General features: G+C 39.3%; 2 protein-coding genes and 2 long non-coding RNA genes across 4 annotated transcripts; 1 reads left to right on the forward strand and 3 right to left on the reverse strand.

The window, feature by feature from the left end:
* Window positions 1-24116: 24116 nt before the first annotated feature.
* On the reverse strand, window positions 24117-26980 carry LOC131013247 (ABC transporter G family member 9-like). The gene is made up of 5 exons (XM_057941318.1): window positions 26741-26980; window positions 26423-26520; window positions 25407-26199; window positions 25018-25334; window positions 24117-24928 (listed from the first exon to the last, which is right to left on the reverse strand). The coding sequence occupies exons 2-5, from the start codon at window positions 26501-26503 to the stop codon at window positions 24266-24268; spliced, it is 1854 nt and encodes a 617-aa protein (XP_057797301.1). The 5' UTR covers window positions 26504-26520; window positions 26741-26980; the 3' UTR covers window positions 24117-24265.
* Window positions 26981-35236: 8256 nt separating this feature from the next.
* Window positions 35237-38531, reverse strand: LOC131013248 (uncharacterized). The gene is made up of 3 exons (XR_009097605.1): window positions 38016-38531; window positions 35992-36055; window positions 35237-35478 (listed from the first exon to the last, which is right to left on the reverse strand). It is a non-coding gene; the product is annotated as an uncharacterized LOC131013248 (long non-coding RNA).
* Window positions 38532-45673: 7142 nt separating this feature from the next.
* Window positions 45674-48951, reverse strand: LOC131013249 (uncharacterized). The gene is made up of 3 exons (XR_009097606.1): window positions 48448-48951; window positions 46429-46492; window positions 45674-45915 (listed from the first exon to the last, which is right to left on the reverse strand). It is a non-coding gene; the product is annotated as an uncharacterized LOC131013249 (long non-coding RNA).
* An 8066-nt stretch (window positions 48952-57017) lies between these two features.
* On the forward strand, window positions 57018-58501 carry LOC131008257 (uncharacterized). Its single transcript, XM_057935146.1, has 3 exons — window positions 57018-57526; window positions 57647-57794; window positions 57926-58501. The coding sequence occupies exons 1-3, from the start codon at window positions 57018-57020 to the stop codon at window positions 58499-58501; spliced, it is 1233 nt and encodes a 410-aa protein (XP_057791129.1).
* The last annotated feature ends 13588 nt before the right edge of the window (window positions 58502-72089 follow it).

Consider the following 72089-nt stretch of genomic DNA (forward strand, 5'->3'; position numbering starts at 1 on the left):
TTTGTAGAGCGTTGCCTTGCATGCCAGCAAGTGAAAGCTTTACATCAACGACCATATGGGAAATTACAGCCATTGGAAATCCCAGAATGGAAATGGGAGCACATAGCGATGGATTTCGTGACGGGTCTACCCAAGACAAATAGGGGCAACACAGCTATTTGGGTAATAGTAGACCGTCTCACGAAGAGCGCTCATTTTATACCAATTCCAATTACCCATGGATCGGAGAAACTAGCCCAACTGTACATTCGTGAGATTGTACGGCTACATGGAATACCAATATCCATTACTTCAGATAGAGATTCAAAATTTACTTCTAGATTTTGGATCAGTTTGCAGAAAGAGTTGGGAACGAGATTGAACTTTAGCACCGCCTTTCACCCTCAAACAGATGGACAATCAGAAAGGACAATTCAGACCCTTGAAGATATGTTGAGGACAGTGGTGCTAGACCGAGGAGGAAGTTGGGAATCAGTGCTGCCATTGGTCGAATTCGCCTACAACAATAGTTACCAGGCAACCATTGATATGGCACCTTATGAGGCGCTGTATGGAAGGAAGTGTAGATCACCACTTTACTGGGATGAAGTGGGTGAAAGAAAAATCCTTGGGCCAGATGCAGTAAGCGAGATGATCGAGACCATCCGCCAGATTAGAGCAAGAATTAAAGAGGCTCAGGACAGACAGAAGTCTTATGCTGATACCCGACGAACTGAACTACAATTTCAGATTGGAGACAAGGTTTTCCTTAAAATATCACCCTCGAAAGGGATCGTTAGATTCGGTGTTAAGGGTAAGTTGAGACCCCGTTTTGTAGGACCTTATGAGATCCTTGAAAGAATAGGTCCCGTAGCGTATAGGTTGGCACTGCCACCTAGCTTTGGAAACGTTCACAATGTGTTCCACGTGTCACAGCTGAGACGGTACGTGTTTGACCCCAAACACGTGATTCACCAAGATGAAATGATTCTTAACCCAGACTTGACGTACGAGGAAAAACCTGAAGCCATTTTGGACCGAAAGGTGCAAGAGTTAAGGAATAAATCGATCGCGTCAGTCAAAATACTGTGGAGACACCATGGACCGGAAGAAGCAACGTGGGAACTTGAGGACCAGATGAAAGAAAAATACCCAGAACTTTTCACATAGGTATGCAAATTTCGGGACGAAATTTCTTTTAAGGGGGATAGTATGTAACGACCCGACTTTTTATTAAGGATTATATACTTTTAATTACTGATTTAAGGATTGATTATGGTAATTAGAGTTCAGCATCCATTATGAATTTGATAATTTATATATGTGATGATTTATTTTTTTTATTTTCAATAGATGATGCACTCAAAATATATTTTGAGTCCATTAATTTATTGTGAAGAATTTAACACTGAAGTGTTAAATATGAATCTTTTATCGATTTTTACTTAAGCCCATGAGTAATTTAATTTATGTTAGAAGCAAGCTCAAATGGATTTTATGCTTCAATAAGAATTAGGCTTATATGTCTTAATGTATTTAAATGAGTTTGGAACCATATAATTAATATATTAATCTCTTAGATATTTTATTACATATAATTCTAAGCATGCTGAATCCTAAGCATGCTGAAGAAATTCTTACTACGCATGCTGAAGAAATTCTTCAGTCATACATGCAGGCTGGAAGTATTCATACCTGCAAGTTGAAAAAAACTCCACAATCCTCATCCATCCAAACCACCCCATTTTTCTTTAAAACCACAGCCACTTTCACCATTCTCACACCACCATTTTCAACTACTGCAGCCCAATTTCACAGCCAATTTTAAGGTAATGCAACAAAGAAATTTCTGCATCTTTTCATTCTCTTCCCAAATTGATTCCTAATTTTGTGATATACAATATCTGCAGAGACTAATATCCACCTACTCAAGGTATCATCACCCTCAGAGAACCACCAATTCATATCAATTCATACGGCTGTTCTGATATTTCACAACATGATTACATATGCACATATGAACTGAAATTTACAGACTAGTTCAGTTTCAAGAAAAGAATTTCAGATTTTCAATAAGCATTTACAGTATTTGATTTCTGCTCAAAATCCTATGCTATTTTGTGAACTAAATTGTGGCTTGAACCTACTGTGTGTGTGAGTCGAAATCAGAGGGAGGCGGCAGCCGCGGTGGCTCGTCGCCGGCGACGGAGCGGCGGCGGTGAACCTGCCGTTGTCTCCGATCTGCCAAGAAAGGGAAAGAGGAATTTCAGATTTTTAATTTAGAAAATGGAAAAAGGGGGAAAATAGAAAAGGAAGAAATTAGAACTTACCTTAGGCTGCCCGTCGATCCAGAGAGAAAGGCGAGGGAGTCGAGGGTGGCGACACCTGGTGGCTGGTCGCGGTGGCCGAAGGAGAAGAGGGGTGGGCGTGCGTGCTGCTGCTGGAGTCGCTGATTCCGGTGTCTCCGAGGTCTTCCCGGTGGCGAGCAGCGCCAGCCATAGCTACGATTTGGGGTCTGGGTTCTGAAACGGACGGCGGCTTACCGCTGTCAGTTTCGCCGGAGGGAGATGGCGGCCGGGGCGGTGCAGGCGGCTGCGGGCGCTCTTCGGGGTGGCGCTGTACCCGCTGAACCGGTCGCAGATGGTGGAGCTCGAGGCGTTACAGGGGCGCCGGGTTTCGGTGAGTGAAGGGAGAGCCGAGGGTGGCGCGGCCTATTGCCGCTGCTCCTCCGGCGAATTCCGCGGCGACGGCTGATCGAGCGAGAGAGAGAGATGATGAGCGAGAGAGAGAGATGATGAGCAGTGAGAGAGAGATGATTGAGCTGAGAGAGAGAATTTAGAGAGAGTTTTAATTTTGATGATTGAGAGAGAGAGAGAGTGGCTGCTTTAATAAAAAAAAAGAGAAAGGGAGAGAACCGATAATTTAGAGAGAGAGAGGAGAATTGTCGGTAGTGAGAGAACCGAGAGTGAAGATTTATGGGGAGAATTTTTGGACTCTTTTATTGGGCCTAATTCATTTTATTTATTGGGTCGGGGATTAATTCATTGGGCCATCTTTTTATTTCTAACTGGGCCGAATTTATTTAATGTTCTTGGGCTGGAATTTATTTAATTCTATTGGGCCTGTTTCAGATTTGTTTAGTTCAGCCCAGCTGTTAATTCGTCATTTGGGCCGATTAAAGTGTCTATTGGACTAAGATTAATTCTTTCCAGTCCACATTAATTATTACTTGGATTCCTATTATTTATTAATAATGGGTCTCGAATTTATATTACTTGGGCTCCTACGATTTAATTGATTAAGTCCAATGAAATTTATTTATTTAACCCAATAAGAATTATTATTTTAGGCTTCTGTATTAATCCTAATTATTTTAATTAGTGATTAATATTAAAATTTACTAATTATTTTAAGGGTGATGATGGGCTCTCTTATTGGGCTTCATGATTTTATTATCTTGGGCCTCAATATGTTTGGGCCTTATTCAAAGAAAAATATGATAGACTTAATTTATCTAATTAATTTGGGCTTATATCTATTTAAATTATTTGAGCTCTTAATTATTAATTTAAATTGAGCTTGATTAATTTAATTATATATTGACCTTTAAATTAATTATTTAAATGGAGTTCTTTATTTTAAGTATTTATAAATGGATTATAAAATAAAATATTTTGAGTTAAACTCTCATTTAAATTGATTCTTTTCAAATGACTTATTAATATGGATTATTTGAAAATGATTAAATGATTTTAAATATAAGAAAGCATGATCTATGATGATATAATTTATCTATGTAATATTATAGGATTTGTTTTTAGATGACGGAATATTTGACTTGATGACATAAATAGAACGAGTTATGATTAATGTGCATGTTGATGTTCGAACAAATAGTTTCGAACCTAAATAATAGTTATGTGATAATGTTTTGAGTTCAAGGTTTTGACGAGATAAGATTAATAATCCGACCTCATAAGACGAGCTTTAATTCCTTAAATAGGATTAGCATCTCATAATTTAATTAAAGGAATATGAGTCATGCATAATCTTTTCACGCATCCTCATTTATTGAGATTTTTCGAGAATTAGAATCTTATTTTATTTTCTCGAATTAAAGGTCAAGCACCAGAGTTAGAGCTAAACCGTGAGTCTGCTATTCAGGTAGGCTTTCTACGTATAAACTAAAATTATATATTAGAATTGTTAAGACTTTATGCTTATGAATTTAAATGATATTGTCAATGCCTAAATGCTTTATGTTTTATTATTAATTGCCTATCTGATGTTAATCGAATTCGGATTCTGGATGGGACCGCAAATCCCTTCGGAATTAGTGTACACCTTGTGATCGTGAGTCATCTAGCGGGTTGGCCGATCATAGTGTCCGTAGAGGGAGGCCTCCCTCTCGGCACGAGTTACTGATATGGTGATTAATGATATAAAATACCTGCGCGGGTTATTGATGAAAGAAATGATATTATGTTTGGTAAATACGAGTCTTTAAAGGAAAACCCTCGTATATTACTATTGTTGAAAGGCTTGACAATAAAATATTATGCATGTATGTAAATTTCGGCAAGTGTCCACTAAGTACTTTTGTACTTAGCCCTGCATGTATTTTTAAATGTGCAGGTTGAGCGGTGATCGAGGATGTAGTGTGCAAGCGGAGCTTCTGTCAATCTAGGATGAGTACCTCAGAGTAGAGTATATGTCTTCATACATATATTCAAATTATTATTCCGCTGCAAACACTGATTTTACTAAGACATTATGTTATCTGTCAAAACAATATGTACTATTTAATAATGTACTCAAACTCGTTGAGTACCCCTTTGAATAATATTATGTACGGTCCCCTTGTGGCCTTCGTTGAAATTCTAGTTAATTTCAATTATTTTACTTATACAAGTCGAGCCATCAAGAAACCGAATATGCCCCTTTCTTACTCCCGCTCCTAAATTCCCTCCCTTAGTCGCGGTTTCCCCGAATTTGCTATCCTTAGCAAGTGCGGTCGTGACAACCCGTCAATTTGACGTGAGTTATTTAATGTAATAATTTATTTAAAAACAAGATGTGGCATTATTTCATGATATATTTATAAATTATGAATATTTTTCAATAAAATAAGTGTTAACATAACACGTCAAACTTAACATAACACGTCAAACTTTATAATTGAGTTTCTGTACGCTGAAGTTTTAGGCTTTCTGCGTTTCCTTTTTTTGTTTTTTTCTTTCTTTTGACGAGCTCCTTCTCGAGCCTCGGGCCCCTTTTTTGCGTACTTGTGCTTTCACTGGTTTTTCCTTTATCTTTTTAATAAAACTTCAATTTAATAATAATAATTAAATGGGCCTATATTTCATGTCAAACTAAAATGAAAAAGTATATTAAAAAATACTTCCATCCACCCTAGCATAACTTAAGGAAATATATATTTGAAAAATACGAAATGAACTTCAAAAATAATGCATTGTAATGTAAGAATTATGTGACAAAAAGAAATGATAGATAAGAATTCTCATTCAAACAAATATTGTTTAAATAAGACAATGATAGCCCTCTTCCTCTTTTTTGTTTGGAACAACTGACTTTGAATTATTCCGATGGACATAATATTTTCATGTTACTAAGAGTTTGGAGATGAATTCTGAAGTCTAAGGTTTCTCTAGCTCGTGCCTTCCTGGTACAATTTCGACAATGTCTTCCATTATTTCCTCTGTCATCCATTCTATCATCCTGGAGGGTTATGGTACTAACTCGTTCCGCGAAGTATAGTGGATTGAGTGTGCATCTTTCAATTTCCATTTTCTTCCATAGATCTCGATATAATAGTAATGCATTTCTACTCTAAAAATAGGATTTTATTTCAGCCCTTGAAACCTACTCACCAATTCTGATGTACAGGGAAGAACCTGACTCGCTAAAATTACATTTGGAACACTTCCTCCTATTCTCATCCTCAATTTTTTTTCCATTACCTAATGACTATCACACCTCACAAGTATAAGAAAAAAAAAAAGATTTTGTAAGCAACATATTTAAACATAAAATGCAACATATCAACAAACTAACATAAAAGAAATAATGCATTAGTTAAATCTTTAATGATGAGAACTCCATATATTTTATAAGATCCTAGACTTTGAATCATTCTTTTTAAAGTAAGAAACAAAATCTCATTCAATTTGAGGATCAAAGCCAAATGTCAGACATTTGTCCATATTATAGAATTTGATGATGGGATATCATTATCTTAGCACTGAGAGTATTAACCCACTTTATGGAAACATACCAATAACAGAAGGTGAGTTCATAAAATTAGAAACATAAAGTTGCTAGATGAAAAGTTAACACAAAGCTAACGCATATTACCTACCCCACTTTGTTAAAAACATTAACATAGTTTCTTTTCTTTATTTTCGGAGAGGATAAATAAAGCATTTCAATATTAAATTAAAAAGTTACGACATAGATTTTGTAATTTATTGAGTAAAACTCTAGCCTAATGCCAACAGATCGGGCCTTTTACAATATCAATCAAATTTTCAACTATACAAATGAATTTTTGCCACTTATTAACATCTAGGGATGGAAATTAACCTGCGGGTAACGGATATCCACAAAAACTCGACCCTAATAGGTGCGGGTTTGAGGGGCATTTGATATTCACGGATAGTTTCATGGTTACAATTCATTGTTCATTTGGTTTGCGGGTATGGATTTGGATACTTACTATCCATACCCGCAAAACCCGTTTACCCACGAAAAATACCCACGAAATACCTGTGAAATACCCACGAAAATACTCTTAAAATATGTGCTTTGTATATAACATATCAAATATGGGCCAACATACCCTTTCTGAAAGGGGCTGTTGTTTCTAGTGATTTTGTGAAGAATTCTAATCTTTTGTATTTGTTAGATTTGGTAATGAGAATGAGTAGGAAATCTGTTCAAGATTTGGTGTGCTACGTGTGCAATACAATACAGCTGGGAATGATTTAAATTAATTTATTTTCTATGCATACATGATAGCTTTAGCTACATGAAACCGGATGGATAATTATGTAAGAGAGAAGCAGAGAATGTATTTGTTGATATGTACTTTGAACTTAATTTGCTGCTATTTCTACGTTGGAGTTAATGCATTATAAACGTATCAAAGATCACGTGAAATTCATCCAGTAAACATTTATAAATTTATATTTAAATTTTGTTTCGTGGGTATTCGATGAATAGTGAGTGGCGGGTATCCGACGGGTAGTGGGTGGCGGGTTGGAGGATACCCGACAGGTGGCGGATTTGGGTAGCATTTGATATCCACGGATAGTTTCGTGGTTAAAATCTACTATCTATTTAGTTCGCGGGTACGAGTATGGGCAACCACTATCCGTGCTCGTCATACCCGATTGTCATCCCTATAAACGTCTAGGTGATAAGAATATTGCATTTGACTCTTTTGTATAGGCAACATGAGCTTTCATAGAATTTTTATTACATTTTAAATATTTAGAGTAGCTCTATGTGTAAATGAAAAGGAAAATGTTGTGCTACTCTGGCCTAAGATAGGTAAGCTAGAAAGGCTAAGACAAGTAAATTTCTGTTCAATAAATGAGGAAAATAAAAAACAGAGTAAATCCCTATGCAAGTGTTGATGCAGCCCAAGGTTCGTTAGTACAAGACCCGGTGCATGTTCCTGTTGGTTCGGTTACAAGAGCACGAGCCAAGAAGTTCAAGGAGAGCTTGATGAGCTTAGTTCAAGAAGTGTGGGCTCAAGAGTTGATGAAGAGACCCATTGGAGATGGTGGAGTCGGCCCAAGTTTAATTAATATCATCAAGTGCGAGCGGGCCGAAGCTTGAAGAATTTATTTATTTTGAAGACTTCATTTATTTATTTCAGTATTGTTATTTTCGCGGCCCATTAGTTTAAAGGGCCTTGTTATTTTCGGATTTTAGCAATAAGGGCCTTGTTTGGCTTATTAGGGCTTGTTTTTAAGTTGTTTCCTTATTAGATTAGGTTTAGCCTTTGCCTATATAAGGCTCCCTATGTGTTGGACGAAAATTAGCATACTTTTATCAATAAACTTGTGAGTTTTATTTCTCTCTTGAGAATTTCGAATTCCTCTTGAATGTTCCAAGACGAATTCATTTATCGACGTAACGGCGAGTCAACCAACCCTCGTCGGGTGTCATTCAGTGTCCCCGAGTTGCTGCGTCAACTGCACGTTGGGGTTTAGGGATTCGTTCGCCTAAATCATTCCGTGGGTTAGATTCAGAGGTTTTGGGATTCCATCTTCTGTTCGTTGTTCAAGTCTTCCGTTTGCGTGGTGTTCGAATTGATCGGCAAGGATCATATCATTTGGTATCAGAGCCGCGTTTCGTATCCAGATTTTCGCAGGAAATCAAGTTCTGACAGTCTCCGAAAAACGGCCATAACTTTCTGTACAGAGCTCGGATTAAGGCGAAACAGGTGGCCACAGAAAGCTCTCTCGAAGACGAAGAAGTCGTATTTCTGGGCAAAATACGATTGGAGGACGTTTGATGCTTAAAACGAAGGGTTGAAGTTGGCTGACCTGTTCAGCGACGAATTGATAAATTCCTAGGAATTCTTCAGGAGTATGACTGGAGTCGATTTGCCTACATATATGGTGGAAGAGCTGCAGAGAATCATAGAGAATGCGTTTAAGCCTATTCATGAGAGGTTAGAGCAATCTCAACGGAGACCGGATCAGAATTTTCTTCAGTCAATTAGGCGTCCTCGAAGGGGTCTTATGAAAGAAGAAAAATCTTACGAGGAAGAGTTCGAGAATGCTTCTTGACAATTTTATAGCTGCAAGAAAAGGCGAGATGAAGCAAGGGATAATGAGAATATCAAGTTGAAAAATATTCCATCAATCCAAAAGAAACACGATCATAAATCGTATCTTGGAGGGGAGTGGGATAATTGGATCTATCAAGAGAATCAGTCATTGCCAATGCAACAACTAGAAGACACCGTCACTCTCAACCAGACAAGCCACCGTTTGAATCCAAAGAAGATGAATGTTGAAGTGGAAGTCATGGCGTATATCAATGAAGAGGCATGTTTGAATCCAAAGGAGTTGGTGGAAGTTGATAGAGAGGTTGATGTCAAAGATGATGAGTCTACTCCTAAGTTGCTAAAATTGAAGGATTCAAGTGACGAAGTGCTTGAGGAATCTACTTGATATGATCCTGGCCGATCAAATCGAATACGCAAGCGGAAGACTGAAAAACGAACGAATAAAATTAAAGACAGATAAAATATGGAATCCCAAAACCTCTGAATCTAACCCACGGAATGATTTAGGCGAACGAATCCCTAAACCCCAACGTGAAGTTGATGCAGCAACTCGGGGACGATGAATGACACGCGACGAGGGATGGTTGACTCGCCGTTACGCCAGATAAATGAACTCTCTTGGAATATACAAGAGAAAATTCGAAACTCTCAAGGAGAAGTGATAACTCACGAAATTTGATATAAAATTGGTTGATAATTCGTTCATAACAAGATGCCTTTATATATGCAACAATAAAGAGACCTAGTCTAATAAGGAAACAACTAAACCTAATCTAAACCCTAATTTTCGTCCATCATAAAGACTACAAATAAGGTATGCGAAAACCTAACCAAACTAGGAGAATAAACATGGAAAATAACTCCTAATCTAATAAGGAAACATATCCTTAGTCAAAACAAGGTATAAAACTCAAAATTGACTCAACTAAGGCCTAATTTCAGCCACCCTAACATAACCCACGAAAATTATAAGATAAAACAAAATAAAAGACTCTATTAAATCAACCCACATATGCAACGTAACTTGCGCCTCCATGGCATGCATCATTCCCCTCCTCTTGAAAGGGATTTGTCCTCAAATCCAAGTCGTCAATCCAAATGCCGGGATCAAAAATCAAATTTTCGTTCCTTGCATTAATTGACTGTTGGACCATAGCTTTTCTCCCTTGTGCATTATTCTTCTTCTTCGGCTCTAACTCTGACTTCTCTTGAACCTTGAACAGCAACATAATGATCAACCTCTCCTCCTTCACGGCCCACATCCAATCACAAGCCCTTGCAAGAAATGACTTCTGCATAAACCCAATCTCCTTTTTATCTATGGGCTGCTCCTTTTCAACACCCTTAGCTTGCGCCAAAGCCTTTGCTTCCAAAGTAGTTGGAGTAGTGATATGATCCTTGCCGATCAATTCGAACACCACGCAAACGAAAGACTTGAACAACGAACAGAAGATGGAATCCCAAAACCTCTGAATCTAACCCACAGAATGATTTAGGTGAACGAATCCCTAAACCCCAACGTGCAGTTGACGCAGCAACTCGGGGACGCTGAATGACACCCGACGAGGGTTGGTTGACTCGCCGTTACGTCGATAAATGAATTCGTCTTGGAACATTCAAGAGGAATTCGGAATTCTCAAGAGAGAAATAAAACTCACAAGTTTATTGATAAAAGTATGCTAATTTTCGTCCAACACATAGGGAGCCTTATATAGGCAAAGGCTAAACCTAATCTAATAAGGAAACAACTTAAAAACAAGCCCTAATAAGCCAAACAAGGCCCTTTAAACTAATGGGCCGCGAAAATAACAATACTGAAATAAATAAATGAAGTCTTCAAAATAAATAAATTCTTCAAGCTTCGGCCCGCTCGCACTTGATGATATTAATTAAACTTGGGCCGACTCCACCATCTCCAATGGGTCTCTTCATCAACTCTTGAGCCCACACTTCTTGAACTAAGCTCATCAAGCTCTCCTTGAACTTCTTGGCTCGTGCTCTTGTAACCGGACCAACAGGAACATGCATCGGGTCTTGTACTAACGAACCTTGGGCTGCATCATTCCCCTCCTCTTGAAGAGGATTTATCCTCAAATCCAAAGCATCACCTACATCAAAAGGACTCAAATCAGTCACATTAAAAGAAGCACTCACATTATACTCACCTGGTAAGTCCAACTTGTAGGCATTGTCATTGATGCGCTCCAACACTTGAAATGACCCGTCGCCTCTAGGAAGTAACTTGGATCTCCGCTGCAATGAAAACCTTTCCTTGCGCATGTGCAGCCATACCCAATCACCGGGCTCAAACACTACTTTGCAACTTCCTTGGTTGGCTCGCTCGGCATACTGCTTCGTGCGCCTCTCAATATTCATCCTTGCCTTCTCATGAATCTGCTTCACAAAATCAGCCTTTCTCTTGCCATCAAGGTTAGTATACTCATGCTCAGGTAATGGAGATAAATCCAATGGAGTCAAAGGATTAAATCCATACACAATCTCAAATGGCGAAAATTGAGTAGCAGAATGAACAGAACGATTATAAGCAAACTCAACATGAGGCAAACAATCTTCCCAAGACTTAATGTTCTTCTTGATAATAGCTCTAAGCAAAGTAGACAAAGTTCGATTCACTGCCTCTGTTTGACCATCAGTTTGTGGATGACAAGTAGTAGAAAACAACAGTTTAGTACCCAACTTACACCACAAAGTCTTCCAAAAGTAGCTCAAGAACTTCGAATCCCTATCAGAAACAATAGTCCTAGGCATGCCATGCAATCTAACAATCTCTCTAAAGAATAGATCAGCTACATGAGATGCATCATCAGATTTATGACATGGAATAAAATGTGCCATCTTAGAAAATCGATCAACAACCACAAAGATGGAATCTCGACCACGCTTAGTCCTAGGCAAACCTAACACAAAATCCATAGAAATATCAATCCAAGGTGCTGTAGGAATAGGCAATGGTGTATACAATCCATGGGAACTCACTCTAGACTTAGCTTGTTTACATGTAACACATCGACCACAAATTCTCTCAACATCACGTTTCATATGAGGCCAAAAGAAATGCTCATGCAGAACAGCTAAAGTCTTAGCAATGCCAAAATGTCCCATCAAACCTCCACCATGAGACTCAAGCAATAACAACTCACGTAAAGAATATTTAGGAACACATAACTTATTCTTCCTAAAAAGATAGTCATCATGCCTAAAATACTCTCCACTAGCAGCTCGCGCACATGCTAGATAAATCTCACCAAAATCACTACCATGCTCATACAAACTCTTGATACACTCAAAACCAAGCAACTTAGCATCTAAGGTGGAGATCAAGGCATACCTCCGAGAAAGAGCGTCAGCTACAACATTCTTTTTACCTTACTTGTATTTGATGACGTAGGGAAACGTCTCAATGAACTCCATCCGCCTCGCATGCCGCTTGTTCAACTTGTGCTGCCCCTTCAAGTGTTTCAACGACTCATGATCCGTGTGAATGACGAACTCATTGGGCCACAAGTAGTGCTGCCACGTTTGCAACGCTCTCACCAATGCGTACAGCTCCTTATCATACGTGGGATAACTCAACGTCGCCCCGTTTAGCTTCTCGCTGAAGTACGCAATGGGTCGTCTCTCTTGCATCAACACTGCACCAATACCAACACCAGAAGCATCACATTCAATCTCAAAAGATTTGGAAAAATTAGGAAGAGATAATACCGGGGCGTGGGTCAATTTGTATTTCATCTGCTGAAATGCATCCTCTTGCGCCTTGCCCCACTTAAATTCCACATTCTTCTTGATGACCTCCGTCAAAGGTGCTGCAACACTGCTAAAATGAGGCACGAACCGCCTGTAGAAGCTAGCAAGTCCATGAAAGCTTCGAACGGCTGCAACGTTCGTTGGCGTTGGCCACTCTTGGATAGCTCGTATCTTCTCCTCATCAACCTGTACACCCTGTGCACTAACAACAAAACCAAGAAACACAAGCTTGTCCGTACCGAAAGTGCACTTCTTAAGGTTAGCAAACAACTATTCCTTTCGAAGCACATCCATAACAGACCTCAAATGTTCAACATGCTCATCATGATTCTGGCTATAAATGAGGATATCATCAAAGTAGACAACAACAAATCTGCCAATGAAAGCACGCAAAACATGATTCATAAGACGCATGAACGTACTAGGCGCATTAGTCAAACCAAAAGGCATAACTAACCACTCATACAAACCAAGTTTTGTCTTAAAAGCAGTTTTCCATTCATCACCTTCCTTAATCCTAATCTGATGGTATCCACTACGCAAATCGATCTTAGAAAAGACACAAGAACCATGTAACTCATCTAGCATATCATCTAAACGAGGGATAGGATGGCGATACTTTACCGTGATGTTATTGATGGCTCGACAATCACAGCACATCCTCAAAGACGAGTCCTTCTTTGGTACAAGTAGAACGGGTACCGCACAAGGACTCAAACTCTCCCTCACATGCCCTTTGGCCAATAACTCGCCAATTTGCCTCTCCAACTCCTTTGTCTCCTCCGGATTGGTTCGGTAAGCTGGTCGATTCGGCAGTGTAGTGCCGGGCACAAAGTTAATCTGATGCTCAATCCCTCGAATTGGTGGTAAACCGGCAGGTGTATCGTCGGGAAAACATCATCAAACTCCTGCAAAACAGAACGAATAGAAGGGGGTAGAGAAGAGAGATCGTTAGTAATAACCAAGTTCTCCTGATATCGCAACAGCATGATCGGCCTCTCCTCCTGTACACACCACTTCAAATCACTAGCCCTATCAAGAAAGGACTTATGAATCAACCCATTCTCCTTCTTCTCCACGGGCTGCTCCTTTGACTTCACCTTGTCCGCCTCCTTTTGCAATTGCACTTGATCCTCATAAACTTGTTTAGGAGTAAGAGGAACAAGTGACACCTTTTTCTGCTTGTATTCAAATGAATATTTGTTGGTGAAGCCATCATGAATAATACGGCGATCAAACTGCCACGGTCGCCCCAACAGGATGTGGCTCGCTTGCATAGGGATCACATCACACACAACCTCATCCTCATACTTCCCAATGCGAAATGGAACCTTCACTTGCTTCGTCACTTTGATGACGCCTGTCTCATTCAGCCACTGCAAACGATACGGCTTGGAATGCTTCTCCGTGGTCAGCCCCAATCTCTCAACCATGGCTCTACTAGCCACATTCGTGCAACTCCCGCCATCAATGATCAAACTACATACCTTGTCTTGAACAAGACATCTCGTGTGAAAGAGGTTCTCCCGCTGCTCTCGCTCATTGGGTTGAGTTTGGACACTCAAGGCTCTCCTAGCTACAAAAAGCTGTCCATTGGGCGCGAAAATCTCCTCACACTCCTCCTCATCATCGGTACCATCTCCATCCTCCAATTTTGGCATATCAGGATCGGTCTCATCACCATCCGTCACGACTTCGCCGTCATCTCTCATGATCATAATTCTCCTGTTCGGGCAGTCACTCATAATATGCCCGAAGCCTTGGCACTTGAAGCACTTCTTATCTCGATTTTGACCATCAGAAACGGCCGGAATGCCCTGATTTGCTGCACCGGATCCCTCGGGTCGGGACCTAACGAACGGCTTCTTCTCCTCTCTCGGCGGTGCCTCCTTTTTCCATTGATTCCCTTTTGATGAGGAACCACTAGAAACTGGTTGCGATTGCCTCCAATTGCCCTGATTCTGGCGCTGGTTGCTGCTGTTGTTGCCCCTCCTCTTGAGTTGATTCTCGATCTTGATGGCCATATGAACCATGTCCTCCAACTCAACGTAGTGCTGCAACTCCACCTTATCACGAATATCCCAATGCAAACCAGTCAAGAATCTCGCCATGGTCGCCTCTCGCTCCTCCACCACATTCGCTCGAATCATGGCAACCTTCATCTCCTTATAATACTCATCCACACTCCGACTGCCTTGCCTCAAAGTCTGCAACTTGTTGAAAAGCTCGCGGTAGTAATGATTCGGCACAAAATGCTTCCTCATCACAGCCTTCATCTCCTGCCAAGTCTGAATAGGCGGCTCACTGTTTCTCCTCCTACTCGTCACCATCTGATCCCACCAAACAAGTGCATAATCGGAGAACTCAATTGCTGCCAACTTCACCTTCTTGAGCTCTGAATAGTTGTGGCAATCGAACATAAGCTCCACCTTTCTCTCCCAATCAAGATACAATTCTGGGTCATTCTTCCCTTGGAAGGGAGGAACGTTCATCTTGATGTTGCCCAGATTGTTATCTTGCCACGTTCTGCCGCCGTCGTCCTCATCCTCAAATCCTGTATCATCTACATGCTCCTCATATGGACGGTGGAATTGACCTTGCCGATATCCTCAAATCCAGAAATAAAACTCACAAGTTTATTGATAAAAGTATGCTAATTTTCGTCCAACACATAGGGAGCCTTATATAGGCAAAGGCTAAACCTAATCTAATAAGGAAACAACTTAAAAACAAGCCCTAATAAGCCAAACAAGGCCCTTATTACTAAAATCCGAAAATAACAAGGCCCTTTAAACTAATGGGCCGCGAAAATAACAATACTGAAATAAATAAATGAAGTCTTCAAAATAAATAAATTCTTCAAGCTTCGGCCCGCTCGCACTTGATGATATTAATTAAACTTGGGCCGACTCCACCATCTCCAATGAATCTCTTCATCAACTCTTGAGCCCACACTTCTTAAACTAAGCTCATCAAGCTCTCCTTGAACTTCTTGGCTCGTGCTCTTGTAACCGGACCAACAGGAACATGCACCGAGTCTTGTACTAACGAACCTTGGGCTGCATCAAGTGTAAATCACAAAGTTAGCCACAAATTTACGGACAATAGTTCGAGTTTGGGATATTGACAAACATGCATTTTTGCTCTTAGGAATTATATTTTTGGTACTTAATTTTGAGAATTTTAGGTGATTGAAAGTAATTTGAGCTTTAACTGTGTTTATTTAGAGGAATTGACTACTCGTCAGTGTTCGTGTTGTTTTTATAGGTTTTTTTTACTCGCTTTGGAAAGTTTTTATTGATAATTGAATTGTTCATGAAGTTACAAGTCCGTGGACGCAAATAGAGCTAAAATCGGGTACCAGAAAAATGAGAACGAGTGAAAAGAAGTCTGTGTTTTGCATGACACGCGGCCACATTAGACGAGGCGCGCCCAAGAGGGCATGCAGCCGCATGCCGCGACCGCATGATCAATACAAAGATTTATGTGGAACTATGCGGTCCAAGGCGTGGGCACATGCCTGAGTTGCACGCCTTGGCCAGGCGGCCACATGGTGGACTCACCTTTGCTTGATTTTGGCGAATTTTCGCGAATTTTCACTTATTATTCTATTTTAATTAGGGAGAGCATATATTTCAAGACCTAGGACATATAAATACCTCAAAGAAACACTTTAAGCTGACTTTGGCCTACATTCACACTTGGAGAACTTGAAGAGACGACAAACTTGAAGATCAAAAGCTGAATTTGAAGATTCATCATAGTTTTTTACGGTTTTATTTGTTGGATGGTTTTTATACCTTTGATTATTGTGCTAGTTCATACGTTTATGTGTGGCTAGTGCTTTTTATTCTAGGGTTTGGTAGTAAATAGAAGATGATTTTCTGATTTTAATTATTTAATTTAATTAATCAAGACTTGTTTTATCATTTTCATGTTCTTGTGCTTATTTTTTGCTCAGTTGATTGATCACTAATTTTGCATAATTATTGACAATTTGATATTGGGTGATGATTATTATTGTCTGAACTAAGAACATGAAACATACTTGTCAATATTACTGATCAAACCATCGTTTGAGCTTCGATCAAATAAATCCTGCGTCCACAACTAGGTTAGCTAGCAGTAAGTCCAAAGTCGAATCCACAGGGAATTGAGTGTAATCTCTTCTACAAGGGTGTCACTAAAAAGGGTTTTGTTTCTGATGGTTCTGACCACAACTTGCTTATGGGCAGAACACGGTTTCGGACCAAACTGAATAACAAAAGTAACTTGAACAAATAACAAAACAATTTTGACTTGGGTTTGACTCACTCAATATGAACTTGGCACTCGGTCATTAGTTCAAAGATATTTCACTACACTTGTATAACAGTTGGTTATAGGCAAAAGACAGCTACGCCCCCAATTGTCAAGCGTCACTCACGTAACAGCCCTCTGCCCAATCTATCCTTTCAGTACATAACCCCTTAGAAGTTATCAACTAATGAAAGTTAACTATCACAGGCAACATCCACTCCCTACGTTGGCCTTTTGCTTGAGAGTGCTTTGCCCAAGATGCATTTAGATTTAGATAGACCCAACTTGACTATTGCATGGAATATTTCACCACAGTCACGACTCCAACACTTGTTGTACTCTCTGGAGGTCGATGGTGTTTCGCCTTTGCCCAGAGGTTACTTTTGGCCAAAACATCCTAGTTAACTAGTGATCAGTTAAGTAACCAAGTTGCCTAAATCGTATTTTAATCAAACCTAGTGTATTGGGAATATACGCATGCAGTTATTATGCCCAATTTTGACCTCTCGAGTTATGTGTTCATGTTTAGCTTATCTCGCCCAAATCAAAATATAAACTTAGCTAGACATAAAATAAATAACAAAGCCAAAAAACATAATGAAAAACATAAAGGCAAAGTGCTGAATTGAAATTACTTAAAGTAAATAAGTACTTATGGCCAAAAGTGTCGTTCCAAACATAAGCAAAAATAAAACTAACTACGCCCACAGCCTGAGCAAAGCTTTAACTTCCAGCAAAATAAAATCCTTGCGCAGCAGCCGGTCTCTGAATGGATTGCTCTCCAGGCGAAGCCCTTCGAGTATTAATAAAGGCGATTAGGGCTAGAGAAGGCCCAGCCCATAATGTTGTGGCTGGATCCAGAATCCTGGAGATGCGACCAAATCTTCAGACCTAATCTTGTCGAGATTTATTTCCTTATATGGACGGAGTGCTGGTTTGACCCCGTCGGCCTCTTCTTGGTCGCTGCCACCTTCTGCCCATATCAAGCCTCCACACTGAGTTCCTACCTTGCCCATCTGATGCGCTGCTCTGATCTTCATTCCTCATCCTTCTCCTCTATGCCTGTTGGATCCCACGCGGTACTTATGGGCAAAGGACTGGTTTGCCCAACTTGCTGTTTTTCAGACTTTTGATCCTTAAACAACTCATCATGCTCTCCCAAACTCCCTTGCATCAAAACCGTGCCTCTTTCGTGGAATGCAGCAGCATCATGCCCCAAAAGCACATCTTGCCCAAATAGGGGGCCTGCCTTGGAACTATGCCCTCCCAGACGACACAACACTAATAAAACAAGGAAAAAGACTCACTCTAAACCCAAAACAGACACAAAAACAGAGCACAAACTTGGGCTCATCAATTACCAGAGAAGACTTGAGACTTGTGTGAGGACTTTAATCTTATAAACTTCTGGGAGTTATATGTTAAGTGTGATCCGAGGACGGTACCCTTGAATTTAATCCACAGTTTCTATGTCACATGAGTGGATATAGACTAGATTTGATATTGTCGTAGGATGAACTTGTCCTTAATTGATTGAATTGAATTTATCTAATTTTTTTAATATGTTGAAACCAAAGCCCTAAGATATTTATTCTTCATATTTGTTTCTCATCTTACTTGTGTGAATTTACTTCTACTTTCATTTATTTTATTTGTTTAAAAAAAACCCCTTATTTTTTGTCATCCATGTAGCGAACAATAACTTAGAATAGTAATCATTAAGATTTAGGATTTAATCTCTATAGATACGACCTGGCTTGTCTTTATATTCAATTGCACTCATACACTTGTGGTGGTAAAAAAGAAAGCGAACAACTATTGCATCCGCTGATTTGTGAATTTGACACGTCTTCTTTGGTGTTATCGGATCGAACAACGACTTAAATGTAATCAACCAATCGTCTCTGTTTGCAGACGTTTTAGAAGGAACGACGCCGACGGTGATATTTGAAGCAAACCGCCACTATTATCAGATAGATTACTACTTATGTCATGACATCTACCCTGATTGGCCAACATTTGTCAAGAGCCCACTAATGGCAAAGAACGAGAAAGAGCCGAGGTTCAAGAAGATGCAAGAGGCGACACGAAAGGATGCCAAACGAGCCTCGAAGTGTTTCAAGCTCGGTGGGGAGTCATCAGAGGTCCGGCCCGACCTTGGTATATTGAGCATCTCAGAGAGATGTATCATCATGTACATCATGATTGTGGAGAATGAAGGATGATGTGCTCTGAACTGGAACGATGACGATCCGGGAAACGGGGCATCTAGAAGTGGCCCATCCGATGCTTGCCAATCACTCCCACCTAGATTCAAAGACTATTTGGCGAGAGATTCAATTCTCAGTGTTAGATGAATGGCTGCACAACTTCAACAAGATTTAATCGAGCATGTTTGGGTATATTTTGGACCTCTATGGAAGGAATAGTTATTTATATGTTTATTTGTAATTTATGTTTAACTTTTTTTTAATTTATGTATTTTTTTTCATGTTTAAGGTAATTACATGGTATTTCAATTAATGTATTTTCTAAATTTAAATTAAATTAAAATTTTAAGAATCAAAATTAATTCTTATGAGTTAATATGATGAACCAACTCAATGCAGTACTTGGCTCATAAGTGAGTGACACGCACCCGTCGTGTGGTACGATCAAAATACTTGTGTTCACCCTAGACGGATGATACACGATCCTACGTCTCGCAACCAGAATCAAGTCTTAGTGGCAAGTATAGGGTCGAATCCCACAGGGAGTGAGGAACCACGTTGTTCTCTGATGACAAACTGAGGTGTCACTGGTCTCAATTTGTATACTTTGTACAAGAAACTAAACAAAGATCAATAATAACAAAGGGGTGAGGTTGTTCGGTTAGGTCATAACTGTTGTCAATATTTGTTTCGGTCATAGGCACACTGATAATCCGTCCATGATCCGTATAAACCCAAGGCGTGGCCCAAAGACATTAGGGCGTTTCAAGGGGCTATACTTCACACTTAGGATGGTTGAGTCCATTGTAGTCACTTGGTCCGAAGGTCACACAATCACCGGTCACAAGGCAGTACTTCACTCCTCCTTAGATGGTAGTCATACCCGTTACTCACCAAGTATGACCCTCACCAACCTTCTCTCCCGAGGTCCCCAACTCTGCACTTTGAGTGACACATGCCTCCTGGACACAACCATTTTCGGCTTGTTAGCCGACCAGTCATAGATATGCTACGGCGCAGAAGTTACCTTCCTCGTTTGATAACCATGGCTTTATGCCTCGTCACAATTGATGGATAATCTCTAGAGAAGCCCAAGACTGGGGAAGGACAGTCTATCCCATCAATCCTTTCCCCACATTTCGGATCTACAACGCCTTTTATTGACGCTGCTTAGCTACTCGATCGTGGGTATACCGGTTGTCACGCCCTGGTATACCCTGGCCTTTGCTTGACACGGATAGTGTTTTATCGAACGGAGATCACCCGTTAGGCCCCTACTGTCCATGGTTTCGAACAGATCCTTCCGGAACCACGAGACTCAACCAAAAGAACAAATGCCTCACGAATGTTTACATATTGACAACAATTATTTCCACCCCTTTAACCTCACCAAGGGATTACTCACACATAGCAGTAAACATAAATGCAAAATTAATTAAGCACAACATGTAACAAAAGGGAAATACTTGAATAAAAGAAATAGTACCTAAGGCCACGAGCCTTAATCTTGTCCTTACTCGAATTGAAAACGGAAATGATAAAATACTGGAAATGTAAATTGTTTCGATGCCACAACTCGGCAGAAATTAGAGTAATAAACTAGGTAAAACAAAGTTCAGTGGGGCAAGAGTTTTTTCACGCAGCACATCTTCATCCTTTTATATTGCCAAACGGTGGAGGGCTAACCCTAGCTGCGCCAGCTTCATATCTTCATCGAGATCTTTCCTTCTTTAGCGCAATCCTTGATTGATCCGATTGGAGATATCTTCCAGCTGCATGTTGTAGTCAACCTTCCCCCTTTCCAGATTCTTCCAGCTCCTTCTCCGTTCTTCCGCATTCTTCCATCAAATATTCGAGATTCACTTTCCTTTCTTGGCTTCGGCTGTCTGCTTCTCCTTGTAGTGGTCAGACGGATTGCTTCATTCGGTTTGACACATACCAGGTGGGTTGCTTCGGGTTCCCATACCCCAAGTTAGACTTGAGAGGTACTGTGCCTAGGCTCCATGCTGGTAACATGACATTGCAATCTGGGCTTGGTAATGCCTATTCTGACCACATTTCTTCCGTTTCCACTCCACTGGATCTTCCTTCCTTGACAACGAGGTTTTCCTCTGGACGGACCTGAACTGACACAAACAAAGGAAAAAAACAGGGCCAAATGGCCCAAAAGTCGAAGACGCATCAGTGAGCCCGAAGTAGGGATGATCATTATCGGAAAAATCGTCAAATCAGACCGAACCGATCAGTTCGGTTGGTTTGGTCCGGGTCTCCTATCCATTTCGGTCCGGGGCAGTCCCAAATTTGAGGATCGATATATTTTCTGTCCAATTTCGGTTCTGGGTGGCTGAGATCTGTCGAAAATCGGACCAAACCAAATATAATTTTATAAATTAAATAAAAATCAAAGTCTAATTTATTTTTTTATTAATTATTTGAAGTTAAAGGGAATATGAACAAATCGAACTTTGATTTTTATGTAATTTATAAAATTAATGATCTCAATAACAATATATGAAGTATTAGAATAAAAATAAATGTCTAAAACAAAAAAGATAATGCTAACGAGAGCTAAACATGAGTGGTGCTCAAGTAAGGTGCTCACATAAGGTATGTAGCATAACATTTCTCTATGTATATACTATATATATATATATATATATATATATATATATATACATACATACATATTTATTTATAATTAAAACTCAAAAGTAAAAACTCTACACTACAGTATACACCCGCGCCACTCTGCTCATCCATCTTTCCTCTCAAACTACCTCAACACTCTCGCCAGTCGCCGATATTAACAGGGTGTACTATCAAATGACCAGAGCCGCAACGAGTATGAGTTTCGGGACTGTCTATTGTGCGGGTGTATATGTATATATATGCGTTGCTGATGTAGAATTTATATGTGTTGTGTGTGTAGTTAGGGGTGAGAATCGGTCCGGTTCGGTTATAATAGAATCGATTTTCCGGTTTACCGGATCCGATTAACGTCGAATACACTAACCGAACACCGAATTGATTTTCGGTTCGATTAACCGGTTAACTGATGGCAGAATTTGGGCAGAGCATAAAATTCAAAAAAAATCAACTTCAAATGGTAGTAATAGAATTTGAACCAAACACGACATTACCAAAATAGTTTCATCTCACCTTTTTCAACAAGCGATCAACACTTAGTTGCAGCGGCGTCGATGATGACCAATATTTTCAACACGATAATCATGATCTTGTATTTCATCCAGACATATTTCATCAAGAAACAAGAATCTATTTCCTATCCGCTGTGGTGAATAAACACCTTTCATAGACACATTAATCCATTTATCCCATTCACATCTCTCTCTCCTCCATACCCAAACCTCAAAATACACCTCATGATAATGGTAGGAGAATTCAGATCCTCGTTCCCGATGGCAAACAACACCTAACAAATCTTCACCATCCTTATCTAACTTCACAAGCTCAAAATTAAAGTCAAAGAGACGGCGACCAACTGTCTTAGATGATAAAGCAAAGAAAGAGAAGCTTTCCCCACTAACAGTCGTATCATTTGGATTAGAAATGAAGATCAAAACTTAGTTAAGAGATTTTAGAGAAATCTACCGGAGAAATAGCAGATAAAAAATGCGTTCTGTTCTTGAAACATTTCACAACATTAGTTTTTAAAATAAAATTAAATAATAAAATCGGTTAATTCAGTTATCGGTTAAACCGAATAACCGGTATATTTAAAAGTTAATAACCGGTACCCGAATTGAACCAGTGAAAATCGATTATCGATTAACCGATTAACCGGAACCGAATTACCATCCCTATATATATATATATATATATATATATATATATATATATATATATATAGGGGAGGGCTAGAATAAAAACACTCTTAAGTGTATAAAATATAAATGATTTTCAGCCCTTAGATCATCAAGATCTATGGTTGATTCGTAACCCTTTTGGATGAATTCGTGGTCCTAGGTTCGAATCCCAAAGGTAGCAAAAATTTATTTTTCACAATTCGTAACCATGTTGGATGAATTCGTAACCCTGTTGGATAAAATTCGTACATTAAAAAACGTTTATATTTATATTTTAAGAAGTGTTTTTACTGTAGCCCTCCCCTATATATATATATATATATATATATATATATGAGAGGGCTACTGTGAGAGTACCTCTTAAAATAAGAAATAAGAACTAGGAAAAATATATGAATTTTATGTAGAACACGTATGAATTTGCTTTATAAAGGTATGAATTACGAAAAATAAATTTTTGTTACATTTGGGATTCGAACACAGGACCATGAATTCATCCAACATGATGATGAATCAATCGTAGATCTGGATGATCTAAGGGTCTCAGTGTCTCACGAAAAATAATTGTCTCATTGGAACGCATCCCTATATATATATATATATATGCACACACACATTTGAATTTGTGTTCTAAGGGAACATGGGTGTTCACAATTTAGTTGAATTAAAAAATATTTGAACTAGTCGATTTGGACCGAATCGGACCAAAACCGACCCTCAGTTTTGGTTGGTTCCATTTCGATTTCATTCTTAAATTCGATCCGGATCAGTTTGACAGATTTTAATTCGTTGGTTCTGTCCGAATCAGTTTGATCCGAACCGAACTGAATGCATAGTCCTAGCCCATTGCATGGATGAGTAAAATATTAACTCAACTAATATGGATGCTCTTAGAAACAAGAGTTGGAAGAGAGAGCCCTTTACAAATTTTAAAATCTTAAGTTTCTTTCAAAACTCAAAAGTAAACTTTTGGTAAGATAACAAATTAAGCATAATTTTGAAACAACAAAAACACACAAACCTTGTCTTCAATCACGCCTATCTTCATACCCTCACATTCTTCTTAATTTGAGGTAATTGTATCTAGAATGCAACACATCTAATCTTCTCTAAATTAAGGAAAACGTCTTCTATAAGATTATCATAGCTGCAAGGGAAAGAAAAGGGGCCGGGCAATATCTTCACTCTTGTAAATTCAAACAAACAAAGTAAAAACACTGCTATCTGCTACTAGACATCCAACTGAAAAGTGACATAAAAAGTGCTTATTTATTAGTGAAATCAGCACTTCTCAACGACCTAACTAATGCTGCTGCTGCCTAAAACGAGCAATTCTTGAAAGAAAGAAAAAATGAGGCCTAGTTCCTGGTGACGCCAACTCTCATGAGAGCAACATAAGCTATAAGCCTATAGAGCACAAGCATGACAGCCATGGCGAGCACCGCCACGATACTCCCTCTCCCGCCAATCCCCACCGTCTTTATGGAGGGGAAATCCCTCACGAAGCAAGTCTGATTGGCACCACAACGATAGATCTGATCACTCTCATACTGCGAGCTGAGCAGGAGTTTGAAGGTGTACTGGCTGATGGATATGTACTTGATCCAAGCTATGAAGGCGGGCACGTGCTGCACGTAGTAGCCACTGGCCAGGAGGAAGGTGAGCATGATCACGGATCCAAGCGTGGTGGCAGACTTCTGGTCCATAACCGCAGCCCCAATGGCCAGCCCCAGCCCCTGAGAGCACAGCACGCTGTAGAGCAGCACAAACAGGCCCGAGAAGAAGGCCCCCGCCGTGTGCTTGAGGCCTGCCATCCAGTAGGTTATGGCGTAGAAGACGGTGGGGAGGACTAGCTCCATGGGCAGGTCGCCTAGGGTTAGGGCCATGAAGTAGGAGGAGAGGCGGTACATGCCCGATGCCCGCTCTTTCGACAGCATCATACGTTCTTGAGGGAATGTGAAGATGGCCTGGAATAGGGGGTAGAACCCCCAAAAACCCGAGTAGAAGAAGAAGAGCCCCACCTGCATTATTCATCACAAACACAAATGAGGTTAGGGGGGCTCAAGCCCCCATCAATGAAATTCTTATGCAAAAGCCCCTATATATCTACCTGGTCTTGCAAGTGATCGACGGGGGACTGCCACCAAAGCAGTCCAGTTAGAATAGCAACCACCAAAACTTGCACAATCTTGATTGTTGAGAAAGACTCATGCTTCCTTTCTTTGATTCCTCTCCTAAACAAGACTGAGAACTGATCCAACCATGTATTTGACCAACGCTTAAGCTTCCTATCATTTGTTGGAGTGTGAAGACTGCTATCAACATCGAGCTCCGATTTCACAGCCGCTGACAGCTGTGTTTTATAAGCATTCACCAAACTCTGCTTAATCGCTGCTTGATCTTCATTCGATTCCGCCGTTGCAACTCCTACAAATTAAAATGCAATACCATACATTCAGAGACTAATTACTTGCAATTAAACAAACAAAGAAGACGTACCATTAGCGAGATCGAGCAGGAAATCGGCAGGATTCATGGCAACACTGGGAGCAAAACCAACACTGGAAAAATAGTCCAAAACGGCAGCTCCTTTGCCGAAATACAAAGGGTTCCCTTCGGACAGCAAGAGAACCTTGTGAAACATATAAAAGAGCCTACTGGAGGGCTGGTGAATGGTCTTGACGACTGTGCGGCCGCCGTTGGCCAGCTCCCACAGCGTCGACACAATCTTCTGCGCAGTGGTGGAGTCCAGACCCGATGTGGGCTCGTCCAGGAACAACAAGCTCGGGTTGATGAGCATCTCCTGCCCAATGCTCACCCGTTTCCTCTCGCCCCCCGACACCCCCCCCAGGAACGGCCCCCCTATGATGCTATTCCTACACCTCGACAGCCCCAGCTGCGCTATCACGGCCTCCGCGTGCTCCGCCTTCTCGCCCTTGCTCAGGGTCCGGGGCAGCCGCAGCAGGGCCGTGTACACCAGCGTCTCCGTCACGGTCAGGTGAGGGTAGAGAACGTCGTCTTGGGTGACGAAGCCCGTGTTGCGCTTCATCGCGTTGGAGAAGGGCTTGCCGTTGTAGGTGATGCTGCCGGCGAGATGGCCGCCTAGCCGCCCGCCGAGGGCGGTCAGCAGCGTCGTCTTGCCGCTGCCCGACGGCCCCAGCATCGCCAGCATTTCCCCGGGCAGCACCATGCCCGAAATTCCTTTCAGTATTACTCTCTCTTCTGATTTTGTTTTCTTCTTCAACAAGCCTCCCCCCGCCGCGATCCTGATCCTGTAAACCACCTCATCGAACTGCATTTGCAGACTCCTCTCAGATTCACATTAATTAGTTCACACTCCACGCTAACAACAACTTAGTTAATTAATTTCCAAAGAGGAATCAGTCCTGATTTAGTTAATTATTTTCCCCCAAACTCCACCCAGAATCCCTAGATCGATTCACATAATGTATGAATAGTGTACGTATTGGCATTGTCCATGCATGCGTGATTAGATGAGAGAATGGGCGACGTACCTTGAGAGTGACGGGGAGATTGGGTCGGTTAAAAATGGCCGGAGAAATTTGGGGGTGATTGTGCGCCTCGAGGTCGGCCATCTCCGGCAGCGCGTAAACTGGCAGAGATCCGTAAGAATTAAGAGGGGAGATGCATGGGGTGGTATAAATAGAGGGAAGGAGGGGGAATTAAATGAGTGTTGCGTAATCCGAGTAGCAGGGAGTCAAACAAAAGTGCGTCATTAATAAGATGGAATTAAGGGGAAAGGGAGAGTGGAGTATGGCGTGTATGAATATGTCATGCAAGAGAGGTGAGAGGGGAAGCTGGGCGGTCGCTACCTCTATACACCAGATTATGATGGGCTTACTCCACTTTAAGCCTGCTTTTATTGTGGCCGGTTAATTCCTCTCTCTCTCCGCCCGATTTCCTGCCTGATCTCTATATCATGGTTTTGTTTCTTCCCCCACCGATTAATGTTTCTTCTTTCTAGGAATGGAAAACAAATATAAATTCGATTTCATCACATTCTTTGGGTTTTAAATAGAGTTTCTCGCTTCTAGGTTTTCTTGCTCTCATACAATTAGCGCCCTCTAATTATTTACCATTCTTTGCCCTGCCCTACTGTAAATCTAATTCCACAATTCTAATCCAATACAATCACTTTGCGTGGATTTTCAATTCAAATCTATATATAATTGTTTCATGTTTTTTGTGTTTCCATCAAAATATTCAGTGTCAATTAATATTTGAATTCTATTCATAAAAATATATCATCATATATAGATTTTAATACAGATCAACTTTGATCTCATTTATGATCTAATTTTACGATTTACTATAAAACTGATCAAATTTATGAGAATATATATGCCATTAAATATATCATTATATATAGATTTTAATAGACTTTGATCTCATTAATTTATGATCTAATTTTACGATTTACTATAAAACTGATCAAATTTATGAGAATATGTCATTATACATGGCCGATTTAAATACATACTCCCCCGTCCCATTATTCATGAAACATATTCATTTTTGGGTTGTCCCAACCTACATGACACGTTTCTATTTATAGAAATAATAAGGGTTCACTTAAGCATTAAAATGATCACTAATTACTCTTAAATGAGTTTACGGACTTGAAAATATTTCAAAATCTGAACCTCTCTCTCTCACGTTCCACCTGAAACCTCCTCTCTCTTGTCAGCTTTCTTGGGTTCCGGCCGCCGGCCTCTCTGTGCACCCCGCCTTCTCCCTCCTCTGCCCGACGCCTCCACCGTCTCCCCCCCTGCACGCCGCCTTCTCCCTCCTCTGCGCGACGCCTCCACCGTCTTTCCCCCACGCCTCCACCGCCTCACCTCACCGGCGAATAGCAGCGGCGGCGAATTCAAGTTCAATTTTTGTTTGTAGGTTTGGGATGTGTAGATCTCGTCTTCAATAACAGAATTTCAATTTTTGTGGGTTTTGTTTTGATTTTGTTTGTGGATTTTGTTTCGATTTTTGGTTTGTGGGTTTTGCTGGTGAATCAAGCTGGTCGACGACGGAGCCCGACGGCACTGGAGGACGAAAGATTTAGGGCTCCGATCCAGCACCTCAACCCTGAGCCGCCGTCCACCGCTGTCCACTAATTTTTGTGGGTTTTCAAAGCACATCTGATTTTTATTTTGTTGATTTGATTATGTAATTTGGTGAATTTAGATCTTGTTTTTTGGTTTGGTAATTTGAATCTGGTGACTGCTCGACGCCGGCGAGGAAAGCCTGATGACTGCTCGATGCAAGCGAGGGCACGGCGGCAGAGCCGCCGCTATTTCCTTTTCTGCCAAAACGAAGAAAGAGATGGAGAGAGGGAAGAGGGAAAGGAGAGAGAGGAAAGGGGAAGGACGGAGAGGGGCCGCCACCGCCCTGTACCGGTTCGGCGAAAGAGAGGGGCCGAGAGAGATGGAGTGTGTGTGAGTGTGTGACTGTGTGCGTGTGGTTGTGTGTTAATTAAAATAACACTAAACATATAATTTCCCTTAATTCTACTCTCCTTAATCTCCATGTCGGAAAGCAACGTCCCACAAATAATGGGACGGAGGGAGTATTTAATTTGATCTCATTTATGATCCAATTTATGAGTTATAAATCTGATACAATTTGCCAATTAGGCCTAACTCAAGTGGCAAAGTTGAAGCACTCAATGACTCTCCTTCATAAGAACTCTTGAGTTCAATCCCACCTCGTGAATGTATAATAGCTTTTTCAATTTTGTGTAGATAGTGATTCCGCCGCACGCAAGCAACACCTTTGTGTGGTGAAGAGGTCTCGCCTACATGCAAATTTTTTATTTAATTATATATTAGATACCTCTTGTAATTTTTTTTTTAAACCTGATCTAATTTATTAGAATATGTCATTGCACCTGGATTTAAATACAGATTAATCCACACAGATTCTGATCTCATTTATGATCTAACTTACAAATTTGGACTAATCAGGGTCTTACACAAGTTTTATGTGATTTTTTTTTTTTTTTTTTTTTTTTGTAATTAGGTGTGGAACGATTGGAATTCGTGATCAGATCACTCAAAGTATTAAAAGGGAAATTACCATTAAACTACATTGCTCAATTGTTCCTATGTGAATAAATTAAATGTAGTGCATATTTATGAGAATGACTGGAATCCGAGTTAGTGCAAAGTTCTTTATTTTGAGCTGTATATTTCAAATGTTCCTAAACAAACACTTAATCGTCTAAGTGCCTGGTCCCAAAAATAAAAGAATCATTTAAGTCAAACATTACCTTTTTTTCGTTAAGAAGAATAAGACTATTTGGTTTTACTATATAGTTATATTGAAACATTGATAAAGTAAAGAGATAATTAAATCAATTTAATTTTCTATTTCAAATCCATATTCCCTATCGAAGATCTTGTTAATGAATTTAATTTCTGGAACTTGTTATGAAATAAAAAAAGTAGATAGGAAGAATAACAAAGATTTATATAGAAATTTAAAACGGGAAAAATAATTACGGGCATATCATAAAAAAAAATTGTGTTAAAAATAGGGTACAAAATGAGCAATAAGAACAACTAACCCTAGACGAAATTGAATTATTTTTTGTGGGTTCATACCCCGAAGCTCCAACCATATTGTGAGAAAATTCAAATCGTATTACGAGTTTATTGGACTCGACTTAGGGCTGAGGAAATATACCGACAACTCAATATATCGGCCAGTACGGTATCGAAAAACATCGTAAAACACCGAACTTAAAGTATATCGAATTTTTTGGTAAGGTATGATACCGTACTGAAGATTTCCGATAAAGTAAAGGTATGAGTTTTTCAGATATCGGGGTATACCGTTGTATATCGATACCATGGTATATATCGAAAAAATCAATAAATATCCTATTAAAGGTATATACCGGAACAAGGTATGATACCATATTTATCGATATACCGATATATACCATTAGTCTAACGGTATATACCGCTGATGTGGGATGATACTTTTACCTGATATAGCGTAATTTACTGTATATACCGATATACCGGTAATACGTATCATACCTTATTCAGATATGATACAATATATCGAAAATTTCAATATATACCATATCATAATCCATTTTTTTAAAATATACAATAAATATTTTTATGTATATATTTTTAAAGGGTTAATAGCCAAAAAATACACGAACTATCATCAAATTTGCAAATTGCACATGACCTTCAAAAATAGTCTCAGAATACATCACTTTTAATTTTTTTTGTAATTTGCACACGGCGAAATTTCCGGCCAAGAATAAGTTTGACCGATGTTTACGTGGACATTGCATGGCATATTGCGTTGCATTTTTTACACGCTGTCAATACACGCGTCCAAAACGACGTCGTTTTGGATGTCTTTCTCTCTCCCCCTCTCATCGGTCTTTCTCTCTTCCTCCCTCCCCTTGTCACACCGTCACCTGCTCCGGCAAAGTCGCCGCCGCCGGTCACCCCCATCTCCCTCTTCTTTCTGTTCTCGCCACACACACACATAGAGTACATCAAACATACACACACAGCGGGCCTCGCTGCCGACTTCAATCGGCAAAGGCCGCCGCCTCTACTACTCTTTCTCGCCCTCTTATGTATCCCCGACTCACCAACAACGGTAGTGGGATCGCCATTCCTATCGTCGCCGCCTAAAGCCCTATGACGAAGCCCGTCGTTGAGACTTCGGCAAATTATATTTATAGTTTCATTATGCCCTGCAATTAAGGTTAGTTTAATGGCAAGTAATAGGGTCGAACCCACAGGGAATCGGTGTATCACAGTACTCGTGTCACAAGCTTTATATGGGATTGCCCGTCTCTGGGCAAAGGTGTCACTCGCCAGTTTGTGGCCAAAACAGAATTGAAATCTATTTATGGGCAATATGTAAATGCTGAAAAATAAGACACAAGAAAATAATCAATAATAAAAATAACCCGGTCTGGGCATAGTCTTGGTGTGATATGGAATAATTCTTTCAGTCACAGGTTCAAGGATTTTCATTATGTGGTCACATCTTTGGTTATGGACAGTTGTCAATAAGATGGGCCCCTTTCAGGTGTCACGTGCGCATCCTACCCCGTCCTCATCTGCGCCCTTCATGTGGTTTCACCGCATCAAGGTTGTTGGACCCAAAGTGTCAACTAGCATGTCCGAAGACATACTACCACTCACCCACATTTGCCGCACTATGTGGAGCCGGATTTCTCCTAACTTTGATCCACTTGTTGCTTGTAACTTGGTTGTGCCCAGAACAATACCGGCCGGATAAAGCGTCGGGTTTGCCCAAGTTGTATTGGCATCAGGCCAAATGCTTCAGGAATGTGACTGCACAAATCTTGCGCCCGTTTTGACCTTACGAATTATTATTATCCCATATCAACCTTAACTAGCTCATACCGGGCAAATGAACTTAGCTACTCATAACGTAAAAATAAAGGCAAAGTACGTAAAGAAAAACATACTTGAATTGAAATTGACTAGGCGCAAATTAAACAAAGTACTTGCCGGCACCAACTCCGGGCATAGACAAACAAAATATAAAACTGAAAAGTAAAATGGCATGTGGCCGTGTATCTGCCTCACAGTCACTCAACACACGAACATAAAACTAAGGAAAGCTATTAAAGGAAAATGGCCGCGTAGGGGGTGGAACTGGATCAGTGCACTCTTCGGACTTCAACTCTCAGGGCTGTCGAAGACTCCTCTAGGCGTGTAGTGCATCCATATTTTTAGAGAAGGCATGGGCTAGGGCTTGGCCCAGAACAGGCGGCGGCTGGGCTAGGGTTTGCATGGTTGGTTCTTTCCTTCCATGGCATGCCCTAGGATCTGCAGAGCCTCCGGTATGGCAACGAATCTCGGCTGTGGAAGGTAAGTGGATTTTCTTCATTTTCTGGACCCGAGGGGCAGATTCTCCCGCCTGTGCCTATTCACTCCAGCTGTGCCCAATTGCAACTTCTCTCTTGGCCACCTTTCTTTTGCCTTCAATCCCTCCGTCTTCTGCTCATGTGGCTTCCATCTCGGCCTCTTGCCCGAACACGACCCCGATCTCGCGTGGTACTCGATATGGGCACAGCGTGGGCTGTGCCTCTGTCTGAAGTCGGGTACTTTTTTTTTCCGCATAATAGAGCTTGTTCCCTCCTTATGCCTCCTGCACACTTCCTATGCCCAAAACATGCCCTCCTAGGCACAAACACACACACAAGCATGCAAAAAGACTCGATCTAAACCTAAAAACAGACTAAAAAGAAGCACAAAAAATGGGCTCGTCACCCTAGATCCCCAAAGTCGTTGCCGCCTCCCTTGATTTCCGACGAGGTTACCACCGGAACCACCTCCCTCATCCGACCTCTCCGAAATCACCGCATCTACCCTCTGCTTCAGCCGGAGAGCAGCAGCAGTAGCTATCTGCCACCGTCGCGCCGATCTCTCCCTCTCTGGACTGATAGCCACGGTCTCCCATTTTTTAAAAAAAATTATTATTTTTTATTTAAAAAAGCTTGACAAAACGACGTCGTTTTACATGCCCGACGGTTAGTCCATGTTTGCAATTTACGGCTGCCACGTCAACTACGCTTAAGGTGATGATCAACACATATGCAAATTACAACAAAATTAAAATGTGATGTATTCTGAGGCTATTTTTGAAGGTCATGTGCAATTTGCAAATTTGGTGATAGTTTGGGTAGTTTTTGGCTATTAACCTATAAATAAAAGTATTGATTAATAATATTCTACAATAAATCACATATAACTTATAACATATATATAGTTTATTATATAATATGTATGAGGGTGTATAAATATCATCAAACTATATAAAAATGAACAAAATGTAATATATAAGTTATACAATTTAATATAATCGAATTATAACATTGTTATAATATAATAATTATCTTATATGAGTTGCATAGTTTTTATATGAGGTACATCTAACTTATAACATTATAAATTACATCTAACTTTATAATAACCCTGTAAATTACCTTATAGGTTAATTCGTATTATATTTGTTAGATGTTGTTCATTAGGTAAGCAGGTTTAAAAAAAGGTTATTGATAATATTGTACCGAAACTTATCAATTTCAATATACCGATTATTTTGATATACCGTGAAAATACGGTACATCGAAATATGATCTGGTATACTGAAACGACGATATACTAAAATACGGTACGATACACTGAAACAAAGGTATGGTAAAGGTATGAAATATTTTCATACCGTACTTTAAGGTATACTAGACTAAGTTATATCGTAAGTAAATATAAGGTAAATGTATGCGATTTCTCCATATCGAAGATAAAGGTAAGGTATAAGGTATGGAGAATTTAGTAAGATATACCGTACCGTCTCACCCCTAGCTCGACCCAAACATTATATGTCACTAATATTAACATGACTATATGTACGTATACGCACATATATTCACCAAAATAATCTTTTAGTTCGATTTGTGTCACTATATTTCGCGCTTTGATAGTAAAATTTAATACTTTTAACAATAATTTTTCACAAAATGACATTCTCAAAAAAAAGAATAAAATAATCACAAAATAACGTTCAAAGCGTTGAGATCTAGAAATTGATAATAGGGTGAATGGATTGAAAAATAAACACTTGCGCTGATGACGGTGCCCATATAAAGATGGCGATTGAAGGAACGAGTAAGGATAAATAAAGGAGAACAATATTAAAGTATCCAGTTTGATTTTTTCGTTTGCATTGCACATTTCACATTTCACATTAATTTTATTTTAATTTCTTAATCATTTTAATTTTAATTCATTTTAACTTGGACTTAACATAATATATGAATATATAAAAAAAACTGAACTTGCACTAAACTGGAGCAGGATGGTGAACTCTTAATAGATCCACCCATGATCCTAGCATTAAATATATTATTGCATGTACACTGTATAATAATATGTGTGAAAATATACTAGTACATCATACTCACTTTGTCTCACTCTAATAGGTTCACTTTTTTCTAGCACCGAAATTAAGAAACTTAATTTTTAGGAGGAAAGTGGTGTGGTGCACACTAGTTAAGTACATTTTGTTTACTCAAAATGGAAAACGAGTCTTTTCCTAGTAGGACATCCCAAAAAGGAAAATGAACTATTAGATTTCGACGAATGAAGTAATTACTAAATAGAGGTCATGATTTGTGCATTACAATTTAGTACAATAATTATATTTACTATTACAAGGTATTTGAATATGAAAAGGAACGTAATAAGTGAACCAGAGACCTTCATTCTCTATAATCACAATTTATTTCACCTAAATATCCTTTCTATTATTTTCTGGTAGTTCACCATTATATCAACATCTAATTAATAGAACTGATCCTTTTAAAAAAGTAGAAAATTTATTAATAAAAACTAGTATAGAGGTATTCGAATTCTTTTTTTTTTCTTCTTGAGGCAGAAAGCTAGCATATTATTACTCAATGTTGTTAAGTACAATATCCCTCAACCATGGAGGATAATTACTAGTCCACACCTTACATTTATCAATCTCACGCGCAAACTATGCGAGGCTATGCATGGCCAAGTTGGTCGTGTGATACATATGAAAAACTCCCAAAAGCTAGCATTCTCTCGCCACCATCAGGATATATTGCAAGTCTTGGGAAGGAAGTCTCTGTCTTCGTCTGGTCCAGCCATGGCCCGGCTGCAAGCATGGAGTCAGTAAATATGCATATCGATGCCAGGTATTTCTCAATACATAGAAGGATGCTATGTACAAGACCTCAGCCACCATGGGATTCAACGAGGGTTGAATCCAGTTTGCCATAGCCGTATAGATATTGCCCTCATCATCTCGCACGATGACCCACACAGCAAAAACACCAGCATGTTCATCATGGAGAGCATCGACGTCTACGTGGAGTGTGCGCCGTTTCGGTTGCCACCAAACCTTATCTCCCAGTCGCATTCCCATAACGGTGTTCATTGCAAAAAGCCAGCTTAGCATTCTGAAAGGACTCCCATAGCGCCACACGGTCAGGTTCAGAAACATCACTCCTTCATCATTTTTATCATGTTTGCCCTACATTTCTCAACCCAAACCTGCCAAACCATCACCTGTCGCAGCCCGAAAACCCGACACTAGTGATAGTGGGGTACGAGTATCGATACGACTATTTTTAAAAGAATAAAAGATAAGAAGGATAGGTCGAACATCAAGCGGAAGCTCGCATCAAAAGGTGTTAAGGAAATTATCATAAATGAACCCAAGGGTAATTTCGTCAATGTCGTTATAACTTTTTAATTATCAGGAATTTCAAAATCAAAAACAAAACGGGTATCGCTCATTTTTCGTAAGGAATCATAATATGCAGAGTATCGCAGCAAAAGGCGAATCGATTATATGTATGAAGACATATAACCGTGAGTACATTGCTTAACTTCAAAAGAAAAGTTAAAGTATATCCTTTATCAAGACTTTATCGTCAAAATGGAAATACGATAAAGTAAATACATCCTCTAACAATTCCCCGCCAGCACCAGACCAATCTCGCTCCTCGCTTAGCCTGCACATTTAGAAATACATGCAGGGCGTGAGTACATAATACTCAGTGGGCAAACGCCGAAAAACAAGAAAGGTGCTCTTAGAGCTATAAGTTTGAAGCTTGCCACATCTCAGCAATACACAGAAATAAGATTAGCGTAAATGAATCTGTGCATGCAGTTTTCATAATCAAGGTATCATAAATAAACGATAGCGCTATCAAAGTACTCATCATGCATGTACCACATCTACAACTCATCATTATCAAAGGTACTGAGAAGTAGGCCTCCCTCTCAAGTACCGTGACCGGCCGACCCGAAGACGGCTCGCAGTCACCTCTGTGCACAAAATCCCGCTTGTGGCAGGACCGAATTCGTCTCATCAGTAGAGGGTAACATACAGGTTCAACATCAAAAATTGGCAAGTCAAACAGTTCTCAAACATCATTTATCTCAAAGCATTTGATAAGTTCATAACATGATTAAATCATTTTAGAAAGCTCATACGATATACGTATACTCAAAATATTGCCCACCTGAAGACCTTACTCAAAAACTCCCGTCAAAGCGGAGTTACTTACTTCCCTGCTCTGCTCGTGTCTTCAGGGATCATCGTCATTGTCGAAAGTTCATGTCAAATAATGAATCTCGATTAGAACTTAACGACGAAAACTCATGCCTTAACTCATGCTTTATCTTATATTCTATCTCTTAATCGACTCTACATAACTTCTTCACTCATTTCAAATTCTTAAGTCCAAGGATAGGTTTCAAGAAAATCATGGTTCTAAGTCTCGATTTATCTCCCATATAAGACTCGTCTAATCTCATTAAAACACTTAGGCAACATAAACACATAAGGCACATAAGAAAATACAATCAAACATCAACAAATCATGTTCTGTTTTCCCACTGACTCGACTTCAAAATTTAACACGTTCTGACTCCGACATCTCCTGGACTCCAGACTCATACCAAAAGAAAGGTATTTGAGTCTAGTTTCATTTAAAAAGAAGTAGAGTCAGAAACTCAAAGTGGTTTGGGAGATATGGCGTTTTTACCACGGTCTACCATATTCGGCAGTTTTGAGCAATCGGAAACATTGATTTTTGAAAAATAGTAAAAGTTGTCAAACTGAGCTCAAATTTGGTGGATATCTATCCCATACAGTAAGGTTGATACCATAAAAAGTTGGAAATCTAGATCACACAGGAAGCTACTGAAATGAATGACTTTGTCCCCTGTTCTCTGAAATTCCCGGTAGAAATGTGCAGATTTGGTTTTGAATTTTATAAAAATAGTAAATCACGTCCAAATGACTTGAAAGTTTACCGGTATGCTCAAGACTCATGTAGGGACATGCTGTAAAATTTTCAAATCCATTAGACATCGACAACCCGTCGATCACAGTAGGTCAGTAGCCTACGAAAAATCACCAAAATTTCATCTCAAACTCTTAAATGCTCAATTCAACATTCCTTCAAAGAAAACCAATCAAAGCTCATTTTAAACACATATAACACTCAAAAACATTCAAAAACATTAAAATACTCATCATACTCAATCTCAAATCTCCTCTTACATCATAAACTCAAATCTCAAGGAAAACGTTTCTACAAACGTATCAATTCAATCCTCTTTTCAATTTCATGCTCAAAAACACTCAATCATTCATTATTGACTTCATACATCATATAACTCATTTTACACAAATAAATCCCCTTTTATCATGCCAACTAAACTCTAATAAAAACTCATATATCCATATAAACTCTTCATAAATCATGACAACTTTCACATAATGGTCATAAGCAAAATAGACCTCATGTTATCAATCATTGACTTCTCAAGATATGAAAACTCAAAAATTCTCATAAACTAACTCAAGTCAAAATTTTACTTAGCTTAGAAAAGACTTAATCAAACATATTAAAACACTAACATCATGTTCAATTACCTATATTTTAAGCCAAAACACTTAATAGACATATATACAAGAAAGTCCTAATTTTTATTAAACTAAACTCTTTGAAATTTTATAAACTCACATGGATCTTTAATCTCATCATATATCTATCAATTTTAGTCATTTAAACTCACATATACTCCATCAATTTTATAAATTAGAGCATAGATACACATAGCCCTAATTTTAGTAAACTAACTCATATCAAAATCATCATTTGACATCATATGCTCAATTTACTCCACTAATCATCATCATATACATCTCATGGACTCATATACATCATCAATCCATCACCTTGATCATCAACTCAAAAATTCCCAAATTGGGGTAAACTAACTCAACCAAATTTTTACATCACAAGGCATAGCTTTTCAAAACACACACAAATCATTACCAAACATCACATAGATCATTTTTCTCACTTCTATTCAAGGAAAGAAGAAGAAATTTTTTTGAAGGGTAGAACACCCAAATTTTCGAAAATCTTGAAGAATAAAAGAGGGGGGGGGGTGATTTTCTTGCTTCAATCCTTCAAATATACTCATATATATCATCATACAAGTTTAATCTATGAATATAGAGATCACTTACTCAAGTTTTTCACCAACAAACAAACTTTCTCTCACTAGTCTTGAAGCCAATCTTCAAGGATTTCCTTGGATTCAAGTTGATAGGAGGTGTTTAGGTGGAATTTTGTTGGTGATTTATGTGTTTGGCATATTTTGGTGAAGCTTCGGAGGTCTCTCCAATGGTTGACAATGGAGGAATTATGAGAGAGAAAGGAGAGAGAGAGGTGGCCGATTGGTGAGGATGAAGGAGAGAGAGAGTTGCTTGAGAGATATGAATGGATTTGCAAGATTTAGATGATCTTATAGAGATTTTGCAAATCTTAAAGAATATTGGCAATTAATGCCTTTGATCTCTCTCTCACTCTAATCTCTCTCTAATCTCTACACTATCAATCCTTACTCTCTCCATAATATACTCTCAACTCTCTACTCTCTCAATTCTATACTTAGCAAAATTTAGGCATATAACATATGGTAGAGAGAATTAAAATAAAGTGTGAGAAGGGTGATTAAATAATAATCACAAAAACTATGGAAATATTACTCATTAATAAAGTACCATAGTATAATTATTCATGTGACCCAAAATAAAATAATTATAGCACTAATATTAGTGCACTCACTCAATTATAATATTCCTCATCATAGGAAAAATAATTTAAAAATATTATGCTTGGAAAAATTTCCATAAACCGGCATCATTCGATTTCTCGGTAAAAATAAACCGCACTTGCTTTGGAAACTTAATCAAAATTCCAAGTGCTAAAGTCTCAAATAAAAATCACAATAATTTGGTCATAATGACACACGTAACAGAAATCACATAATCAATCAGTCACGTAATTTCACATAACATCACATCAAAGCAGTCGGCAAACACAAACAGACTAAACGTCTCTCTCTAACCGACTATTTTCATCAAGGTTCTCACTCTTTCTTTCTCGACTCTATTTCCAACTCATTATTCCTATTTTCTTAATAGGACAGTCAATCTCTGATATCTCAGTATCCGGTATCTCTATTCCCGGTAGTTGGAAATAAAATAAAATCTCAGCTCAATTCAATCAGCATCTCTATCTCAACTCATTTCTCAAATCTCATCACTCTAATTCCATCGTCGGTTTATTCACTCGTATTTCTATTTAAAAGACAATCAGTCTTATTTGGTCATAAAAAAAAAGTAGTCTCGTAATTCGACATCTCAGTACTCTCAATAGTGTTAAGACACTACCTCACAACATAGGAAAAGTACGGGGTGTTACATCCTACCCCCCTTAAAAAAAATTTCGTCCCGAAATTTGAGTTATTCTTCTTCGGGAAAAAGCTCTGGGTACTTCTCTTTCATCTTCTCTTCAAGTTCCTATGTTGATTCTTCTTGACCGTGAGGTCTCCTTTGGATTTTTACTAAGGAATCGTCTTGTTCCTCAATTGTTGGATCTTCTGGTCCAGCATAGCATCAGGTCTCTCTTCATAGCTCGAATCTGGTTCCAGGGACACTTCTTCTTGACAGATGACGTGTTTTGGATCAAACACGAACTTTCTCAATTGAGAAACATGGAAAACGTCATGGACGTTCGCGAAGCTCAGAGGCAACGCTAGCTTATAGGCTACATGGCCTATTTACTCTAATACATCATAAGGTCCTATATATCTCGGTTTGAGTTCTTGTTAACTCGAAAATAACATGCTCCCCGAGATAGGGAAAAACCTATACAAACATCATTTCTAACGTCAAAAGAATCTATCAGTGATTACTCAATTGTTGAGTTTTCTTTTCTCGATTTTGCTAATCGATTGCCATAACTCATGGCTAAGTGGTCTCACTTCTATTGTGGAAGTCTTTAATAGGTATAATTGTATAAGGTTGCCAAAGTGGCGCCTTCATGTGTTAACACGTCAAACATCTTTCTACGGAAGATGCCCTTTCTCACTTCTTATTCTCCTATCAAAGCGTCGTTTCAGTTTTGGCACATTTTTATACTTTTCGCATGTGCGGTGTAAGGGGTATCATGAGCTTCTCTCGAAATTTCATTTCTCAGCTCTTCTTTATCAGGCACACACAGTCGCTCTCTTAAAACTAAAATGGCATTATCTGTCGCCTCTTGATAATTCTCTATTTTCTCGATTCGAATCTTCATTCGCAATCTTTCCATCTTCTCATCCTCTCTCTGAGCTGTGACTATTCTCGATCGTAAGTCAGGTGTCATGCTCAGTGCAGAAATTATTATTTCTGTCGTTGGTGGTGGTATCTCTACCTCCTAATTCATCTTCTCGAATTCCTTGATTGGGTTCACTTCTCGTGTAAGGAGAAATCCTAACTCTCCCTGATTCTTTCTGCTCAATGCGTCGGTTACAACGTTAGCTTTTCCAGGGTGATAATTTATTCCACAATCGTAGTCCTTCATCAACTCTAGCCATCTTCTTCGTCGTATGTTCAGATCTTTTTGCTCAAAGAAATATTTGAGACTCTCATGATCGGTGTATATCTCACACCGTACTCCGTAGGAATGGTGTCTCCAGATCTTCAAAGCATGCACTACGGCTGCTAATTCTAAATCATGCGTTGGATAAATCACTTCATGCGGTCTCAGTTGTCGTGAAGCATACGCTATAACTTTTCACTCTTGTATCAGTGCACATCTTGGACCATTTTTCGATGCATCAGTATAAACTGCATACTCTTGATCCGCTTTTGGAATAGCTAACACTGGTGCAATAATAAGCCTTTTCTTCAGCTTTTGAAAACTCCGCTCGCCTTCGTCCGTCCAAACGAACTTGACTTCTTTCTTTAGCAGGTGCGTCAATGGCTTAGCGATTTTCGAAAAGCCGCTAATAAAACGTCGATAGTATCCTGCTAATCCCAGAAAACTGCGAATCTCGTGCGGTGTGGTTAGCGGTCTCCGCTCCTATACCGCTTGAACTTTCGCTGGGTCTACTTCAATTTCTTTTGCAAAACAATATGGCTGAGAAAATTGACTTCTTCAAGTCAAAACTTACATTTGCTAACTTCGCATAAAGCTTTTCAGCTCGAAATCTCTCTAATGCGATCCTTAATGCTCTTCGTGTTCTCGTTTATTTTTCCAGTAAATCAGGATATGGTCTATGAAGACTAACACGAACTTGTCTAGGTATTCGCGAAAAACGCGGTTCATGTGATCCATGAATACTGTCGGGATGTTCGTCAATCTGAAAGGCATTTCTTCCAAACATCTTTGAGTTTATAGTAATGCTATATTGCATATGCGATACCGTCTTCGGAAATATCTTCCGATCGTATTTTCAGCTGATGGTATCCCGTTCTCATGTCAAACTTTGAAAAAGTGCTCGCTCCTTGTAGTTGATCGAACAGATCATCGATCCGTGGTAAAGGATATTTATTCTTTAACGTCACTTTGTTCAACTTTCGATAAACGAAACACAACCTCAAGCTTCCATCCTTCTTTTAACAAAAAGAACTGGTGCTCTCCACGGGAAAACACTGGGTCGAATGAAACCCATATCTAGAAGTTCTTGTAGTTGCAGCTTTAACTCTTGCAACTCTGTGGGGGTCATCCTGTACGACGCTTTCGACGTCGGTGCCGTGCCAGGCTCTAAATCGATCGTAAACTCAAGCTGTCGGTCTGGGGAAATCCCGGTAAAGTTTCAGGGAAAACGTCTTTGTAATCTCACACGACTGGCGCGTCATCGACATTTGCCTTGGATTCGTCTCTCTGATTCAGATATACAACATACGCGGTTGTATCTTTTCTTCGCAAGAGATTTCTTGCTTGCAGCGCCGAGATGATCAGCGTCTTCTTCCATTTTCTCTCAATGCCAATGAAGGAAGTAGTTTCTTGGCCAGGTGGCTGAAAAGATATTCGTCTCTCCTTGCATTGTATCTATGCATGGTTTTCCTCTAACCAGTCCATTCCAAAATTATATCCAAGTGCCACATAGGCATCAATCTCAAGTTTCTAGCCTCGAACTTAATCGATTCTAACTTAAATTCTAAGTTAGGTCACACGGATGAAACCGTAGTAATTCTGCCTATGGGGCAAGCTCTACGTTCAGTGTCGAACAAAAATACTATGGGCACATCATTCAACTCGCTTATATCTGATAAATTCTTCTATTCTTGTCTGGTGCTTTCTGCTCAAGTGTGAACAGTCACTGATGATGCGGTTGATTCGCCTGCGGGGCTGGTGGTTGCCTTCTTAACTGACGTGGTCGATAGGCTGGCTGTTGTCGCTAGTGGTGGAGGTAGCGATAGGATTCCCTCCATTGCTTTGAGTTGCGGCCGAAACTGACTTGGTCGTCCTCCGCTTCCACTTTGCTGACGATTCGAACACTGTTTCGAGTAGTGCCCGACCCTTCCGCAGGTGTAACAGCTATTCTGTCTCATCTTGCATTCTCTCAGATGTAATTTATTTCTCTTCGACAAGTCGATGACCCTCGCGGTCCTTGAAAAACTGCTGCTTGGGCAGTCGGGTCAACATAAGGCTGTTCGTCTCAGTTCTGATATTGCGGTGGCGCATTTTGACTCTGTCACGGCTCCTTAGGGATCTTGACTTCGGTCGTCCCATTCTCTCTTTCCTTTTTGCCCGCATCCAGAAAAGGATGGATTGCACGTTTGTATGCTCTAACTCGTTTGGGTGCTGAAACTCAAATCACGTTCTCTGGCTGCATTGCCAGTTCTATATCAAATGCTCTATTTAATGCTTCAGTACACATAACCGCATTCTGACTCGTTAAATCGTCTCGAACCTCTTATCTCAAACCTGATCGAAACAAATCTGACATTTTCTCGTTCATCTCTTCTCGATATGTGGCATACCGAACCAAGTCGCGAAACTGACGTTCGTATTCAGCTACGGTTTTATTGCCTTATCTCATATCATCAACTCTATTTCTTTCTTTCAATTTGTTTCTCTTTCTCGACAAAAGTCTAAGGGAACATATATCAACCTTAGAACTAATTCTCATAACTCACAAATCGTAAGACTCTTACTCGACATCATATTATTTTCTCGATTCTCATAACTCATCGTCAAAGACATATCTCATGTCTATCATCGCAACCTCAGCTCAAAACTCTACTCAAGCATAGAGACTCTCTGGTCATCGTCATATAGACATATAAGAAAATTTTCTCTTTCGAGAACTCTTACTAATTGCGGGGCAAAACGAAAATAAAACATCCCCTATTATTACGACGATGCTACATCTATGCTAGTCGTCATCTCAGTCTACTATCGTGGAAAACATTATTTGCTCTAGTCTGTCATCTCGATCTCCTTGAATTTACTGTTGCCTATTCTGGCTTAGCATCACTTCTTCTCATCCTCGAATTGGTTAGCTTTCTACATACTTGGCTAATAGAAGAAAATCCATAATCGAAAAGTTGTGCTCGTCCCGTAATAATATATTCTACGACTGCTGCCATAACTCGTGTTTCTTCCAAACACTCTTCTTATTATACCATCCTAGTTACCTAGACATTCCTAGCTCTTGTCGGATGTGGTAGGGAATAGGATGTGATGAATAAAATGTCCGATCTTGAACAAGACGAGCTCAAGTAATGGAATAATTCCATAATAGCCAGTGCTATTTCAAGGATAATGAGGAAGTTAAAATCAAGGTAAGATCAAAAGCTAGAACAGAATCTAGAATGAAACTGAGATACGATATGATAGGAATAAATCAATACTGGAGGTAGAAACAATCCACTAAGTGGAAAATGAATATATTGTCCACTGTTAAAGCAAGGGGTAAAAATTTCCAACACAAACGGGTCAGGCTCAAATACAGTGGATCCGGAAAAATTTTCTCAATAGTAAATAGTTCTTCTCCTGTGGGAGTTCAAATGGATGCAGAAAAATTTTAAATACGACCAAGCGGGATAGGGACTCAATAAGTCTACCCTCATGACTACTCTAGCGATAATACGCGCGGTCCCGGTGAAAGTACCTCTATTGCGAAGTACAATTGGTCAATAGTATTATGCATCCCATGAGGTCTCCATACTACGTTCGTCCTATTAAGGTCGTGTCTATAAATCGCGATGAAAACTCTAACTCTCGTCGTATTATCTCAACGGTTGGTTTCTCTGCTCCTCTTCTTCATCTTCTTCTCGGTTTATGTTCCTTCGGTTCCCTCTTCTTCTCGGAGGTATACTATAAAGGAAAAAGAGTTATATAACTATCGACTTCTAAACTAACCGTTCGTCATTACAAAATACAAATCCTCGTTTTTCTTACTTCACTTCTATATCTCATTTGTGATCTCAAAGTTCTCAAAATTCTCGTCTACTCTATTTCTCGTCTATCATCGTTCGAAATTCTCATCAATCTCTATTTCTCATTTATCATCAAGCCTCAACATCATCATCTTTCTCAAAGCTCTGATAAAGATAGTGAAACTCACTAATCATCTACATCTCTGTATATATATATATATGGAAAATTGCCTCTCTCTCGAGGTCTTTTACAAAAGTAGGATCCTATGTAGAAAGGTCCTAACACTAAAATGATGCTTTAACTATACAAGCATCATAGGTACTAAGCATCTATAGATCTATGCTATGTACACATACACACTATATTATGCCTCTCTACCTATATATATACATATACGTATATATCAACTATGCATCTATACATATGTACGCGTCTACTAGATACACGTGATCGCTAGTCGTCGTCTCCTGAAATCCTGCTCGTCGCATCGTCAACCTCCATATCCTCACTCGACTCCGTCTCCTCACTCGGCTCCGACTCCTGACTCTCGTACTCGTCGATCAGTCGGCAGACGCTATCGTCGCTCGGCTCATCCTCGACGTCGGTGTCCATCATCAGGACCATAAACCGGCACCTCGGGAATAGGTACCCATGTCTCGATTCCGTTGACAGCGATATGACGCTGTAATGGCTGGGTCCGTCCGTGGCCGACCGTCATCTCTGGAGTTTCCTCATCCGGGTCCTCCTCATCACTGTCCAGGTGTACTGGCCGAGACCTTCCCTCCTGGGCGTCTCGGGACGGTGAAAATAAAATCGAGTGTATATACGTCTGAAAAGCCAAAATGCCCGGCTCAGGCAACGGGGCAACCCTCGGATAAGGATCAAAGGGCACATACTGTATCTGAGGCTCAATAGAAACAATCGGCTATACTAGCCTCAACATCTCTCCTCGTATTCCACATCAACTGCCTCGTATCAGAATTCATCATCTCAAACAATTTCGTCATCAAAACAATTCATAACTCATTAGTAAATCAAACTCAGCCCTCAACAGGGAAGCAATAAGAAACAACATCAACCTCTTACCTCGTTAAGCCGGAGGAGATGGGGTGCTGGGGTTCTGTTTCGAACTGACTCTCTCAAATTAGCCTAAGAATTCAAATTAGGCTAGTACTCAATTTTAAAAGAGTAGAAACAATCAAAGGTTCAACTCAGTCAAGCAATAGACTCAGAGCAGATGACCTGCTCTGATACCACCCTGTCGCAGCCCGAAAACCCGACACTAGTGATAGTGGGGTACGAGTATCGATACGACTATTTTTAAAAGAATAAAAGATAAGAAGGATAGGTCGAACATCAAGCGGAAGCTCGCATCAAAAGGTGTTAAGGAAATTATCATAAATGAACCCAAGGGTAATTTCGTCAATGTCGTTATAACTTTTTAATTATCAGGAATTTCAAAATCAAAAACAAAACGGGTATCGCTCATTTTTCGTAAGGAATCATAATATGCAGAGTATCGCAGCAAAAGGCGAATCGATTATATGTATGAAGACATATAACCGTGAGTACATTGCTTAACTTCAAAAGAAAAGTTAAAGTATATCCTTTATCAAGACTTTATCGTCAAAATGGAAATACGATAAAGTAAATACATCCTCTAACAATTCCCCGCCAGCACCAGACCAATCTCGCTCCTCGCTTAGCCTGCACATTTAGAAATACATGCAGGGCGTGAGTACATAATACTCAGTGGGCAAACGCCGAAAAACAAGAAAGGTGCTCTTAGAGCTATAAGTTTGAAGCTTGCCACATCTCAGCAATACACAGAAATAAGATTAGCGTAAATGAATCTGTGCATGCAGTTTTCATAATCAAGGTATCATAAATAAACGATAGCGCTATCAAAGTACTCATCATGCATGTACCACATCTACAACTCATCATTATCAAAGGTACTGAGAAGTAGGCCTCCCTCTCAAGTACCGTGACCGGCCGACCCGAAGACGGCTCGCAGTCACCTCTGTGCACAAAATCCCGCTTGTGGCAGGACCGAATTCGTCTCATCAGTAGAGGGTAACATACAGGTTCAACATCAAAAATTGGCAAGTCAAACAGTTCTCAAACATCATTTATCTCAAAGCATTTGATAAGTTCATAACATGATTAAATCATTTTAGAAAGCTCATACGATATACGTATACTCAAAATATTGCCCACCTGAAGACCTTACTCAAAAACTCCCGTCAAAGCGGAGTTACTTACTTCCCTGCTCTGCTCGTGTCTTCAGGGATCATCGTCATTGTCGAAAGTTCATGTCAAATAATGAATCTCGATTAGAACTTAACGACGAAAACTCATGCCTTAACTCATGCTTTATCTTATATTCTATCTCTTAATCGACTCTACATAACTTCTTCACTCATTTCAAATTCTTAAGTCCAAGGATAGGTTTCAAGAAAATCATGGTTCTAAGTCTCGATTTATCTCCCATATAAGACTCGTCTAATCTCATTAAAACACTTAGGCAACATAAACACATAAGGCACATAAGAAAATACAATCAAACATCAACAAATCATGTTCTGTTTTCCCACTGACTCGACTTCAAAATTTAACACGTTCTGACTCCGACATCTCCTGGACTCCAGACTCATACCAAAAGAAAGGTATTTGAGTCTAGTTTCATTTAAAAAAAAGTAGAGTCAGAAACTCAAAGTGGTTTGGGAGATATGGCGTTTTTACCACGGTCTACCATATTCGGCAGTTTTGAGCAATCGGAAACATTGATTTTTGAAAAATAGTAAAAGTTGTCAAACTGAGCTCAAATTTGGTGGATATCTATCCCATACAGTAAGGTTGATACCATAAAAATTTGGAAATCTATATCACACAGGACGCTACTGAAATGAATGACTTTGTCCCCTGTTCTCTGAAATTCCCGGTAGAAATGTGCAGATTTGGTTTTGAATTTTATAAAAATAGTAAATCACGTCCAAATGACTTGAAAGTTTACCGGTATGCTCAAGACTCATGTAGGGACATGCTGTAAAATTTTCAAATCCATTAGACATCGACAACCCGTCGATCACAGTAGGTCAGTAGCCTACGAAAAATCACCAAAATTTCATCTCAAACTCTTAAATGCTCAATTCAACATTCCTTCAAAGAAAACCAATCAAAGCTCATTTTAAACACATATAACACTCAAAAACATTCAAAAACATTAAAATACTCATCATACTCAATCTCAAATCTCCTCTTACATCATAAACTCAAATCTCAAGGAAAACGTTTCTACAAACGTATCAATTCAATCCTCTTTTCAATTTCATGCTCAAAAACACTCAATCATTCATTATTGACTTCATACATCATATAACTCATTTTACACAAATAAATCCCCTTTTATCATGCCAACTAAACTCTAATAAAAACTCATATATCCATATAAACTCTTCATAAATCATGACAACTTTCACATAATGGTCATAAGCAAAATAGACCTCATGTTATCAATCATTGACTTCTCAAGATATGAAAACTCAAAAATTCTCATAAACTAACTCAAGTCAAAATTTTACTTAGCTTAGAAAAGACTTAATCAAACATATTAAAACACTAACATCATGTTCAATTACCTATATTTTAAGCCAAAACACTTAATAGACATATATACAAGAAAGTCCTAATTTTTATTAAACTAAACTCTTTGAAATTTTATAAACTCACATGGATCTTTAATCTCATCATATATCTATCAATTTTAGTCATTTAAACTCACATATACTCCATCAATTTTATAAATTAGAGCATAGATACACATAGCCCTAATTTTAGTAAACTAACTCATATCAAAATCATCATTTGACATCATATGCTCAATTTACTCCACTAATCATCATCATATACATCTCATGGACTCATATACATCATCAATCCATCACCTTGATCATCAACTCAAAAATTCCCAAATTGGGGTAAACTAACTCAACCAAATTTTTACATCACAAGGCATAGCTTTTCAAAACACACACAAATCATTACCAAACATCACATAGATCATTTTTCTCACTTCTATTCAAGGAAAGAAGAAGAAATTTTTTTGAAGGGTAGAACACCCAAATTTTCGAAAATCTTGAAGAATAAAAGAGGGGGTGATTTTCTTGCTTCAATCCTTCAAATATACTCATATATATCATCATACAAGTTTAATCTATGAATATAGAGATCACTTACTCAAGTTTTTCACCAACAAACAAACTTTCTCTCACTAGTCTTGAAGCCAATCTTCAAGGATTTCCTTGGATTCAAGTTGATAGGAGGTGTTTAGGTGGAATTTTGTTGGTGATTTATGTGTTTGGCATATTTTGGTGAAGCTTCGGAGGTCTCTCCAATGGTTGACAATGGAGGAATTATGAGAGAGAAAGGAGAGAGAGAGGTGGCCGATTGGTGAGGATGAAGGAGAGAGAGAGTTGCTTGAGAGATATGAATGGATTTGCAAGATTTAGATGATCTTATAGAGATTTTGCAAATCTTAAAGAATATTGGCAATTAATGCCTTTGATCTCTCTCTCACTCTAATCTCTCTCTAATCTCTACACTATCAATCCTTACTCTCTCCATAATATACTCTCAACTCTCTACTCTCTCAATTCTATACTTAGCAAAATTTAGGCATATAACATATGGTAGAGAGAATTAAAATAAAGTGTGAGAAGGGTGATTAAATAATAATCACAAAAACTATGGAAATATTACTCATTAATAAAGTACCATAGTATAATTATTCATGTGACCCAAAATAAAATAATTATAGCACTAATATTAGTGCACTCACTCAATTATAATATTCCTCATCATAGGAAAAATAATCTAAAAATATTATGCTTGGAAAAATTTCCATAAACCGGCATCATTCGATTTCTCGGTAAAAATAAACCGCACTTGCTTTGGAAACTTAATCAAAATTCCAAGTACTAAAGTCTCAAATAAAAATCACAATAATTTGGTCATAATGACACACGTAACAGAAATCACATAATCAATCAGTCACGTAATTTCACATAACATCACATCAAAGCAGTCGGCAAACACAAACAGACTAAACGTCTCTCTCTAACCGACTATTTTCATCAAGGTTCTCACTCTTTCTTTCTCGACTCTATTTCCAACTCATTATTCCTATTTTCTTAATAGGACAGTCAATCTCTGATATCTCAGTATCCGGTATCTCTATTCCCGGTAGTTGGAAATAAAATAAAATCTCAGCTCAATTCAATCAGCATCTCTATCTCAACTCATTTCTCAAATCTCATCACTCTAATTCCATCGTCGGTTTATTCACTCGTATTTCTATTTAAAAGACAATCAGTCTTATTTGGTCATAAAAAAAAAGTAGTCTCGTAATTCGACATCTCAGTACTCTCAATAGTGTTAAGACACTACCTCACAACATAGGAAAAGTACGGGGTGTTACATCACCACCAGAAACGAGAAGGATATGTTCCATACAAGTCGGCTCTACCATTTCATATCCCGGCTACTACTCGAAGGGTGTTGGTCATAGTAACCAATTGCTAGCAGATACGCTAACTTAAGCATGAAGTTTCCCTTAGGCTCAAAGCGCCACACTACTTTGTCGGTTGTCCCATGTTCAGTGATAGGTGTTTTTCGCACCAGATCCACATCTGATGGCCAGAGTGGTGTGTTAAGTTTGATGTCCCATTCCCCTCCTTCTTGAATCAAGTTGGCAACCATGGGCTGCTCAGTTGCATCAGGTTTTCTGCGGATAAGTCTGCCCCATGCGTCTTTTTTACCCAAATATCCTCAAACATGTTGATACTTCAGCCATCCTCCATCTTCCACAATCTCCCTTTACCCACAAGATCTCGGCTCTACGCCAGTGATCGCCAAATGTAGGAGGTGTCACGCCGCACCGTTGCACTCATGATATCTCTGGTGAGAAAATATATGGTTTTAAAAACACGTGCAACTAGTGAATCCCCTTATCTTGGAAAAACAACGTTAATTCCCTTAGTCCACAAAGTCTACAATAAATTCTATTCTTAATAGGTCTCGTGAAACTAATCTTAAGCCATAGTGGAAGTGATATTAATTCATAATTCATCACGTTGGGTTTCCAAAATTTCATGTATAAATATTAAAAATTAAATTCTCAACTAATAACACCAACAATATCCTTGCTCGACTTTTCTTTGCTAATTGAATTTATGAAAAACAATTTAAATCATAAATTATTTCATTTGCAAAAATGGTTAACGCAAATCATTTCATGCTCAACTCATATAATAAGTAATTATAATATAGCCCCCTTGGGATGGCCTAGTGGTTGGGGTGGTTGCCTGTTGTCCAAGAGGTCACAGGTTCGAATACTCTCGGCCACAATAACCACTAGGTGGGTGTGTGTGTGGTTTGTATTATTTATAATGTAATTTCATCAAAAAAAAAATTATACTTAATATATACAAATAATAATAATATATCATATTATTATGCAATTCATTTCTAAATAATTAATTGACCTCAAATTTGAGTTTAATCAAATAATTAACTAGCTTAAATCAAATTAACCAACAAATAAGAAATAGCTACTCTTTAAATACGTAGCAGCTCAATTAAAAGTTAATTAATCAGCCCATCTTGTTAATTAAATCTCAGCCCAATTCTTAAAATAAAATCAGGCTCAATTTAATTAAAAATACTGGCCCAAAGACTTATTAAAATCGGCCCACGTTAAATAAATGCAGACCATATTAAAAAATAAAGTTGAGGTCCAACTGAAGCCCAAAGCCCAACCCCTTTACTTCTACACTAACTCACGCACAAACACACGGACATATACACACACGAACGCCGCACAAGGCGGCGCCCCCTTCTTCCCCGGCGTAGAGCGCCGCCGTTAGCCTCTGCCGCCGCCCTCGCTATCCCCTCTCCCCTCGCCTCTGCTCTCTCTCTTTCCCCCTACTCTGTCTCACGGCCCACACACACGTACTGAACGGCGCTGACACCCCCTCCCTGTCTCCCTCTTTTCGCGACGGCGGATAGCACCGCCACCGCCTCTCTCTGTCCTCCGGCTACCGCAGAAGCTACGGCCGCTGCCCTCTGGTTCGATCTCCGTCGACAACAGCCGTCAAGCCGCCGCCCCGTGCCCTAGCAAAACCTCAGATCCCTAAAATTCAGACTTCGTCCGCCGGCGAGTAACAACGGATAGCGGCCACCGTCACTGACAGCGACGAGCCACCGCCGACTCCACTCCCCGAGTCGACCCAGACGGACATAGCAGCCCCAACTTGTAGCTAAAGCTGGGAACCCATTCTTCAATTATTCATGTATGTAGAGATTGTAATGGGGCATCCTTGGTGATTTGATTTCTAGATTAGAAATTTATGTTTCTGTTCTTAAGAGCATCCGCATTTGGACCTCCTTGATAGCCTACTTGATAGTGTTTGTGTTATTGAGTAGGTAGTGCTGTATTGGGGTTCCTTTATAGCCTACTTGATAATATTAGTTTTGATTTTATGTTTTTCATTTAAATTTTATTGCATAATTTAAATTACATATTTAAATACTGGATTAAACATAAAATTTAAAATTACTTAAAACATATTTAAATTTAAAATTGCGCGTCTCCACCCAAACAGCTTCCCAGAGACGCACATCCGCGCTCACCCGGGACCAGTGGCCTTGAAGTTGCTTGATCTTAAGGTCGACGCCGGGGATGGGGTTCACACGTTCGCGGATCCGGCCCCAATATGCCTTTCCCTTCTGATTCGTCCCACGGATCGAGTCGTTGGTCTCCTCCGCCCAAATTTGGACGATGAGATCCGTATGCTCGGGAGCATACGTATGACGGTACCTAGCGGCCTTGTCGTGTTTGATTTTGGTGGTCATTTCCTTCCTCCGGCCGCCTTTCTTGGGTGGGGAGACACTCTGCTGAGCACTGACCGGTTCCTCCTCGGGCGGGCTCTCCTCCAAGTTGATTCCTCCCATATCAGGATGATAATTGGAGGAGAGATCGGGGCACCAATTTGGATCGTAGAATGGGTTGTGTGGATCCATGACGGAGAAAATTGTAGGAGAAGAAGAGGTGTGAAGAGAAGAAGGAAGAATGAGAAGAGGTGTGAAGAGAAGAAGGAAGAAGGTGGGGTGTTTTAAAGAAGAGAAGAAGGAGGGAAAAAAAAATAATAATAATGAAAACAGTCGGTCAAAGGTGCGGAAACCGAGGAGCTGCAGTCAAAATTCGAATATAATTCGAATTTTCGAATTTTTCCTTTTTTTTTTTTAAATTGGGCGCGTGCATTGCACGCGCCATCTCCTCCGCTCATTCGAGGATACTCGATAACTCGAGGAGCTCCACGCTGCATCGCCCTCCTCGACGCCCTCCCTCTCCTCGAGGAGCTCCTCGAGTACCCGCGATGCGGGTGCTCTAAAACTGTGTACATTACATAAATGAATATGAATGCGTGTGTGCTTCTTCAGCTAAGGCTTAGGATGTTTGCAACTGACTGAAATGTGGTGTGCGAATGAAGATAACAAGTTGAATCATGGGTAATTGCCCTTCAATACATTACCTTTCCTCATTTTCTGGAATTGCATATCACCTTTAAAATCCGCCTCATAATACATAACCTTTCTTATTCTTCTGAAATTGCACATGGTCAACCAACCATCAACCGAAAAAATGACGTAGATGCCGGAAACGCCACATGTACACGCCGAAAAAAAAAATAATTAATGTGACAGTCATGTAGGAAATTATATTTTTTTTTGCTATTAAATTCGAATTTTCAGAATATAGAATTAAGGTATTAATTTCTCAAATCTCCAATTTTTCCCTAAACTCCCTAATTTTACAATTTCCCCCATTTTACAATTGCCCTAGCGTTCAAATTTGAATTTCGATCTGCTCTACAATTGTCCTAGCGTCCAGCGATCTGCTCCACATTGCCCTAGCTCCAGCGACTACACCAACACCAAGAGAAGCGATCTGCTCCACATTGCCCTAGCTCCAGCGACTACACCAACACCAAGAGAGGCTCCAGCTCCGGCGATTACTTGCTCTAGTGATTACACAAATACGAACCGACGGCGAAGGATCCGGCGCACGCGACGAACTGGCGACCAAGGCTCTGCCTCACAGGACGAACCAGGCAGGGAGACGAACATGTCGCCGTTGATTTAACCTAGATTGCGATATTTCCCCTAACATCAGCTGCTACTTTGGATAGATTCCACAAACTCAATTAAAGCGAACAAGCCGGCAATTTGAATTATTCATTGTGCATTTGGCGTGGGTTGCTTTCTTTATCCAGGGCCTACTGTGTTGAAAACTTAGTTGATATAATCCTTTTTTGGCTGGTTTAAATGCATTTATCGTTGTCATGTTGTTGATTATGGTAGAACTGCAGGGCTGATGGGAAATTGTTGTTTTCGTGGGATCTAGTGATGAAAGGTTGTGATCAGCGATGTCAGGAGGCCAACCATTGGGTTCGGCGCAAGCCGATAAAGATCTGTTCGTTTGACAATTTGTTGCGAATGGGAAAATTGTAAAACTAGGGGATTTAGGGAAAAATTGGGGTTTGAGAAATTAATGCTTTAATTCTATATTCTGAAAATTCGAATTTAATAGCAAAAAAAATTATAATTTCCTACATGGCTGCCACATCAATTAATTTTTTTTCCGGCGTGTATATGTGGCGTTTCCGGCATCCACGTCATTTTTCCGGTTGGTGGTTGGCTGACCATGTGCAATTCCAGAAGAAAAAGAAAGGTTATGTATTATGAGGCGGATTTTAAAGGTGATGTGCAATTTCAGAAAATGGGAAAATATATTTAGGAGCAATTACCCCTTGAATCAACTGGATACCTAATGAGAATTCTGGGTTGGATTGTCAAATGGGAGAAATGAACTTAAGTGAATTTCTTGATGTCAAGGGGGGTATAGTTGGTGGAAAGTATTAGAGTGAGAGTAAATGAGGGAATGATTTGACAAATTATAAATTATTCTTTTGCTAAATAAACAGCTCGTCCTATTTCTTAAATACTCAAACTTAAGTAAAATGTCATACATAAGAATTTAAATAATTAAAATTTACAAAAGCTTATAAATTATTTTGTTACAATTATAATAAATTATCTTTATTTTTCAAATATATGAATTATCTTGAATATTTTAAGTTTAAATTTATTATAAAGGTAATAAGAATGGAATGAGATCATATGTCCCACAATTTAGTGTGTACCGCCGTGTACCACTTTAATTTTTTTATTTTATAATTATTTTTTATAAAAATAAATACTATTATTATTATATTATGAACTCTAATTAATATTTATCAATGAAAATTTAAATATTATCGTATATCCTAACTTTGAATTAATTAATCCAAATTATCTATTTTTAATTTAAATAAGTATAAAAATAATAATTAACCCTAATTGGATGAGTGAATTCTTGTTAATTATCTTTATATTATATTAAAATATAATAAATTAAAATTGAAAAAAAATTAAAAATTATACACGATGATACACATTCAATTATAAGACAGATGATTTCATTTGAATAAGAATGGAATTGGATAAGTGACGGAGGGATGGGGTTCCAGTGGGGGCATTGGGCCCCACTAAAAATTCTCAAATAATTATATTTATGTTTTAGTTATATATGATTTTAATTCTCTTTTTTCTTATAATAATTATAGATTCACAATATTTTCCAATTAGATTTGAGAGCTAATATATAAAACTATCCACTTTCATATTGTAAAATTAAAATCTAGCCTATCATATAAAAATAATAAAAAATGACCAGTTTTTGAATAAAAAGTTAAAAATACCCCTCCCTTTAAAATATTAAAAAATGGCCACTCATTTCTCTCTCTCTCTCTCTCTCTCTCTCTCTCTCTCTTCTCCCTCTTCACCTTTACGTCACTATCTCTCTCTCTCTCCCTCCTCTGCGACCAAAACTCCAAAAGCTTGCTTCCCCCAGATGCGCCGGAGATCGAACTCGCCGGATTTCTACACCGCCGTAGGATCCTCCGCCACCACCGCTGCCTCTGCCGCGGGTGCTGCCTGCACAGATACACCGTCGATCTTCTCTCTCTCTCTCTCTCTCTCTCTCTCCCTCTCCCTCTTTCTCTTCTTCTCGTCCTCGCCGCCGCTCCACAGTCGCCGACCACTGCCTCCGCCTCCGCCGCACAGTGAACCACCACCACCGTGACGCACAGCAGCAGCGGATCTCTGTCGTGCTGGAAGCCTTTGCTGCAGATCACTGGCGCAGTGGTGCGTCGTGATTTGTGTTAGAATGTCACGAACACAGTTGATTTGGTGGAATAAATTGGTGTTGAATGTGAGGAATTAAGGTCTGTCGCTTTGGGGTTCACGTTGAGTTTGGGAGATGAAGCTGTTGACTTGAATGTGGAGAATATTAATCAAAAGGGGGAAGAAATTGCTAATAAATGTGAAGTTGTTCACGTTTTAGCTTGATGAATGAGAAATAGATGTAAAAAAATAGAGGAAATTTATTTCACTGATGTATAGTCGATTTAGATAAAATTAATTTTCTGTTCAGCTATATTTTTTTAGGAATTTGCAAAACGATAATATGATAGTGATTTTGTAAATTTATTTTTAATGTTCTTAAATTCAGAACTAGATCTATGAATTCACAATTAGATCTATGAATTCACGACCACATTTATGAATTCGCAACTTAATATTCTCGAATTCACAACCAGATCTATGAATTCACAACTTAATATTCTTGAATTCACAACCAGCTCGATGAATTCACAACTAAAACTCGAATTCACAACCAAAATAAATTGTAGTTTTAGTTGTGAATTCAAACTTTAAAAACTCAATTTCACAACCAAAATAAATTCTGGTTGTGAATTCGACTGGTTGTGAATTCACAACCAAAAAATTCTTATTGTGAATTAAATATAGGTTCTGAATTCGACTGGTTGTGAATTCACAACAAAAAAAAACTGGTTGTGAATTAAATTTTGATTGTGAATTCGACTGGTTGTGAATTGCGGGATTTTTTAAAGGGGTGATGTTTAAAGGGTAAAATGAAGTGGACATTTTTTAAATTTTTAATGTGAAGGGTATTTTGGTAACACTGGCAATTTTTTACTCCCTCCGTCCCAATATTGTTGGCCACATTCTTTTTGGCACGGAGATTAAGAAAGGGATAGTTAGTGGAGATAAGTGTGTTCCCCATATAATTAGAGGCATTTAATTAATTTGTTAATCTCATTTGACTTTAAATATATTTCACTTTGTTTGTTTTTTTCGCTGTTTCATTTTCGGCTATTTCATTCATTAATTAACTCTATAATTATGAAGTCATTTTCGGCTGTTTTCATTCATTTTTGTTGTTTCATTTTTCACTTTAAATATGAAGTCACCAATACTCAATAATTTCGGCTATTCCATTCATTAATTTGAAGTCAACTTTAAATATGAAGTCACCAATATTAAATAATTTCGGCTGTTCCATTCATTAATTTGACGTCACCAGTATTCACTAATTTCAAGTGACTAATTTCAAGTTTTTAAATTAACTCAAAGCTATGACTAACAAAAAACAATTTAAATTAGGCAAAAATGAACAAAAAGAGGCGACAGTTTTTTTGGCCTCCAAATCGATAAATCTCCATCATTACACAAATTTGAGTACAAATTTAATTTTCCCCCAAAAACAAATCTATAAATCTGCCATCATTTGGCAGATTTTCACTAATCAAGTTCTGCTCCAAAAACTCAAAAACTCAAAAACTATGGTCATCAAAGACCTCTCTACCAAAGATAGGAACAAAATAGTGCAGTTTCTTCTTGCAAATTTGAAGAATGGCAAACCTAGATATGGTGCCATGAAGGAGGCTGCAGCCCTCTTCAACTCCTCCCAACGCACCGTCACTCGACTTTGGGCGGCTGCCAAGAAACAAAAGGAAAAAGGTGATGAAATATTTTTAACAAGCCACAAACCAGGTGCTGCAAGAAGGAAAAGAGTTAGCGTCGATATAGAGCTAATTCAAAGCCTAGAGCTACACAAAAGATCAACTATTAGACGACTTGCAGTGGGGATAAATAAAAGCAAAAGCACAGTTTGGAGGTGGGTAAACAAGGGGCTGATCAGAGCTCATTCAAGTGCTATTAAGCTGGATCTCATAGCCCCAAATAAGTTGATGCGACTGTGTTTTTCATTAGAGGCATTGGAATTTGATCGCATTATGTTGGCATTGAAGTTTAATGCTATGGACAACACCATTCACATAGATGAAAAGTGGTTCTACATCACAAAGGCAGCACATAGATTCTACCTAACACCGGCTGAGGGAGATCCTCACTGAACATGCAAGAGCAAGACTTTCATAAAAAAAGTAATGTTTGTGTGTGCCGTATGTAGGCCAATATTTTCAGATTCGGGTGAATGCCTATTTGATGGGAAGATTGGAATCTTCCCATTAATAGAACAAGTTCCTGCCAAGAGAAACAGCAAAAACAGACCAGTGGGCACTATGGAAATAAAGCCTATACAGTCCGTGACCAAAGAGGTGATGAAAGGGTGCTTCATAAACCAGATATGCAAACGACTTCAAATATGTGGACAATGTGGAAGTGCAATGTATTTTTTTGTTAAATGAAATTGAGACCGCTCTTTCATTCTTTTTGTTTTTAAAAACAGCTTCTACCAGCCATATTTGCGAAGTGGCCAAGATTTGCAAGTAAATTGATCTACATTCAGCAAGATAATGCGAAATCCCATATTCTGGACTCAGATCCTGATTTTAGAGCTGCTGCCACAGCTCATGGATTCGACATAAGAATAGTTCAACAGCCACCAAACAGTCCGGACACAAATGTGAACGACTTGGGATGGTTTAGAGTTATTCAAATCATACAAACTGAACATGCATGTTACAATTGTGATGATCTTGTGAAGGCAGTTGAAAATTCTTATGCACAATTGTCTCCTCAAACACTAAACAAGGTGTTTCTAAGTTTGCAATCATGTATGGTGGAGATAATGAAGCAGAAAGGGCATAATGCATACAAAATCCCACACATGGGGAAAGATGCATTAATGAGAGCAAATCAGCTGCCAAGAGATTTGGAAGTGTCAATGCGTTTGGTGGAAGAGTGCCTTAACTACTTGAAAGAAAATGCACCTATGCATTTGGTGCAAGAGCTTCTTGACAAGTTGGGATATCCCTTTCCACAGCAAGGGCTTCTAAATGACTTCCTACAGCTAGGAATTTAGGAAAAGTAGGTTTATTTTGTTAAAAACAGATGCCATTGATCAGTGGTCTGTTTTAGTTTGAAAGTCATTGACTACATTTTGTAAGGAAAAGGCTTTGAGTATTTGGATTGAATGAAAACCATGAATGCAGCCTATTTTGAATGAAAACCATGAATGCAGCCTATTGTTAATGATCAACACCAGATACAACATCACAAATGAAGGCACCGGGCGGCCCCAAACAATCACACACCAGATACAACATCATAAATGAAGGCACCAGGCGGCCCCAAACCATCACACACCAGATACAACATCATAAATGAAGGCACCAGGCGGCTCCAAACCATCACACACCAGATACAACTTCATAAATGATGGCACCGGGCGGCCGTAAACATATGAAATCAAAATCATAACCTCTAGTTTCAAAGAAATTCTCAGAAATTAGGCATATCTATTTTTCATCACAGAATTCTCACATAGCATTCATCATTTCAGCACAATATATACCATCAACAAACAATGCATGCTTAATCCCCACTGCAAGCACATTAAAAATCAGATAACAAACCACAAAAGAAAACTTCTCACCGAATACGGAAACATTTGCTTCAATATCTGGAATCTTGAAAGTTTCTTCTTCTTCACAGGATGTTCCTTCATCACAGGCTGCTCTGTCATCACAGGCTGCTCTATCGGTACAGGCTGCATCTCCGTCTCCGGGACTTGCGTCCAGCCACCGGAGTCCGCATCATCTAGCAAATCTGCTGGGCCGAACGGTCCAAGGGACTACGGTGACAAAGTGTCAGCCGCAATCAAACTAGAGAAATGGTCATCGGTCTCCGTCGACTCCGGCGGAGAAGGATAGGTCACCCGAGGTGGCGAAGAATATGGAGAGGCGGTGATAACTTCGCCTGCGACTGGGCAGCCATGGATCTGATGCTTTTTCGCAAGAAAAGCCGGATCGAACACCAGTCTCCGCCTCATCGATGGAGACTAAACGGTGGGATGTGCTTGCGGCAACAGGACGCCGCTCGGAGAGGCGACGAGCTCCGGTGAAGCCGGTGAGTCAACGGAGGCGGCAGGGCGAAAGAATGAGCCCTTGCTGCACAATCTCCGCCGAAACAACGGAGAATCGACGGAGGGAGGTGCGGCCAATAGGACGCCGCTCAGAGAGGCGACGGGCTCCGGCGACGCCTGCTCATCGGACCAAAATGTGTGTTTCTTCATCGCAGCGTATGAAACGGGCCGAAACGGACGGACACAGGCAATTAATCGGGGAACCAAGGGAGAAACCCCTAGATTCAGAGGGGTAATCGTCGTTCAATCGGCGATTCGACGGTGAGAGAGAGCCGAAGTGTGGCAGCTAGGGTTGGACCGATGAGAGAGAGAGAGACGAAGGGTTGCGGCTAGGTTGAAAAGAAATGATGCCAAAAAATAGGTTCAAGTAGGGTATAATTAGGGTTTATTTAGTGAGTTAATTAAGGTCTTTAATTAAGTCTAATTTTTCCTTATTTTGGAAAGTGGCCAACAATAATGAGACAGACAAAAAAGGAAATGTGGCCAACAATATTGGGACGGAGGGAGTAATATTTTTTTTTATCTTAGTGGACAATTTTTAATTTTACAATATGAAAGTGGCCATTTTAAAAATCCACTCTAGATTTGATGTTATTTTATTGCTTTTTATTATTTGTTTTTCTGCATGAGTAATTTTGAATTTTGAATTATCCATAATGAACAATCATAAAGAAAGAGTAAAATTTGAATTTTAGATATAATTTTTTTACAATCACCTTTCAAGTTACTTTTCATTTTTATTTTACTTTTTAAATTATGTTATGAATTGTTTGTTTTAGTTTCTTTATCAATAATGATGATGACTAAAATACTCATCAGCGTTGTACTTAACAATACAAGGACATTTCGCCTAAATTACTATTATCACGATTATAGAATTTACCAGCGCAGGTACGATCGGATATCTTAGACAAAAGAGTAAGAAATCCACCTAAGTAGATGGAGTGAAGAATGATTGCACAAAGGAGCTTTCCCGCGCAGCCAAGGTGCTTTTCCGCGCAGCCAAGTAGCTTTCCCGGGCAGCCGTGCAGCCAAGGTGCATTCCCGCACAGCCAAGTAACTTTCCCGCGCAGCCGAGAGGCTTACCTGCGCAACCGATGTATGATGATTCAGTTCCGAGATTAAGACTAGCATAGTGGGTTTTGGGCCTAATTGACTAAATGGGTGGGCCTTTAGAATTAGGGTTTAGTTGTAAACTATAAATAGCACATCTATTGAAAAACTGAAGGAGAGACATTCATTCTAACACTACACTTGTAACATGTAACTCTCTCGAAGTGTAGTGAAAAACCCAGAAGAACTTCCGTGGACGTAGGTCTTGATGACCGAACCACGTAAATATTGTGTCGTTTATTGCTTTATAGTTAGGTGATGCTTTATCAACTGGCGCCGTATGTGGGAAATGTTGGGCTAAGGCGTGAGAGTTAGTTAATGTGTTCTGCTCTTCCTGTTTCTTTTTACTTTCAGTGGAGATCTGTGGTGTATAAACATGTGGGAAAATCGAGCTAAGACGTTGATGTTCTTGATTCTCGGTATACAATTTTTATGTTATGGGATTCCGATGGGAGGTTGCTGCGTTTCATTGGAAAAAGTGGGGTTTTCGAAAAATATTCAGGGATTCTTCTCTTTACAAAAATAAGAAAAAAAGAAAGGGGAATCTGGGCTGATCGTGATTTCTAAGAAAGGGGGGCGAATTCCTGAAATAAAATTTCAATTCCTTAAATCTTGGCTCTGGGTTTATCAGATTTATTATCTCTATCAAAATTCTTGGGGGAAAATCATCACATTAAAGAGCATTTAAGTTCTTCCTTCAAACCGATCCCAAGCTCGGTCTCAAAGCTGCACCGCCCCTTGGGTGACGCTGTGCCATCGTTGCGTTCTCACACTGTTCGGAGCTCGTCCACCATCGTCGTGCATGTCACTGACCACCGGAAAATAGAGAAAGCTAGATCTCAATCCGACAGCTTCGAGTTTTAGGAATCGGGCCTCGATTGGCCAGATCTTCTCTCATGGCAGTAGTCTGCATAGCAGATCGAAGGGAGTATTTTAGGGAACCTCTACTTCATCCTTTCTCGAGTTATGTTGGGATCTTTCTGTAAATTCTCTCTAAGTGAAAGGGAGCCCTAATCGGATCTCATACGCGATGAAAGGGATGAGACAAATCGGGAAAGGTGAATTCCATTATTCGGGTAGTGTGCACCTCTCGCATCATGTACCGCGCGCCGCCGCCGTGCGCATCGTCGGCCTCCAGCCGTCTGAATTGCTTAGAAGATTCCAGCGCTGGCATTGTAGGTGAGGATTTAGGTTAAGAAGGAACATTGCGAAGCTAAGTTTCCTATCTCTATTCATTTCGTTGCAACTTTATGAATCAGACATGTCTATGAACTGATTTAGCTCGAATTTTTGCTAGGATTTTGGGACTGTTTTTGTTGATTTTCAACAATATGCCTCAGGAAGCATCCCTAATTTCTGCTGATTACTCTCGATTCGTCGAAGCCCCCATGACGCGGTCGTTCATCACAGTCCGGGAACTTGTAGAAAAGTTCTTGCTGCTTCGAGAACTACAATCGACAAGGTTGAAAGGCTAGCGACAGAGCTGATAGGAGCCGCACACCCCACCCTCGGTCAACATTGCTAATGGCGAAGGAGGCTCTCACATATTCTTTCAATATCCAACATTTTGTGATGGACTATAGCTCCTTCTCGCTTGAGAATACTTTGGAGAGGATGAGCTATTTGGGGGTGGATAGAAACGATACCAAGCAATGTTGTTGACACAAGCTGTTACCAATACGTCCAATTACTTTAGCGTTTCAGTTTTGGGGTTTCTTGACGCGAGCTGCATCACCGACAGCCGCACCAACGGGCCTCTTGAGGGGGTCTCTAGCAAGTGGAGATTGATATTGTTATGATTTGCAGCAGTAATTTATCATGATCTAATTCTGGAACAGCAGGCGCGGCTGCAGGCAAAGTTGCGGGTATAATAAGCTGCTCAAAGAATCGAATGTTGGGTGGTGGACAGACATTTTTATTGATATATCAGTGTTGATCTTGCTATGAATTTGGGAAGCAACTTCTCACCAGATTGTGAATCACTTACTTTGATGTACAGTATGTGATTGTTTTCCTGGAACTCCATCATATCTGGTTTCACACAGTGGGATCGGTCTGAAGAAGCCACATTTCTTTTCAGAGAATTGTTTCTTATGGACTTTAAACCCAATTACGTGACACTCGAGGGCAGCGTAGGCGGTGGTTTTTGGGGCAGCGCAGGCAGTGGTCCTCGGGGGAATTAGAGCATCAGGAAGGCAGCGCAGACGGTGGTCTTCAGAACTGCGCAGGGATGAAGATTGCTGCAAGGAGAAGCACAATCTATTCTTATGCACGTGATAACCCTAGTTTCAAGTAAAATTAGTGATTTGGCTGTTTCGGGTCTGAACAACTATTAAATCCAGCTCGGGCAGCCATGGTGCAAGCCAATTCGATGGGGAAGACTTTGATTACATTTGCTCATTTTACTTATAATTTCCTATGATTTTCAGTTTAATGTTGCTGTGATTTGGCTCTGAATTGGGGATTGATATTGCTATTACTTGTTTCATGATGCTAATCCTGCGCGGAACATCTTGCAAATGCTTTCCAGCGCTGCTCGGGTAGGGGCTCCCAGCCTGCGCAGGAATCCTTAGCATAACGAAGGAATTTCTAGCCCAGCACAGGATATCTCGCAACGGTTTTCTAGCCCTGCTCGGGACTTCTCAACGCATTGGTGAACTTCTACCACTGCCCGAAATGGCTTAGTACGAAGGGATTTCCCGCTCTATAGTATTTGAGTGAATTTTGAATTGTTGGGGTCACCTTGAGCAGTTTTCAGCTGCATACGCTTGTTTTGTGAAATGAACGCATTGTCGCCAGAGTTCTGGGATGATTGGTAATTGTATGTTGGTATAATCAGTGCATATTCAAGGCAGGTGAGGGTGCAGCAGTTCAATGCATAAACGGCTTCACCAGTGTTGACATTCATCCTCCCTGCAGACCTCTTTGGATACAGAGAAACATGTTTATGGGGCGGTACCACATTGTTTTTGACTTTGAAAGAAAGAGAGTTGGATTTGCTGAAGCTGCTTAGACGAGCTAGCTCTGTATCATCTCCTTAATGTTAATATGGTTGTTTCTTTTATCCATGAGCAGACATCGCATGTATACTTGAACTTTGTATGGGAGACTATTTATTCCCGTTGTGTTGATGCTGGAGTTTGATGGGTCTTGTGGTTGCCCAGAGTCAACTATTCGAGTTATTTTCGATACAGAAATAGCCTAGCCTTCTGGGAATGAAAGCAAGATTCAGCGCAGGTTCGAAGATATGTAAAAAGGCAGCGCAGCTACTTTGAGTGAAGGGAAGCGCAGGTTCGAAGATATACAAAAGGGCAGCGCAGCTGCTCTGAGTGAAGGGAAGAGCAGTTTCGAAGATACAAAGAAGGGCAGCACAACTGCCTTGAGTAAAGGGCAGCACGGGTTAAACCAGTTGGCACGTTTGGAGTCACCCTATCAATCTATCACAATGATGAATAATCTTTTATTGATGTTAGGGTGATTTTGTGTTCAAATTTATTGGGATTATTCATTGGATATTGCATTTCAATTTCAACAATTGAATTTGGGATTGTGCAACTATCTCTTACTTTATTTGGGTACCCAATTGTTACTAGCTGATTTTGATCTATATCTTGGTGAAAAAAATACTCTTACAATTGAAATGGTGAATACTTGTTGAATGGCAGAACCTATTTGAAATTTGGGGTGTGGAGGAAGCTTAAGGTATTTGATTTTGAAGGAAATTGGATCTCAGGCACTTTGCCCTCTCGACTCAGGTCATGTGAAGAAAGATAAAATAGCAAAGGAAAAGAGGAATTAGTGGAATAACAAGATGAAGTGGGATTATTGAGCTGCGCAGGAATGAAAATAAGCAGAATTACTAAAGCTGCGCTGCAGAATTGATCGTACGCTCTAGAATTACTAAAGCCGCGCTGCAGAATTTCCTAAGCTGCGCTCCAGAATTATTAAGCTGCTACGCAGAGTTTCTAGCTGCACTGCAGAATTGTTAGTTGTGCTCCAGAGTTACTAAGCTGCGCTGTAGAATTATCAGCCGCACGTTAAATTCTTGTGTCATCTTATTTTCTTATACGTTTTATATTTGGATGTTGTTTCTTGCTTCATCAGAGCCTTAAGTGGCAACTCAACCGCGTTGCGGAACTGTAAGCTTTAGAATTTGTCTGGGTTTTCTCAAGGCAGATCATATGAGTCTTCTCAGCGCAGTCAAGGCAGTTATCTCAACGCAGTCAGGGCAATTATCTCAGTTATCTTTGCCTGCGCAACTATCTTAGTTATCTTGATCAGCGCAGATTGTTCAGGTTATCTAAGTTATTTTCAGCACGGGTCATCAAGTCATCCCGATGCAGGTTATCTATATTATCCTCAGCACATGTTATCCAAGCCCCTGTCGTCTTTGATGATGATTCAAGGAATCAAAAGGAAAAATTACTATATTTTCTTATCTTAGTTCATTAGCAGTGCCAAAATACTTTGTCTCTATTATATTGCAAAAATTGACAGCTCATATCTAATAAGTTGCATGGAATCATGTATGTTTAGTTGACGTGGGAAACCAGCACATCGCTGACTCTACACCACGCACCACTGGTTGAACACAAAGAAGGCACCGTTCAACCAGACTAGGAGGGGAGTAGCTGATGAGGACTAAAATACTCATCAGCGCTGTGCTTAACAATACAAGGATATTTCACCTAAATTACTATTATCACGATTATAGAATTTACCAGCGCATGTACGATCGAATATCTTAGATAAAAGAGTAAGAAATCCACTTAAGTAGATGGAGTGAAGAATGATTGCACAAAGGAGCTTTCCCGCGCAGCCAAGGTGTTTTCCCGCACAGCCGAGAGGCTTACCTGCGCAGCCGATGTATGATGATTCAGTTTCGAGATTAAGACTAGCATAGTGAATTTTGGGCCTAATTGACTAAATGGGTGGGCCTTTAGAATTAGGGTTTACTTGTAAACTATAAATAGCACATCTATTGGAAAACTGAAGGAGAGACATTCATTCTAGCACTACACTTGTAACATGTAACTCTTTCAAAGTACAGTGAAAAACTCGAAGAACTCCCGTGGACGTAGGTCTTGATGACCGAACCACGTAAATATTGTGTCGTTTATTGCTTTATAGTTAGGTGTTGATTTCATGCTTTATCAAATAATCTTTTTAATTATAACTTGATTTTAATTATATGAATTATTAGATATTATTGTTAATATATTTAAGTAAATGTTAACTCAAACCACCATATGCATATACTAGTGATTTAGTTTTCATTTCTCTTTTTTATATATGTTATTTATTTTTAAATTATTAATGAGCACTTAGTGTGTGTGTGTATATATTATTATGTGAAGAATATTAGTGTGTTAGAGAATGAATCAAATTATTACTTTTAGGGTTAAATTACAGATAGGCCCCTGTAGTATGAGCCCTTATAGCGTATTGTTGTCCATACTCACTGTGTGTGCAAATAAGACTCCAAAGTTCAAAATTTCATATATTTAAACCCTTGTGACCTAACGTCGTCCATCAATGTTAGTCAATTTTTTTAATTCGAATTGTGGGGCCCACTTGTAACGATTTGCAACAGCCCTTTAATTTGGGCATTTTTCAGAAACCTAGAACCCTAATTTGCGATTAGGGCTTACGAATTTGAGAGAAATATAGCATATTTCTTCGCATTGGCGTAAGGTTTCTCATCCTTCTTAGTAGTCGACCTCTTACCATGAGTTTGAATTCAGGTTCTGCATCTATCTCTTCACGGGGTCGGCGGCAGAGGGAGAACGAGTATGAGGGTAATTCCAGGTATTGTTTTTGCATGATTGAAGGTCAGAGGTTGAAAGCCCCGAGAATCACGTCATGAACAGAAGACAACCTGGGGAAAAGGTTCTATAGTTGTAGAAATTGGAAGGTAATCTTCTTTTTTATACGTTATTTGTTTGTGGCTGCTCCTTCTCTTTTAAGACTTATTTTTTTGTTTGTAGTAAAAAAATTGTGGATTTTTCGAATGGCACGAAGAACCAATATGTAAGAGAGCTAGGGAAGTTATAAATGAGTTGAAGAATAAAAATGTGAAGCTTACAGATATGCATGAAAGATCAGCCACACAGATTGATGTTGAAGCTGAAATTGGTCTTCTTTGGCATATGATTGAAGGTTTGAAAGAAGAATCAAACAGAGCTAGAAGGAAAAATAGATTTGTTTGGAGCATTTTGATTGTATCTTGGTTGGCGTTGTTATGTGTAGTTATACAATAACGGTTCATTGTAGCTTGGTTGGTTGATGTAATGGATTTCATGGTATTGTTGTTCGTTTTTGTTAATCTTCCTGCCATTTTGTAGCTTGATGAACATATGTATCTTGGTATAGTTGTTATGCAATGAATGGAACATTTTGGACAACAATCATCTCCAATATCATGTCTGAAATTGATGGACACATGTATCTTGGTTTTCATTCATAATGAAGTGACAATAAAAATCTGAAGTAGTTTCATAAATTGATTCATTAATAAGATCCAAAGTAGATTCTAACTACCAAAGAGTAACTTCATTCATAAGTCAGTTCCAAATACCATAGTTCAATCAATTGAAAACAAAAACAAAGTAACTTGATGCAAAAAACAGAGGCCATTTCAAAACACTAAAAAGTAATGGTTGTTGTCTGCTCAACAATTCAAAATACTAAAAAGTAACTTTAGTTCAATCTAAACAAGTTGACAAAGTCCATTTCAATCTAAATGTGATTTAAATCACATTTAGTCCCCTAGGAGATCTTCTGAGTAATGGTTGTTGTTTCTGAACTTGAGCCTTTCCTCTTGGAGCCTTGAAAGGCTTTGATGCTGTCTTCTTCATCTTAGAGGTCTCCCCAATTGATGTGGATGGTCCTCTCTTTCTCTTATCCATTCTCCTTTCCATTAGGAGCTCTCTCTCATTGGGTATCAAAACTTTGTTGTATTTGTATACTAAAAGCAAGAACGTTTTATGCTTGTATACAATGTTTCCTAAGTTCACTATTTAATCTCCTATCTGATTGTGTTCATGATTGCATATATATGTCCTTTGTCTCTATATAAGTAGATTATATGGTGTGTTGTAGATCACAGAAGACCATATAATTGGAATAACCTTAAAAGATATAAACTGATCACAGCCGAGATGACTCTAGGACGAGTCGTTGGTTTAGGCTGCAGTATAGATATAAGGAGTTTGTCTTGACTACTTGTCTATACTCGTACGTCGTAACGTATTGATAGGATCACAGTGAGATGTATTCTTCTATCTGACATATGTGAAGGATCAAGATCTCGGTGACTTAATAAGATCTTAATACTAAGGTTTCAAATATATATGTTGATTCGTGTATATTACTATGAGTGAGAGTTATATATTAACTTGAGTACTCTGTATCTTGGGTGATTGCGGTTAATATATGATATTTGGTTATCTGTATTAGTAACCGTATCTGGTATAGGATAATGACATCCCCTTAAGGAGCTCAAAAGGTTTATTGCGTTAAACCCTGCAGGTTGATTAAGTTCAGACGCAATAATAAGGGTTGAGTGGTACTACTTAAGGATTACAAAGAGATTAATTAATATAAGCTGTCAGATGGATGTCAGATATTTTAAATACGGAGGTCTAATAAGTCTAAATATAAGCCCGACTCATCATCGGTAATAAAAGGGTAAATCAATATTGATTCTCTAGTGGAATGAATTAATTGTGATCTGGGCTGATCATAAGAATTAATTCATTTGAGGCCCATCTTTATTCCTTGTATCTGATCCCTGGACTGGCCCAAAGTCTCCTGAGCCCAGTAGGAGTCGCCTACTATAGTTATTAAGGCCCTAGGTCTGTGTTTTATCTTTAAATACAGATATTTGCTCTCAGAATAAGACACACAAAAAATTAGGGTTTTAGAGAGCAGAGCAATAAGGAGGCGATAACTGTAGGGGTCGAATTCTCTGGGAGTTCTAGTTGTTCGTTGTCCATCCAATGTTGGGAACTGAGCGGGATACAGTTCAGAAGATCTGAGCTGGAGTCAGATTTTTGCACGAAACTAAGTTCTGGCAGTCTCCGAAAAACAGCCATAACTTACTCTACAGAACTCCGATTGAGGTGAAACAGGCAGCCACGGAAAGCTCTTTCGAAGACGAAGATGTCGTATTTCTGAACAAAATACGATTGGAGGTCGTTTAAGGGGTCAAACGGAGCGTTGAAGTTGGCTGACCTGTTCAGTGACGAATTGGGTCAAAACTGGAGTCTTTCGATTCAATCGTCGACAGTCTCCGCGTTCAATTCACAAGTAAGTGATTGTAACTCCAAGGTGCAGCAGTTAAATTAATAGGAGCATGCTAGGTTTAATCGATGTAAGGTGAATTAAGATAATCCAAGAGACAATTCTCGGGCAAATCGAGTATTAATTGAATTTAATATTCCTTCAATTGGTATCAGAACCCAGATTAGTTTTCTTGGCTCTGTCTGAGAATTCGCGTTTGATTAATATGTGCATGTTTTTATTTTGTTTATCTACTGTTTTTCTTCGTGGTCTGTTGTTCGTGGGATACGTAGTTTTGACGTTGTAATAATTTTTCACCACGAGAAAATCCGTGGTTAGATTAGAATTTCAATTGTAAATTATTTTTCGGTTGTAATATGTAATTGTGGAAAATGAGATGGAGACGACGAAGATCAGATCAGACGGAGAATAGTTGGAGCGGGCTGCCGTGCGGAGGGAGGCTGTGGCGGCGCCGGGAGGTGACGTGCACCGCACGCGCGCTGGGTCGCGCTGCTACTCCTGCCCATGCGCCGCTGCACGCGCATCTCACGTGCTGCTGCTGCCGAGCCTGCCAAGCCACGTGCTGCTGCTACCGTGGTTGATGCGGCGGCGCCGCCTAGGGGTTCTCAAACCCTAGGCGACGCTTTTCTCAAAGAAACACTAGGGGGGTCAAACCCTAGGCCAAATGGAACAATTTTGGGCCGAGCTTTCAGTTTTATTCTTTTCTGTTAAATATAATAGATTAGAATTGGGTTTCCACGAATGGGTCACGAAGAACTTTATTTTCTTTTATTCTATTCTTTGCATGTCGTGGGGTTAATCCTTTATGCTCTTTGCCTACTCGTTTGTCTCTGCTTGTTGATATGTGTTAATTAACTGCGCTTAGACAAACATGCAAGGTTTATCGTTTTCTTGAGCATGTCTTACGTGTTGCGTTCTAGAAGAGCATGTTTAGGATTATGTGTTGAGCATGATCAAACCTTTTGAAAGAAAAAGACTAAGTTGTTTTAATAATTTTTATAGTGCATAAAAATTATTTTAGACCTCCACAAGCGGTCTCAAGACAAAGTGATTGAAGATGTGAGTAAACGTCCACACTAACGTGGCTTACTTCATGTTTGATTTCAGGAGTTTGTCAAGTTGAGATTTCTTTTGAAAAATATTTAAATTCATTTAAGTAGTGGGAGTTATGCGGTAAACATCCACACTAACGTGGCTTACTCGTATGATTTTCACAAATACTTTAGAGGATGGAATTAAATAAGATAACCAAGAAATTAAATTGAAAACGGCATGGTCCTTGTGAGTATGTCAATTTCGAGAATTTAATTGTCAAGGTTAAATTGTGGTCATTACTTAGATATCGTATCAAGTACAATGTACAACTCCCCAACGGAGTCCCTTCTTGAATATGATATGGTCTGGTTAAGGTCCAATTATTAATTTCTTTTGTCAAAAGGTTAAGTTGACATGGATTGAAATTAAATGACTAGGTGTATAGTCTGGTTGAGGGGTTCATGTGTAAACGTCCACACTAACGTGGCTTACTCGTGAGATTCCTTGGGCAGTTGGAGGTTTCCATCAATATTGTTTTATCAAGAGGTTTCAATATTGTTGTTACGAATTATGTGCTTCATGTTCTTACGTGTTTTAATTGTTTACTTTCAGATATGTCTATGTCTCATTTTATTTATTTATTCTTTCACAAAGTCTTCAACCGGTCCATATATACATGAAAACGCAATTTGAAGTTTATCTTGATCACAAAGTAGCACATTTTTTGTGTTGTTTACTACTGCACGTTCTATTTGTTTGAGTCAATTGATGGAAAAAAGAAACTGCATAAAAGGTGGCATAAGACGAATAATGTGGCTAAATGCTATATTATGAGAATAATGTCATAAATCTTGCAGCTCTAACATCAGGGCATGGACGATGCTCTTAGCATCATGCTGAATCTCAAGAAAACGTTCGGAGAATCGGACTGAGCTATTCGTTTAAATTTGATGAGAGTAATCTAGTTATTTTTATGAGCGAGCATAGCTCAGTGTACGAGCATGTCATTCATTTGGCAAACTTGTTTTTGATGGACTTGACTTGCTTAGTGGAAGTATCGACGGTGAGGCAAAAGTCGATATTATCCTGAACCATCTTCCCGAGTCTTTTAATTAAGAAGTTCCGCCTCAACGCTGTTATAAGCAAGAATGATAATACTTTTTTTGAGTTGTTGAATGCTCTAGTTACGGCTAAGGAAGTTGTGGGAAAGAGATGTGCAAGCACTTGTTATTTCCAAATGAGGGCCATCTTTTTCGTCGAAAGATGGGAAGAAGAAGGGTCCAAAGGGCAAGAAAGACAAGGAAAATAATGGGAGTAGTGGTGTGATAAAGATTGAGTATTGGAGAATTTTTCTTTCAATACTTGACTCAACCTAGAACACCTCTAGTTTGACTTGCAATAGGACAAGGACATTCTAGTGATGGTAAGCTGACTCAGTGTCATCTCTCAAGGAAAGTCTTTAAGGGCTTCTAATTGTATCGCAGGAAAAACAGTAAAGAAAGCAGTAAAGAGTTTGAATTTAAAAACTAAAACTTAAACTTAAACTTAACCTAGGCAAGAATCTAAACAACTCAAATTAAACCTAACTTATGAAATTAAAGACTTGTAAATTAAAAACAATTAGAGTTAGGTGATTTGAAACCCACCTAGAATCTAACATACCAGAGGCTTCCTTACCATTTCCTAAAGCAATTTTAATCACAAAGCTACATGGATCGCGCTGCTTTGGTGGCAAGGGTTGCTGTATGATAGAGTTTGCAATTTCCGAGACTAGAATCTTCTCATTGTCCCCGAACTTCCGCTTGTTGCAGACTAACTCCTTGAAAAACTTCACATACGCCGGGACTTTTCTGATCATTTTAAGGAGAGGAAGATTCACGTTCACCTTGGCGAGCATGTTGTAGAAGTCGGCGAACTGTTTATCAAGCTTTTCATTCTTCAATCTGTTCGGAAAAGGGATCGGAGGTCGATAAGGTGTAGTAGACTTATGAAGTTTATCCTCCTTTCCTTCCTCCATCTCTTCGTCTTTTGGCTGCCTCCGCTGCTCTGATTTCTCTTTTTCGCAAGAGCTCGT

The sequence above is a fragment of the Salvia miltiorrhiza genome, chromosome 2 (assembly GCF_028751815.1).
Source record: "Salvia miltiorrhiza cultivar Shanhuang (shh) chromosome 2, IMPLAD_Smil_shh, whole genome shotgun sequence".
Classification (NCBI taxonomy): Eukaryota; Viridiplantae; Streptophyta; class Magnoliopsida; order Lamiales; family Lamiaceae; genus Salvia; species Salvia miltiorrhiza.

What these genes read in the sequence shown, in the direction of transcription:
- LOC131013247 (XM_057941318.1), bottom strand. Translation starts at nt 26,503, where the DNA reads ATGGCCGACCTCGAGGCGCACAATCACCCCCAAATTTCTCCGGCCATT. An exon ending in ATCTCCCCGTCACTCTCAAG is followed by an intron (nt 26,200 to 26,422) that starts GTACGTCGCCCA and finishes CTGCAAATGCAG; the next exon opens with TTCGATGAGGTGGTTTACAG. An exon ending in CCTGCTCGATCTCGCTAATG is followed by an intron (nt 25,335 to 25,406) that starts GTACGTCTTCTT and finishes TTTAATTTGTAG; the next exon opens with GAGTTGCAACGGCGGAATCG.
- LOC131008257 (XM_057935146.1), top strand. Translation starts at nt 57,018, where the DNA reads ATGGTCATCAAAGACCTCTCTACCAAAGATAGGAACAAAATAGTGCAG. An exon ending in ATTCACATAGATGAAAAGTG is followed by an intron (nt 57,527 to 57,646) that starts GTTCTACATCAC and finishes TGCCGTATGTAG; the next exon opens with GCCAATATTTTCAGATTCGG. An exon ending in TACAGTCCGTGACCAAAGAG is followed by an intron (nt 57,795 to 57,925) that starts GTGATGAAAGGG and finishes TTTTAAAAACAG; the next exon opens with CTTCTACCAGCCATATTTGC.